Source organism: Macaca fascicularis, chromosome 10 (genome assembly GCF_037993035.2).
Source record: "Macaca fascicularis isolate 582-1 chromosome 10, T2T-MFA8v1.1".
NCBI lineage: Eukaryota > Metazoa > Chordata > Mammalia > Primates > Cercopithecidae > Macaca > Macaca fascicularis.
The window spans coordinates 55,845,658-55,917,746 of NC_088384.1; the positions used below are offsets into that span (position 1 = coordinate 55,845,658).

The following is a 72,089-nucleotide window of genomic DNA, read 5'->3' on the forward strand; positions in this document are numbered from 1 at the left end:
AATTGAAATTAGACCAGAGTTCAGTAAAAATCAGTGACAAATTATTAAAACATCAAGAATATTATTTTTAAAATTTCACTTTAAGATGAAATTAAACTACTGCCATAATTTTTAGGAATTAGTTTTTTATTTATTGTTTCTATAAGCATAGATTTGTTGGACATCAATTTGTAACATGAATACATTAAATGTTTCTTTCCACTTCTGCAAATTAAAGAGAATATAATGTAGATAAATTATGCCAATAAAGTTAAATTAATATGCTAGTTGAATTTTAAAGAATATAAGAAGGTGATTAAAATGTAAAATGAGATATATTATGTTAACATAAAAAATATAAGTGCAATGCATGAATACTATAGAATATTGATATACCAAAGTAAACACTAAGAAAGAGAGCTAAATTATTGATAACACTATAAAGTTATATTGGGCTCAAATATACAATGGAAAAATAATACTGTAATCAGTTATTGTGGAATTAAATGTCAGTGAAAACCATTAGATTGTAGCTTAATTTTTCTAGGTCATAATTCAAAACACAACCATTTTTCATATTAAGCCTACATAAATAACACTGTAGTTATTGGTCTGAAAATTATACTGTGTTACTAAATAGGTTTGATATTAAATTACCTACATAGGATGACCGCACAAAACTAATCTACCACAAAAACTCAAGTTGCTATGATTCAGAGAAACTGAAAGGAAAAAGGTACTTTTAAAGTCCTTTTTGGCTCATTTTACAAACAAAGGAATAAAAAATCCACAAAAATATTTGATTAACATATATTGTAACTTGTTTGTAAAGATAACCTGATTTCTGCTTTTGTCCCTATTCTGGAAAAAAAAAAAAAAAAAAAAAAAAAGACAAGATTTACTTATTATGCTGGTGCTCTCCACTGAGGCCTCTTTTGTAAAAGTTTTACAACTTTTGGTCCTGATTTCCTCCCCTCAAAAAAGAAAGCAATGGGGCTAAACCTCCATTGCATGGAAATCCACACAAGAATGGCTAATCTAGTGAAAGTACCAGCCTGTGGCTCAGTATCTACCCTCTAATAATATTATTTAATTATTACTCCTATGTGAACAAGGCTAGTCCTTAATTTTTCTTCCACAAGAAAGCCTCAATGGAGAACATTAGCATAGGATGCAGCCATTCAGAGAAAGCAGACCATACAGTCTCTACGGATACAGAGAGATTACAAAGGTGTCCTGTTTGTGCTGTTACAACAAAATATCTGAGACCGGATAATTTATAAAAAGCAGAAATTAGTTTTCTTACAGTTCTGGAGGCTGCAAAGATCAAAGTCAAGGCACTGGCATGTTTGGTTGTCTGGTCAGGGCTGCTGTCTGATCCCAAGATGCTTGATTGGTGCGTTCTTTGTAGAGAAAGGGTACTGTGTCCCCACAAAGCAGAGATAGAAGGACAAGAAAGCTGAGTGCAGAGTGAAGCCTCTTTCCTAAGAACCTTCCCATTCACAAGGGTGAAGTGCCCAAGACTGAATTAAAAAATAAGGAGCATATTGAAGTTCAATTTAAAAATTATTTAAAAACATAGTGTTAAGTGTGAGTAAACATGCCTATTCCTGTACAAATAATAGAAAACCTAAGGCTTCATGCTTACAGAAATTCATCAGATGAGGCCGTGATCCTAGATAAGAAAGATGAAGCTTAAAAATAAATGCCACCAAAAGGCCAAACGTATGTTTACAACTACCACAGAGAGGACAATGGGGTGTTTTTTGTTTGTTTTCTTTGTTTGTGTGTGTGTGTGTGTGTGTGTGTGTGTGTGTGTATTTTCTTACTGTCTAGTTCCTTGCTTTAAAAGTTTGGATAGGGACAAGAGGGGAAAAAAAAGAAAAAAAGAAAGAAACTCAACTAAACATTTGTGGCAAAACCCTATGTTTAAGCAAACTTAGCAATTTACACTCACATTATATCTTTGATTCAGCAGCTTCAACCTAGAATATGTGTATGAACTGATAATATCTCTGGTTCACCTAGTAGAATTGAAACAAAAATAAACGTAGAATATAGAGACAATGTCTCGTATCATTTCAAAAATTCATTTTTTTTTAGGATCCATTGCTAGAGAATTACTGTGTTTCTTTTGAAGATGTCATAACATTTTGCTTTTTCATAGTTCTAGTATTATTACACTGATTTCTTCACACCTGAAGAAGCAGTCACTTCTTATTTTTCAATTTACTTTCATTGGGGAAGGACTTTTTTTTTCAGGCTGTGATTAGGACGTATGTTGATGGAGGTCATTTGGCTTCGCCTCTGGGGTGCTTCAGTGGCGAATATTCAGTGTGGTTTTCTTGATGATAAATAGCCTTAGGGCCACGGCATTCTCAAATGCCAGTTGTAGTAGTCGTGTACTGGGCAGGTGAGTGGGCTCACAGCCTCCTGTGTAGCTGGGATGATGTGGGTGATGGTAGTAGCAGGGAGCAGAGGTAGTAAGAAGCTTGTCTTTTTCCCAGGCACTGTGCACTTCTGTCAGCAGATGTGATGGACTGTGCAGGCTCACTTCCAGGCCTGTAGGTAGCACTTGCAGGTGACAGCCAACTGCAGCAGTGACAGTGAGTTTATGCTTGACCTTTGTTAACCAGGTGGGGTACTTGGGTGTCCCAGGTGATAGGTTGACCCATGGAATACTCAGTGGTTCAGAGGTCCTGTGCTCAGTCTGTGAAGTGTAGGGCAAGGGTGGGAATCAATGAAGCTGTCAGGGCTAAGCCAGACAAGCCTGCACTTGGAACCTGCGATAACAGAAGCAAGTGCCAACCCAGAGGGGTGTGAGGCTCCACAGGCAAGTGAGCAAGAGTTGGACCCATTTGACTCTCACACTCTGGAGCAAGTGAAGCTCCCTTCCACAGCACAACCGCAAAATTCATGTCAAACCTCACTCAGTTAGCACGGATAATAGTGCTCTAAAGATAAATAAATCATCCCAAGTCAGAACACAGGAAAAGCTTATCCTCAGTAAATAAGACTGCCAACACAATCAACAGCCAAATTATTCACAGCAACACATTTCAAATTAAAGTAGTTTAGACAGGTTAAAAAATAAATATATATGCATACATAAAAAATCCATTATGGGGGCCACATTATAAACAAAAGCATTGAAACATTTAGAAATAAGAAAAATAGAACTTTAATAACATAATTTTATATCCGTATATATTTATGTTGAGTAGATTAGCCATTGAGATTAAAATGAAATGGCTATATAAAGTAGAAAGTTAGGTTAATCTATAAATAATTTGTAAAAAGAAAGATATGAAGAAGTCATTCATAATAAAGCACCAAGTGATTAAACAGCTGCAATATATAAAACAGAGGTAATTCAAAATAGAATCCAAAATGATACAGGTCAACATATTTCAGATTTCCCAGAAAATGATACTGCTTTGGGAACACAATATTCAAATGAACAACGACCATTTTCTGGAATTGCAAATGGGCAGAAATGCTCAATTCAGGGAGCATAAGAAAGATAATTCACTCAGAGATTTTACAGCACCCCAGCAAATGCAAATTAGTACATCTGTAGATAAAACATATCTAAAATGTAGATTTCTCAGCCTCTGTTTCAGTCATGGGTGTTTATGTGATTAGATTTCAGTTTAATTCGACGTAAGCATATCTGATGTGGTCACTTTTCAGAGTATCTGGAAATTAAAGAAAAGCTGCTTGCTCATGAGTTCTTCTTTGCTCCCTTTCTATGGTCTGCAGTGTGTTTGCGGTAGTGAGTACCTTTCACCTTGAATGCAGAAATTAGAGTAAAAATGAGATCAATGTCCTAGGGGATAACACAGCAACAAGAAAATAGGGACCAAGGTCCCTGCATAACCAAATAGAACAGAGCTTTCCTATTAGCCTGGGCCAGTGTGGAAACAGATTACCACACATAAGCCAAAACTGTGAGATCTTTTTGTAATAACATCTTGGTATTTACTATCATGCAGATATTTAGGTACTCATATTGTTTCATCATTTGAGGAGAAAACAATAGCGAAAGGGAGAGAAAGAGAGAGAGGATAATGAGTGGGTAAAGTCATAGGAGAGGGGAGAGATAAAAGTTTAGACTTTGTAAAATTGTCTCATGAAATTGTTTTATTTATAATAAAAAATAAAGTGAGAGAATATCAGCTTAGGGAATCCAAATACATTGCAGCTATGTGAAATTTATAAGTTACTCCCAGAAAACTTAAAGACTAAAAACATTAAAATTAAAGGTTGGAAAAATACACAACCAACAAGCAAAATTACTGCTAGCCAAAAAAAAAATTGTGAAAATGATATGAAAAAAATTGGCTGAAACAAGCAAACCTAAATGGCTAGCAAACATAAAAAGTGTCAAATTTGCTAGTAGTTATTGGGAAATAAAATTGACATATATGTATATGTGTGTGTATTATATATATGCATAAATGTATATATTCATAGATGTATATATCAACTTTTAATAATTAAACTAGTAGAAATCTTAAGAAGAGAAAGCCTTGGCAAATAAACATTTATAGTACATATTGTTACAAACATTATAGAAAGAAATCTGCCAGTGTCTATTTAAATAAAAGTCTATAAACATACTAACCCAACAACTCCACTATTAAAGCTCATCTGTGTAGAAATATCCATATAGCAAAATAATAAATGTGTCTTGTTAAAAAACAGGATTCAGGTACATAAGTTGCTAGGGCTGCCATAACAAATATCACAGACTGAGTGGCTTAAAGAATGGTCTTTTAGCCGATAGCGGTGTCTCACGCGTGTAATCCCAGCACTTTGGGAGGCCAAGGTGGGCAGATCATGAGGTCAGGAGATCAAGACCATGCTGGCCAATATGTTGAAATTCCATCTCTACTAAAAATACAGAAAAATTAGCTGGGCGTGGTGGCGTGTGCCTGTAGTCCTAGCTACTCAGGGAGGCTGAGGCAGAAGAATTTCCTGAACCTGGGAGGCAGGGCTGCAGTGAGCTGAGATCACGCCACTGCACTACAGCCGGGTGACAGAGCAAGACAACGTCTCAAAATAAAATAATAAATAATTTAAAAATGAATAAAAAATAAAAAGAATGGCCTTTTATTTTCTCACAGTTCAGGAGGCTACAAGATGAAGATGTCAGCAGAGCTGGTTTCTTTTTGAGACTTCTGTCCTTGGCTGGTAGATGGCTCTCATTTTACGTGGTCTGCCCTGTGTACACAACTGTGTCCTAATCTTTCCTTTGTATCAGGACACCAGTCATTAAATTAGAACTCACTCGAATGACTTCATTTAACTTAATTACTCTTTGAAAAGCTCTTTCTCCAACTACAGTCACATCTTGAGGTAGTGAGGGTAAGAACTCCAACACATAAACTTTGAGGGGACATAATTTAATGCATAACAATATAGCTGGCTATTCTACTGTATTTTTAGTAATAAAAATGCAGAAAAATTCTGAATTACCATTAATAGAGAAATCATTGTGTAATATTGTAAGTCATCTATAATATAATAATTATACAAATTTAAAATATGATTTTATTAATTTATATTAATGTGTATGGATATTCATAATATGGTATGCTATGGTTTGGATATTTTTGCCCTCCAAATCTTATGTTGGAATGGAATATCCAGTTTTGGAGGTGGCTTGATGGGAAGTGATTGGATCATGGGGCAGTTTCTCATGGTTTAACACCATCCCCCTTGGTGTTGTCAGGGAGAAAGTGAGTTCTTGTGAGATCTGGTGGTTTGAAATTGTGTGGCACCTCCTCCCTCTCTTCCTTGTTCCGACTCTCACTATGTGACGTGCTGGCTTTCCCATTTCCCTCTCCCATCATTAGAGGACTTTTCCAGAAGTAGATGCTGACACTGTGCTTCCTGTTTAGCCTGCAGAGCTTTGAGCCAATTAAGCCTCTTTTTCTTCTTTTTTAATAAATTGGCCAGTCTCAAGTTTTTCTTTACAGCAATTCAAAATTGGCCTAATATATCTGGTCAGGAGTAGAATGTAATGATGCTATTTTCCTAGAAGGGGACATTTTTCCATTTTGCTTGCTAGAACTTAATTTGATTCTTTCTTTCTTTTTTTTTTTTTTTTTTTTGCTATTGAGTTGAGTTCCTTTTATACTTTGGGTATTACCTCCTTCTTAGATGCATATTTTGCAAATGCTTTTCTAGAAGGGGAATCTGTGGATTGTCTATTATGTCAATTGAACTTTTTGATGTACAGAAGCTTCTCAGTTTGATGCAATCTCCTTTATCCTTTTTTTTTTAATTTGGTTACCTGTGGTTTTGGGGACATAGTGAAAGAAAAAAGTCATTACTTGGTCTAGTGTCGTAAAGCTTTTTTCCCTATGTTTTCATCCAGCAGTTTTACTGTTTCAGGTTCTACATTTAAGTTTTTATTCCTGTTTGACTTAATTTTTTTGTATAGAGTAAGATAAGCGTATACTTTTAATCCTCTGCATGTAGACATTCAGTTTTTCCAACACCATTTATTGAAGAGACTATGTTTTTCCTATTGTGTGCTCTTGCCTTTGTTTGAGGAAAATTAGTTGACCTTAAATGCATGGATTTATTTCTGGGTTGTCTACCCTGTTCTGTTGGCTGATATGTCGGTTTTTATGCCAGTATCATGCTATTTTGATTACTATAATTTTGTAACATATTTTAAAATCATTTATTGTAATGCCTCTAGCTTTGCTTTTTAAAGAGTTAAAATTATCACAGGATTTAGTTATTGAAGATCAAAGAACTGTGATGAAATTGACAATGGCATATAGTTATACTGTGGTATAAATGTATCAAACTTAAGGCATGAAGAAACAAAGCATAGTGCATGTTGCCTCGGAAATAAGGTCCTGTAGTGGGAGGAAAGAAAATGAAAACAACATCCAAGGCAAGATTGAACTACTCACGGTCAGTATCTTATTGAAAATTCACCAATTAGGTAAATGTTTATATATCAACTATTACATCATGAGTGAGGACAAAGTAGAAGCCAGGATTCTCAGGCAGTGAGATTCTGCCAAAAAGTAAGGTAACATCAGGAGTAGAAAAGAGGTAATCACTTTCATCAACATTTACTTATGAAAGATCATGAATCAAGAGTCATTTATGAGATTTATGTACATGTGAACATATCTGCATTATTGAAGAATAGCACATTTTAAAATATAGTAATATCAAATATTTGAATACTCAATTGAATGCATTCTTCTTGATTTTACATATATATTCTATATTTTGGATCAATATTTTCTGTCACTTTAGGTATAGTTATAGAAAGCTACACTCTTTGGAAATATAGAGCAATCAATATCATTCTATGCTAACAAAACAGTTATGAAAAAGCTTAAGGATGTTTTGAAATGATAATAAACTAAAAAGTAATGCTACAAGAAAATAAAAGCATCGCGTATTGGGCAAAATCATTGATTTTCACTAGTTTTTTTCAGGTTCTTTTATCTACTACAATTCAGGGTAGTATAATTTTAATACTTAATAAATCATCTATATTAATGTCAAGAAAATAAAGTTAAGCAACCATGTTAAATTTTTTCTGCATTTTTTTTTAATTTGTAAGATTTTATTTTTCAATACACCAACCACTTTCTGTTGATTCCAGTAGTGGTAACTTGAGGCAAATTATTATATTAGCAGACTAACAAAATAGTTATATTGAAGTTCCAAGACACATGCTTTTTTTTTTCTTAATGTGCTACTAGCTAAATCTATGAATTTTGAAAACGTACAGAATATCCTTGTTTAGACGATGTTTGATGAATTATTAATTTATCCTCCTTCTTCTTTTTGTATGTACATATCAATTTGAAAATGCCAATTCTCAATATCTCAGGATTCCTGTAAATTAGAACTCATCATGTGAGAAGTAAGGAAAGGTCTCTTGGAAACCTTTGAGAACATTATGTTTTCCTTGATAAAAGTGGTTGGCAAAGCTTCTTTCCTGATATTGCCTAGACTTTAAAGACTGAAGTGATGACAGACATCTTGTTACAATGAGAAAAATGCTAAGAATGTTTCAGAGAAAATGGCTTTGCTCTAGTTATTTTATTATGTGACACAAATGAATTTCCTTTAAATTTGCTTTTTGGCCATCTGTTGGGATTTTCCATTACTTATAATCAAAGCCATTTCTGATTTACATATAAAGCTTCATTTTTCATTTGAAGCACATATAGGAAGTACAATAAAAGAGAAGACAGATTTTTAAGATTTAGCGTAATATAAATTATGGTATATGGGTTTTATTGTCTCAGTTATTCATATTAAACTGATTTTCATAAATTTCTAAAAAAAGTGTTTATAACAAAACAAACCATTGCATATTTCCTACAGCTATTACTGAATAAATGCTCAAGAAAAGATAAATCCTGGAATCTAAATCTTCTAGGCATGGCAACAAAAAATTTGAAAGATACATAAAGGATACATTTTTTAGCATGTGTCTACAGTTCCTTTAATTTTCTTATTACAGAATAGCATTGTGTGTCCAAAATGTGTTCTTCATCTTGAAGGATCTTTCTTGAAACAAAAACAGAGACTGAACAATACTAAGCCAAGCAAGTTACAACTTATTGATTACTCTTCATCCTCCCTATCAATCAATTAAAAATTTATTTTTCTCTATCATTTCTTTTCTTCTATTTAAAATTTTTGCAATCTAGGAGACAGAATATAGATACATACCCTGATGATGGTTAGAAAATTAGGAATATAGCTACATAGATATTATAAAGTATCACTTAACACTACCAGTTCTTATTATAGTTCAAACAGGGTTTCACACTCATATTTTTTCTATGTTCTTTCTTAATATCAATATATTATTAATATTAAGTTGGTCATTAAAAAAATACATATTGGGTAGATACATTTTCTAGCTATTTGAATGACTTAAGATGTAAATATCATGTTAAGAAACATTTATAGGTGTTTAATGTATGTCTTGAGCTGTACAAATCATCATCTTATTTCACAAAACCTCTATGTAAGAACATTTGCTATACTAATTTTTTCAATGAGTAATTGAGGCACAAATAGCATAATAATTTATTTAAGTTCACACAATAATTGACACAGATAAGACTTGAACTCAGACGATCTCACTTCAGAAATTAACTTTATCCTATAAAGTTTTACTTTTTTTTTTTTAAATGTTAAAGTCTAAAGCAAGTACCCTTTTTAATACTGACATTCTTGCTTAGAAATAAAAAATTATTTGAAGTTTTTCTGGTCAACAAAATAAAGTATTTCTATACTTCTGCTTTTATTTTTTGGCAGGGCATTTTTAGAGTTTTCTGTCATTATAACACATGAACAATATGTTGTAAATAAGATGTCATTTTAATATAACACACATTGTTTTACATTTTAATAACAATTATGTTACATGGATCAGTAAAGGAAAACAGACTTTTTTTCCTGAGACAAAGTCTTGCTCTATTGCCTAGACTGGAGTGCAGTGATGTTATTATGGTTGACTGCAGCCTAGACCTTCTGGGCTCGAGCAATCCTCCTCCTTCAGCCTCCTGAGTAGCTGGGACTACAGGCGTGTGCCACCACATCTGGCTAATTTTTTGTTATTTTATTTTAATTTTTCTAAAAACAAAGTCTTCTTATGTTGCCCAAGCTGGTCTTCAACTACTGGGCTCAAGGGATCCTCCCAACTTTGCCGCCGTAAGTGCTGCAATTACAAGCATGAGCCACCATGCCTGGCCCTAAAAAATACTTTTAAAGTTTTTATGAAACTTAATTTCAGGCTACAACTGAAATCTCAAAATTAGTGTGTAAAGTTGATCATATTTTCTGAAAAGTATTTTAGTTTATATTGGGTTTATAAGCAAATATACTAGTTACTTAGTCTAGTATTCTTTATAAAAAATGCACTAATGTAATGAGCTTAAAATATAATAAACATTAAATAATAATAAATTAGTACATAGAAAAGAGTCAAATGACAGTGTATAAAACTTATTTATGCCAAAGAGAAGTTGGAAAAACTGAAATTAATGTCTATTTTAAATTAGAAAATTTTTAAAAAATTTGAAAGTTACCTAATTTTAAAATTACTTTTGGAATGCAAATACATATAATTCATAATCCATATAAATTAATGATTTATTTCAATATTTTAAAAATGGAGCCTTCTATACCAATGGAAAAGAAAAAAACAGGTGTTTTAAGTATATCTTTTCATAATTGTCTCCAACATGATTGATAATTGATTAGCTATAAATTTTCAATGACTAAAATTAAGATTTATCTGTCTGTATGAATGTTCCATTTCCTTTTCATAGCCTGTTGGAACATTAGTGTTCAAATGTTAACATAGTATTTTATACTTTTTATACTCTTAATCATAATGTCAACCAAAGTTTTGTAAACTGAATATCTGTGATTTGAACTGTGGGGACTTTTATATAGTAGAAGGATCTTTAGGAGTAAGTGGTTGATTGTTTTTGGCTGTCCCAGTAACCAACTAAAACCATTATACTTTTGACCACCATTCTCAGTTTTCCTAAGGTGTTCTACCAAAGCAAAAACAAAATCGGAATAAATTTACAATAGAATTACTTCTGAAATAAAATGAGTTGAAAATGTACAGAAAAACAATAGTACAGTAGCCCTCCTTATCCCAGTTTCACTTTCCACAGTTTTCAATTACCAGTCGTCAACTGCAGTTTGAAATTATTCAATGGAAAATTCCAAGAATAAACAGTTTCTAAGTTGTGAATTGCACACAGTTCTGAATAGCACGATGAGATTTTTATCCCATCCCAGGTGGAACTGAATGTGAATCATCCCTTTGTCCCACAAATGCATGCTGTCTGCGCTTCCTGTGGGTGAATCACTAAGGAGCTAGCTGGGTTATCAGATCAACTGTTGGTATCACAGTGCTTGTGTTCAAGTCACCCTTATTGTATTTCATAAGTGCAAGAGCAGTGATGTGCAGCAATTTGGATATGTCAAAGAGAAGTTGTAAAGTGCTTCCTTAAAGTGAAAAGGTCAAAATTCTCAGTAGGGAAAGAAAAAAATATATATACTCTGAGGTTGCTAAGATCTATAGTACATTAGAAAATGTTAAGAGAGGCCGGGCATGGTGGCTCACACCCACTTACTCCCAGCACTTTGGGAGGCCAAGGAGGGTGGATCATGAGGTCAGGAGATCGAGACCATCGTGGCTAACATGGTGAAACCGCATCTCTACTAAAAGTACAAAAAATTAGCCATGCGTGTTGGCACCCACCTATAGTCCCAGGTACTCAAGAGACTGAGGCAGGAGATTCACCTGAACCCAGGAAGTGAAGGTTGCAGTGAGCCAAGATCGCACCAGTGCACTCCAGCCTGGGTGACAGAGCAAGATTCCATTTCAAAAAAGAAAGAAAAAAAAAAAAAAGAAAAAGAAATGTTAAGAGAGAGGGACCATATTCACATAACTTTTATTGGAATATATTGTTATAATTGGTAAATTTTATATTAAATAATGTTGTTAATCTCTTTCTGTGGCTAATCTATAAACTTTATCATAGGTACATATAAGAAAAATCATAGTACAGGTATATATTAGCTTTCAGTACTATCCATGGTTTCAGGCATCCACAGAGGGTCTTGTAACATATTCTCCATGGATAAGTGGAGACTACTACTGTCCTGAAATCTTAGAACATATAATCTATTAATAAAACAAAAACAAAACCTGGTTACTGGTGACATAGGGTATATTTTTGGAAAGCAGATATTTACTATATGATAAAAAGTATGGAAGTTCTTCATATAAAGATACTATATTTCCCTCTTCACATATAGGAGCAGGTTTAGAAACTATAATACATCACATTATATATCATACTTTCTATGTATTTGGAGGGTAAGGAAGGAAGTATCTAAATAGTTGCATCACTTTGGATATATTTGCAATACTTGTCATTTAAAATGCTTAAATTCTTTAATGTTTATAAAACTACAATATGAAACTTTCAGCCAAATCTAATATTGTTAATATAAAGACAGAAAAAATATATACACAGACAGACTGCACAGTCCTTGTAAACTATAAATCTAAATTTGTGTCTTAATGATGGCCCTGAGTGTAACATACTTTTTATGGTTGAAAAATAATGTATTCCTAACATATCCTTGCTACATAAATGATTAATCTAGGAAGAAATAAAGGAATAGAGAGGATTTTTACTAATACAGTTTCTCTTGACCTACCTGTGACAAAGACTTTCCTTTGAGTAAACTTTTAGTCAGGTATTTGAGTCCTTCTTGACTAGTCCTGACCTCAGACTTTTCTCTGTCCTTGTAGAACCCAGTTTGAACAAGAATCTTGCTAAGTCAGTGAAGGAGTTGAAAAGATTCCACCACAAAATATGCTACTCTGGCATATTGACTATTTTCAATAAAAACAAAGCCCCCCCCCAAAAAAACAAAACCAAAAAAACCCACAAACAAACAAAAAACAAGCAAACAAAAAAACCCAAGGCAGGTTCAAGATCACTCTTATTTTAACTCTGTTTTTTTTTAAAAAACAAGAGATGAGGCCGGGCGCGGTGGCTCAAGCCTGTAATCCCAGCACTTTGGGAGGCCGAGACGGGCGGATCACGAGGTCAGGAGATCGAGACCATCCTGGCTAACACGATGAAACCCCGTCTCTACTAAAAAATACAAAAAACTAGCTGGGCGCGGTGGCGGGCGCCTGTAGTCCCAGCTACTCAGGAGGCTGAGGCAGGAGAATGGCGTAAACCCGGGAGGCGGAGCTTGTAGTGAGCTGAGATCTGGCCACTGCACTCCAGCCTGGGCGACAGAGCGAGACTCCGTCTCAAAAAAAAAAAAAAAAAAACAAGAGATGAAATTACCATGTGTAATACATATTCTCTATACCAAAAGTAGTAGCGTTCTTGCCATTAATGATTGGAAGGTAAAGCTGAGGAAAATCTGCAGAAATAAATCTTGTTAAACTAACCTTTTTCTTCCTAGTCACTTCTCTAACCAATAAATTACTGTAACCCAAGCCCCTTGGACTCACCACATTTCACAACCACTCATGTTTAATTCAATAAATAACGAGTTGGACTCTTAACCGCCTCTTTGGGTCTTCATTTCCTCATAAAGGCTTTTATGCTGAGTAAGATATATACAGTTGACCCTTGAATAATGCGGATATTAGGGGCATTGACACTCCACACAGTTCAGAATACATGCATAACTTTTGATTCCCCCAAAATTAACTACTAATAGCCTACTGCTGACTGGAAACCTTACTGATAACATAAATAGGCAATTAACACATACACACATACTTCATACATTGTATGCATTATATACTGTGTATATAATCAAGTGGCCAGTGGTAAAGAAAGTTGGTCAAACTAACGAACGACATTTTAGATTAAAAATGACTTTTATGTAACCCAATTATTCTTACCCTATGCTCACAAAGTTGAGTTTAAGGTAGTTCGATGCAGACGGTCACTCCATTCCAAAGCCTGGGTCCAAATACCCTATTTCCAGGAGGAGTCAGCTTTCTTCAGAAGGTGGCAAGAGTATTGCAAAGTACTGAGGAAAACTTTTTTTGCAGTGTCTTTTTTCATCATTCCATATTTTGCTCTTTATAATTGCAACTTCTCTCCTTATACATGTCTCTTTTGAGACTTCTCACTTCTCTAAGGTGCTATTTTCCCTCCTCATCTATTTTTTTATATGTAGCGTATCCCTCCTTATTGTGCTGAAGAGGCTTCTGACTTGCTGTTCTTGCCAGGAAACATTTCTGCAGTGCGTATGGGAGTGGAACGACTTACAGAGTGTCAGGGCAAGTCCTTACATTTGTTTCATGCTTAGGACACAATACAGAAGATAATTTTCTAAGTTAAAGATTGTATGATTTTGTCTTGACTTCAGAAACTGGTCATACTTTTTACTTTAGTTTCTAAGAACCTCAGAGCTGAGCTTGAAACAACTTGAATAATTCCAATGAGACATTTGTTATTTAACCTTTTTAAAAAATACTTCTCTAATTTAAATCATTTTATTATTGTTCTAAATTTGCCAGGTTCATTTTAGAGTTTTATAAACTGTTTTAAAACTAGTTTATGGCCAGGAGCGGTGGCTCACGCCTGTAATCCCAGCACTTTGGGAGGCCGAGGTGGGAGGATCACGAGATCAGATCAAGACCATCCTGGCTAACACGGTGAAACCCTGTCTCTACTAAAAATTACAAACAATTAGCAGGGCGTGGTGGCAGGCGCCTGTGGTCCCAGCAACTCAGGAGGCTGAGGCAGGAGAATGGTGTGAACACCAGAGGCAGAGCCTGCAGTGAGCCGAGATGCGCCACTGCACTCCAGCCTGGGCAAGATCCAGACTCCGTCTCAATAAATAAATAAATAAATAAATAAATAAATAAACAAACAAACTAGTTTACATTAAGTTGGAATAAAGTTAACCAAATTAATACAAACATGTTTTATTGCACTTCTCTTTATTCACAGATATGGCCTTTTTTTCTTTTATTTACTAATGAAATGTTTGTGACAACCCAGGTGAAACAAGTCTATTGGTACCATTTAATAAACAGCCTGTGCTCACTTTGTGTCTTGGTTTCACATTTTGGTAATCCTCACAATTTTTTAAATATTTCATTATTATTATATTTGTTATGGTGATCTTTGATCAGTGATCATTAATGTTATGGGAGGCGGAGTTTGCAGTGAGCAGAGATCACTCCATTGCACTCCAACCTGGGCAACAGAGTGAGACTCCATCTCAAAAAAAAAAAAAAAAGTTTTTATATGTAGGGTACAAAATAATATCTGACCTTAAGGTGTGTGCAAAGTTTTCTGCATTAATGAAGACTTAAATATTAACACGAGTGATTGTTTTTGTTACAATCACCAGGTTCGATACTTTCCCCAGAAGAAAGCATATACAAAATTTTCACATAATTTAAAAACATCCACAGATATGTAGCTATGGATTCAGTTTATGAATCAATAATTCAGCTCTTCAGAAGTAAAAGATGACATGAGAAAATATCTGATATTGAGGTGGCAAGGAATAATAATGTTGAATTGTACCTTGTTAAAAACTGCAGACAGTTGTGGCTGTCTAAGTAAGACATTGTGTATTACTGAGATGCATCCATGTGCCCAGTGAGAAGACTTGTAAGAATCCGTTTGGGAATAATGAGAACATGAGCATTCCCTTCCCTACATCCACTACTCCCCTCCTGCCATTTGAATGTTGTGAATTTACCAAACATGGTGATTTAGGTCACTTTTATTATTTCAGAAATTCCAGATACTTTACTACTCATATTAAATAGGCCTCGAAGGGACGTTTGCCATTAATTAATGTCTAATACAAAGAAAAGACAAATGTATGTGATCTGTAGTAAATAGTAATAATACAATCTGAATAATACATTTAAAATTTTACTCCACTTTCCAAGTAATAAAGCATTGATTCTAAATATATTATCTATTTGTCAAAACAAATAGAAATTATTTAGTGTTTCATTTAGAAAAGAAATTAATTAATGATGTCTCTAAGTTAATTTTTTACTTCTTTCCCCCATATCATTTTTGTATTATATAAGAGAGCTTATTTTTCTACTGTATCTTGGAATTAATTAGCAAAACATAAAGTATGATATTTAACCCATGGCTACCACATTTTATTCAGTGTATTTAGTAGGTTCTCATATATCTGGAAAAGAAAACTTAAGATATAAACATAACCAAACTAGAATAACATCTTTTTTTCTTCTATTTACTTTACTTCTTGAATCCAATGATATAATATGGCTTCCTCTACCTCTGAGAATACACTTAAAACTACAGAAGCAAATTAACATTCTCCCGATTCACAGGTAGTGCAATATTGAAGATTTCATCTCGTTGAACACATGTTGGATCAAATTTACAATACTAAAGCGCTCTTCTAAATACTGCAGTGTGTAGATGGAAGACAAGCTAGTCAGGTGGCAGAGTGAACATCATGCTGGTAGGCCTTTTCAAGCTGTCACTTGCAAGATGTTTGACTGCTGAGAATGTTAGCCATAATTAATCGCAGAGATAGGAGGCTGCAAATGGGCGAGGTAATATCCAACCCCTGGAATGAACACTAGTCATGGTAAAAGATAATAGATGTGGCCACATTGCTTTGAGAAAATTTAGAGAACATTTTGGGTCACACGGATACATTTCTGCCTTATTTGTGAAATGTATTCAATGAAGTTACATCACACATATAGACTTCCAGATCCTGTGTCTAACGTACTTTCCTTGGCTTTCTGGGAGAACACATATTCTAATGAAGCTCATTTTAAGGCAAATACTTTTTGAAAATCTGAAACTGATAGATATATGTATGCAGGATTCCTTCTTATATGTTTTTTATAAACAGTGAGGTTGTATTTCTCCTTCAGTGTTTAATGTGTTTCATCACATAATGTCCTAGAAGTTTTATCAAATTTTTCTGTCCACTTTTTGAAGGTGTGTGAGAGCAAAAAAAATGCAGTCTGCTGCTTCACTAATAAAACTAGGACAAAGGCCATTCCGACTGAAATATGTGAAACACTCACTTTTATTCATTTCAAGCATTTAAAACTCTAAATTTGGACTTGAATAAAGACATTTCATAGAAAAACAATTATTTTTTATTTATTTTTTAATCTTTATAACTTTTAATAGTTTACAGCCACAGTGGCAGCTTTTATATGTGTACATGCATTTAAATACAGTTTCATACCATAAATAGCCATGTGGAAAAATATCTGCCTCTAGGCAAAAAAAAAAAAAAAAATCATTGCCACTACATAAATACCTTTAAGTAATACTGAAAATAGACGTGAGGTAATTTTTTTATCTAAAGTGACCGTAGCCTATATTAAGACATATTCACTGTAACAATTCAAGTTTTAAAATCCTTGTTTTATAACTCGAAAATGTGTCTTTTTTGAAAAACATCTTTACATTTATCACTATTGTACATTTATTTGGTAGGAAACAGGGGTGTTTAATGTCTTGCAACAGGGATGTTTGATGTCTTGCAATGATAAAATGATCATATTCAATAGAAAATTATCTCACATTCTGCATAACTTCTGAACATTCTATAAGACAATTACAGAAGTGAAAAACCAATTTGTAGATAACTGAATGAGTACGACCATTTAATATATGTGAATAAAGGCATTTCAGAACATTTTAATGTACACTACACTTTCCGATAGTAAGATTTTAGGTTGAAATAAGATTATACTTTAAAAAGTTGACCATTTTGAAAAAATCATATCACTGTTGGCAATGCCATTTTCATACTTGAGATGCTAGTCCAACATATTGCTTATCCATTTGCTTCTGTTTGATTTTATTGTTATTACATTCATGATAATGCTAAAATACACACACACACAATTACTTGGGGGTTTTTTGTTTTGTTTTGTTTTTAATAAAAAGCCCAAAGAAAAATGCTGACAATGTTCAGTTGAAATTTTGAAACTGGGTTTTATAATTCTGCCCACACAGCAAAAGCTGAAATGATCTATGAAGATGTAGTTTTTGAACTAATGAAGCAAGTAGTAAAACTGACAAAACCAAGTGAAAATTATACAAGGAAACACAATAATAAGTTAACAAATGAATTATATATAATACAGTTTTTCTTCATGTTGACAAGACATCATTTAATCCTTTTTAATATTTTCCCTTCTCTTATAAATAAATAAGCTTATTTGTTAATACTTTGTCTAACTCTAACTTTTATTCTGTTACCAATGTCAATAATACTTTATTTTTCATTATTTCTCTTATAAAGTGACTTCTGAACTTGCTAGTTTGTTTAAACTATCACAAGGTCAGAAAACCAAACACTGCATGTTCTCACTCACAGGTGGGAATTAAACAATGAGAACACTTGGACACAGGGCGGGGAACATCACACACAGGGGCCTGTCATGGGGTGGGGGGCGTGAGGAGGGATAGCATTAGGAGAAATACCTAATGTAAATGAGGAGTTAATGGGTGCAGCAAACTAACAGGGCACATGTATACATATGTAACAAACCTGCACGTTGTGCACATGTAGCCTAGAACTTAAAGTATACTAAAAATAAATATGTAAATAAAATAAAAAAATAAATACAAACATATTAATCATAAGTAAATGAAATATCTGATGATCTTATGATGTCTGGTAGTAATGTCATCTAAATATTTAAATATTCATCGATATATTCCTTTGCTAAATTTTCTTTTATTTCTCTTTTATATTAAACTTTTTTTAGAGAGCACAACTCCAAATCATCTTTTATTAATGTAGAAAGGTCATATTTAGCAAAAGACACAAGGCAGGGAAGTGTCAGGCCTGAGGCCTGAGCCCGTGCTGAGGGAGAAGGAGGCTGGGGACACGTGGGAGAAGTGCTGGGAAGGGCTGAGTGGTGGGGCCCACAGAAAGTTCCAGTGGGCAACACTGTGGGCAGGTCATGGGTGGGACTCACGGGGACCTCGCTGCTAACTCTTGTTGCTTTGGCGGAGTGGGATGGGGGGAAGGGAGGATCGTTAGTGCTGCCACCTGGAGTGAGAGCCACCCCTTGGTTCCTGAGGGCACCATCAAGGGACACAGGACCCAGGAAGCCCAGGATGGTTAGTGCAACTAGGGATGAGGGCCAGGGAGAAGCAGGTGCTCTGGAGTGGCCGGGAAAAGTCCAGACACAGAGGCTTAGGAGCTTCCTGTTAAGTGTGTGGGTTCCTCTGTGTCTCCGCCAGGCACTCTGACTAGGGATGGATGATCCCTCTCTTCAGGCGCTCCGTGGTGCTCTTGCTGCCAGCGAAGGTGGTCCGGATCCCTTTGCCCATCTCCCCTGTGACCGACAGCAGTTCCGTGTGGGTGCTCTGGCAGCCCTGGGTGCCAGGTGGTTTCATGGCCTGCACGCAGCCCATGGAAGGCGGTCCAAAGTCGTTAAACAGCGGTCTGAAAGGGACAGCGGCTCCTGGCACTGAACCCGACGGCGACAGGACGCTTCCTGTAGGGACCGGGGTGCCCGGCCCAGGGGTGCTGGAGCCGGGGGTGCTGCTGGGGGCAGGCATGATGGATCTGTAGAACATCCTCAACTTCTGGGCACTGCAGAGCCAGCAGGCCGCTACTCGGGGGTTGGCTGCCTGGCCGCTCAGCCGAGATCTGATTTGCAAGCTGGCTGCACACCCCGTACTAAATCTATGTTAAATTTTTTAACTGCCGTTTTTATTAATCTAAATACAGTTCAGATATTCTCGATGAAAATTTCACATTTGAGTTGAGACGTACTAAAATGTAAAATACACAATGGATTTCAAAGATTTCATAAGAAAAAAGAATGCAAACTATCTCTAGTAATTTTTACATTGATTACATGTTGCCACAGTATTTTGGATTTATTGAGTTAAAATATGCATTATTTTTTTAAAAAATCTATGCTACATTTTTGTTAAAAAAATTTAAATAAACTATGAAATTACTTCTTGGGATAGAAAAGGGGACATTATTAAATATTTACCTAAATTTTTTTCAAAAATGTATCTTTAACAAAAACATTATCAAACAAAACAAAAGTATTTTAATTTTGAATAGGTAAAATAAACTTATTCCTGCTGAAATTCAATCCTGGTATGATTTCTTTTTTACGCATTTGAGGACTCTGTTTATAACCCAGATAAAACATAAAGCTTATGAAACTCCTCTGAGAATGTCGAACACAAATTACCTGTATAGATATCAGGGTGCAGATGATGCTGAGGCCGGGCTGGCTGAAGAAGAGCAGGATGAAGATGCTGTACTGGCACAGGGGCTGGCCCCAGGTCACCAGCCCTTCATGTACATGGCGATGGTCACCTGGCTCACCAGCAAAGTGAACAACAGGTCGTTGGTGGCCAGCCGCATACCAGTGTGTAGAAGGCGGTCTCCTTCTGCTCCTCGCGCGACTTGCACAGCAGCACGATGGCCACCAGGTTGCCCACCACCCCGAAAATGGACGGTCCCAGGCTGTCCAGCAGATTGGGCTCCAGGTGAGGGACACATTGACCTGGGAAGGGGTTAACATGACGGTGGCTGGTGGTGTGCAGCCCTGGAGTGTGAAGCTGAGTCTGGGGTGATGGAAGAGAGACAGAGCCTCCATGAGTGAAATGACCACCTGCAGGATGTCAGAGCCGCGCCCAGGAAACGGGATGCTAACATGACAAGAGAGGATCTCAGTCCCACTCTCTGGATTGCAACCACTTACCAACTGCAGCCACCCAAATCTCCAGGCTCGCTCTGCTCCTGCCAGCGGCACACCATTGCTGATCTTAATATGTGTAAACTGAGCCTCACATTCCTCTTCGTCACCCCCACCCCCCCACACACCTATCTCACTACTCTGACAAGAGCCATCGTCAGGGAAAGGTAACTCCCTAGTATTATTCCTGACAGATTCTGAGTTAATAAAATGCTCATGGAAACCCTGGAAGACAATTTGGAGAGTGTTCTCTTTCCTCCCTGGCTCCGCTGGCAGTGCCCCATCTCCACGCCTTCTACCCAATGGCCCAAATCCCATGTCACGTGTAGCGGCCCCAGTGGTGGCCTCTGCACGACCCCCTATGGTCAGCCCTCAGCTGTCTTGGACCAGCCTCCAGTCTGCCTTCACCTCCTCCTGCTCAGCCTGGAAAGTGCCAGGGCTTTGGCTTCTGAGAGCCAGGTCTCAGTGGCTGCGATTTAGGGATCTGAGGTCAGAGTAGCCAGTTTTCAAAAACGTGGGAAACAAGAGGGCCAGCGGGATGGATCTGGAAAGAACAGTGCTGGGTTACTCGTTCGATTTTTTTCCTTCCTTCAAACATGAGTCCCAGCTTTGCTGTGCCCCCCGGTGTAGGCTGTGGGAGGACAGCTTCCAGGTGTGCGCCGCACGCACAGGTGGCAGGAAGCCTGGGTTCCGGCTCTGGCCGCTGTCCGCCCCAGTCGCTAGCAGTGTCAGCAGCTGCTGATGTTGGCGGCTGCCGCACACTGGCACTTATAAAGTACTCCACCCTTGGCTGGGTGCGGAGGCTCACGCCTGTAATCCCACCACTTTGGGAGGCCAAGGCGGGTGCATCACCTGAGGTCAGGAGTTGGAGACCAGCCTGGCCAATACGGCAAAACCCTGCCTCTACTAAAAATACTAGAATTAGCCGGGTGTGGTGGCGGGTGCTTGTAATCCCAGCTACTGGGGAGGTTTAGGCAGGAAAATCGCTTGAACCCGGGAGGCGAAGGTTACAGTGAGCCGAGATCAGGCCATTGCATTCCACCCTGGGCAAAATGAGCGACACTCTGCCTCAAAAAAACAAAACTAAACGAAACAACAAAACCCCCTGCTCCTCCACCCCCTAGCATCAGAATACAGCAGAACATTTAGGTACCCACAGAACATAAACCAAGATGGTCTGTGTCCTGCATTTTAACAAACATTAGAGTTTTAAAAGAACTGAAATCATGTAGAATGTATCCTCCAGCCAAAATGGCATCCAATTCAAAATAAAAAAGTAAGATAACAGCAAAATCTTAAATACTTGAAAGATAAACAGCACACATTTTAGTTTTGTTGGTTTTTTTCTTTTTTACATTTTTATTTATTTTATTTTAAGTTCTGGGGTACATGTGCAGGATGTGCAGGTTTGTTACACAGGTAAATTTGTGCCATGGTGGTTTGCTATACATATCAACCCATTGCCTTGGCATTAAACCCAGCATGCATTAACTATTTTTCCTGATGCTCTCCCTCTCCCGCCCCCATCCAGGGGCCCCATTGTGTGTTGTTTCCTTCCCTGTGTCCATGTGTTCTCATTGTTCAGGTCCTACTTATAAGTGAGAACGTTAGGTGTTTCGCTTTCTGTTTCTGCATTAGTTTCCTGAGGATAATGGCTTCCTGTTCCATCCATGTCCCTGCAAAGGACATGATCTCATTCTTTTTTTATGGCTGCATAGTATTTCATGTTGTATGTGTACCACATTTTCTTCATCCAGTCTATCATTGATGGACATTTGGATTGATTCCATGTCTTTGCTATTGTGAATAGCACTAAACAGCAAGCACACTCCTAAGGGAAACGTCTCAAGGGAAACTATTAAATATATTAAACTGAATAAAAATACGACATATCACGCTTGATTCAACACAGGTAAAGCCAGTGCTGGCAGGAAAATGTGTTTCACTAAATGTGTATGACGGAAAAGTAGAAATTTCTCAAATAAAATTTCAGCTATCACATCAAGAAAGTAGAAAATAGTAGCAAAATAAAACCAAAACAAATATAAGAAAGAAGCCCGAGCTCTGAGCAGCAGCCGTGGCCACCGGCAACAGCACGCCACGAGTCTCTTGCGGGCTTTCCTCAGAGGAGCCTGTCAGCATCCTCCAGTTCCAGGCGCTCTAGCCCCTGTCCTGCCTCAAGAGGCTTTTTCCAACCAGAGGCCTCTCCTCCATAGCCTGAAGGCTCGGCCAATTCCCACGAAGTTTGCCGGGAACGCAAGGCTGTCACTGATATTCGTGGCACCAAGACTTGTGCGCAGGTTGCACACATTGGCCACTGTCTGTGCCACGTGCAATGACGCCGCCTGAGGCGCGCACACCGCACGCGCACCCCCGTAACGGCTTGGCTTGCCTGTAACGGCTAGGCCTGGCTCTGCGTTCCTGGCTTGGCTTGGCGTTCCTCGCTTGGCTCGGCGTTAATCGCTTTGCCCAGTGTTTCTCGCTTGGATTGACGTTTCCTCCATCGCGTTCCTTTGCTGGGCTTGACCTTTTCGCTGCTGGGCTTGGCATTCCCTTGGCTGGGTTGGGTGTTTCCTTTGGGCGGGGCGGGCCGGGGGTTGGCCCTTCCTGGGGGGGGGGGGGGGCGTGGGATCACCCCGGCTGGGCGTGGGCTTTCCCCGGCTGGGTGTGGGTTTTCCCGGGTGGGGTGGGCTGGGCTACCCTGCTGGGGTTGGCAGGTTTTGGCTGGGATTGACCTTTCTCTTCAAACAGATCGGAAACCCAGAATTTCCTGCTAGTTGGTGAAACTGGTTGGTAGACGCGATGTGCTCGCGACTACCGGCCTCCCCTGGCTGTTCAAAACAGATGGTGGCTGAGGTTTCTTCAATACCCGCTGCCTCCCCTGTGAAGAAGCCATTTGGTCTCAGGAGCAAGATGGGCAAGTGGTGCCACCACTGCTTCCCCTGCTGCAGGGCGAGCGGCAAGAGCAACGTGGGTGCTTCTGGAGACCAGGACGACTCCGCTATGAAGACACTTAGAAGCAAGATGGCCAAGTGGTGCTGTCACTGCTTCCCCTGCTGCAGGAGGAGCGGCAAGAGCAACGTGGGCACTTCTGGGGACCACCATGCCTCTGCTATGAAGACACTTAGGAGCAAGATGGCCAAGTGGTGCTGCCACTGCTTCCCCCGCTGCAAGGGGCGCGGGGAGAGCAACGTGGAAGCTTGGGAAGACTACGACGACAGCGCCTTCATGGAGCCCAGGTACCACGTCCCCAGCTGCAAGGGGCGCGGGGAGAGCAACGTGGAAGCTTGGGAAGACTATGATGACAGCGCCTTCATGGAGCCCAGGTACCACGTCCCCAGCTACAAGGGGCGCGGGGAGAGCAACGTGGAAGCTTGGGAAGACTACGATGACAGCGCCTTCATGGAGCCCAGGTACCACGTCCGTGGAGAAGATCTGGACAAGCTCCACAGAGCTGCCTGGTGGGGTAAAGTCCCCAGAAAGGATCTCATCGTCATGCTCAGGGACACTGACGTGAACAAGACGGACAAACAAAAGAGGTAACCGGGCCTGGGCTGGGAGGAGGCGGGACGTGGGGGGATGATGGGGGCATACCCTCCTGGAGGGATCCGGGTCCTGGCTTTCTGTTCCTCCGCAGGCCCCACACCACCCTGGGTGTGGAAACCTCAGAGAGGTCAGGGCACAGGCCCTTTATGAACAACAACACAGAAACAAAACTTTAGCTGATTTCCTATCCGATTATAATTTCCCTTATAGAACACTAATAGACTGTATGAAAGTAACTTAACTCGCAAAATCAAGTCGATGCAGCAGATTATTTTTAATGTACACATTTTAAAACAATGTTCTATACATTATAGAAAGGTGTATATTGAGAACTAAGTCCCATAATATATCAATTTCTGGGCTAAATATTTTTCAAATAAAATCCAATATGGATTTGATATCAATGTACCCTATGTAAATATGTCCTTTACTGAGGAACCTTACAAGGAAACTGAAATGGGAAGATGGTTTGTGTCCTTGAATAGGAAGATTCGTTTTTCTTAAGATGTGAGCTTTTTCTCTGTTTATCACTTTTACGTAAGCCAAATAAAAATAGCAAAGTTTTAGCATTTTTACACTGCACATCCTGTATTTTATTGCTGTAATAAGTTAATTTTTTGTAACAGAACGGAAAAAGACTTGCTTTTCCAGATATCAAAATGTGAATGTGCTATTTCCACAAATTGTTTACTAACAACTGAAAAAATATCAATGAATAGAACAGAATAGGAAATCCAGAAATACCCAAATATATGTAAGAATTTAGCACTTGAAAATGGCGATGTTTCATATTGATAAAGCAAGATTAATCATTAATAAATGAAATGCATGCTGTTTGGAGAAAACTAGCTAGATTTTTATGTCACAAAAGTAAGTTCCTGGAGTATAGATTAAAATTTTTAAATATACAAAAGGAGAAAAGTACCAGAAGAAAACACAAAAGCCTATTTATATATGCAACTATTTATTTATTTATTTATTTATTTTTCTGGGACAGAATCTCACTCTGTTGCCCAGGCTGGAGTTCAGTGGCGCAGTATCAGCTCACTACAACCTCCGCCTCCCGGGTTCGAGCAATTCTCTGCCTCAGCCTATTGAGTAGCTAGGATTACAGGTGCCCGCCACCACACCCGGCTAATTTTTTGTATTTTCAATAGAGGCAGAATTTCACCATCTTGGCCAGGTTGGTCTTGAACTCCTATCCTTGTGATCTACCCGCCTCAGCCTCCCAAAGTGCTGAGATTACAAGCCTGAGCCACTGAACCAAGCATATATATGCAGATATAATAAAATAAGCTCAATTTAAGATTGGGCAAGGTACTTTTTTGCATATCTACCAGTGACCTGTGCACATAGGAAAACGTAGTGTTCCTGGTAAGAGAAGGAATTTAAGTTAGAAGAGGAAGGAAATACTGTTTTCTATTGAAGTTAGAAGAGGAATGAAAGGCCGGCCGCGGTGGCTGACGCCTGTAATCCCAGCACTTTGGGAGGCCAAGGCAGGTGGATAACGAGGTCAAGAATTTGAGACTAGCCTGGCCAGCATGGTGAAACCCCGTCTCTACTAAAAAATACAAAAAATTAGCCAGGCATGGTGGCATGCACCTGTAATCCCAGCTACTCAGGAGGCTGAGGCAGGAGAATTGCTTGAACCAGGGAGGTGGAGGTTGCAGTGAGCTGAGATTGCACCACTACACTCCAGCCTGGATGATGGAATGAGACTTCATCTCAAAAGTAAATAAACTAATTAATAATAAAAATAAATAAATAAAGGAATGAAATACTGTCTTCTATCCACAAAGTTTGTGAGGGTGAAGAACAGTGGTACTTATGTAGTTGCTGAAAGTTTAAGCTGCTGCAACTTTTCTAACACACTTTGATGATAAGAACCACATGTTAAAAATGTGTATGCCTTTTACCTATCAACTCTATTATACTGAAATATCTATATGAAATAGAGACATATGTTTTTCTTAGTATTGCTTAAAATAGCAGTGTATTAAGAAGAGCTCACATAAAGATTTTATGAAAAAATTTCAGTGCATCCATAGGATGGAATAACATGTAACCATTGAAGGTATCAGTAGATACAGAGATATGTTGTCGTGCAAAGATGTGCTTTGCTATATCAAGTGAGGAAAAAATCAGTTTGTTATACACCTACACAAACAGAATCTGCTCTTGTGTTACTTGAAAACATGTAGAAAACATAATCAAACTTATTTCTGGGGATTTGTAAGTGAAGTTCTTCCCTTTCTCTTATCTGTGATTTCTGCAATGAATATCTGAAAAGTTTTAGTTAAATTTCACTAGTAATGAAATAATCCTTGGGAAGAGAAGGAATGTGCTACTTGCATAGATACAAATAATTTCTCACATTTTATTATTTATTTTTATTCCTGTGGATAGCTATCTTCTGTGAACTTTTACCCTGTTGAGAAGTAGAGGGTTTCTGTTTACCTGTTCCTGTAGATTTTATTGTATATACATTTTATTATAAAATTATCTTTTCATTATATATATAAACATGTGTAAAAAGGTATGAATTAATTATTTTATTTTAGTTATATATTTATGAAAACTAAAATAGCAAATATAAATGACCATTACTATTGTAAATGTATTGCTCTACTCAACAGGAGCATTCTTTAAAAATATTGAACTCCCAAGCTGTGTTTATGCATGCTTTCAATCCGTTTAGTCATCAAACATAAGCCAGACACCTATTATGTGGAAGGCATATTCTACCATCTCTCAGGATCCTTCCATCTTTGAAAACTTCATATTTACCTGCTGGGCCTGAGCAAGTTGAGAGATTTAAAATTGGGGCATTAGGAGGTAATCTCAATTGAAACTTTTCTTCCCTCCTTTCTAACAAAAGCATTTCTGAAGGTAGACAACAGTAAAAGATAACCCTCAACTACCCTTCTGAAAATGTATAAGTCTTGGGTAAAGACTGTTTTAGTACTTTTAAGAACTAAAATGTGGTACACAAACAGCATGGAATACTATGCAGTCATAAAAGAAAGAACGAGAGCATGTCCTTTGCAGGGACATGGATAGTGTTGAAGGCCATTACCCTTAGCAAACTAATACGGGAACAGAAAACCAAATACCGCACGGTCTCACTTATAGGTGGGAGCTAAATGATGAGAACACACAGACACCTAGAGGGAAGCGACACACACTGGGGCCTATCAGAGGGTGGAGGGTGGGAGGAGGGAAAGAAGCAGCAAATAGAACTAATGGGTACTGGGCTTAACACCTAGGTAATGAAATAATTTGTACAACCAAGCCCCTTGACACGTTTTTACCTATGTAACAAACCTGCACATCCTGCACCTGTACCCCTGAAAGTAAACGTTGAAAAAAAGCTCCACAAATAGTTTCATAAATTCATTTTAAAAGGAGAAGAATTATAATAGTCTTAAATCCTAATATGAATGATTGGAAATATCTAATGTACATACATTGTATAAATCTAAGTATTGATAAAAATGAGCCCATGCCATTCATTTGAATTTCAAGCTTTCTTTGGCTTAAAGTTTTTGAAAACCAAAGTAAGAAATAGATTATTTTAGAAATTTGTTTGTGTTTTCACCTCAGCCCTCTTATTCCATACTTCTTTTAAGAACTAAAATTTATCTAAATGCTAGTCATCTGACTGGAACCGCCCCAGACGTGTTATATTGTAACATATTCTACTTAATGTAAGGCACCAGGGATTGTATGATGCCCCATTATTGTATGTCTCAATAAGAGAATTATTTAAATGCTGCCAATTACAGTTATAGTAAATCATGAATTATAAGTGGTATTTCAGTGTGAGAAATGGTGAAACATAGAGACAATGATCATCTTAGAATCAATAAAATACATCGTTACCTGTAATCTTTAAAACATACCTGAAAGTGTAGGTATAATTGTATCATCTTACTGAATTCAAATGTTGTCTTTAGTGGTATTAGTAAAAATTAAAATATCTTACAATTACTGAGCTGTTATTTGTGTTAGGAACTATTCTATATCTTTCGTGTAGAGTCTTATTTAAGCAATACTGTGGTTTCCTCTGAGAAATCGACTCTTTTCATTCCCATTTTATTGATGAGGAAATTGAGAGCCAAAAAAGGTAAGCAACAGCTGGGAAGCATCAGAGCTTCAAGTAGGATTCCAGCCCACGTTGAATGCCATTCAAGGGCTCTGCTCTTCCTATTCAAATAGGCTGCTCTTTCATTCATACAGTGAGTCATGAGGTAATAATAGTGTGCTTTCTTCAAAGGGAAATTAAGTTTGTTTTGAAGGCAGAGTAATAGCAGGCTATTCTGTGTTTGCTATTGCATGAATCATTGATGTAGCTGTAGATCGTGCACTACAATTTCCTAAAACTTCTCACTCTCATAGGACTGCTCTACATCTGGCCTCTGCCAATGGGAATTCAGAAATAGTAAAACTCCTGCTGGACAGACGATGTCAACTTGATATCCTTGACAACAAAAAGAGGACAGCTCTGATCAAGGTATGCAGTAGTCAACTATATCAGTATGAGATGGCTTTGATTTCAATACACAGCATAAAAATGAGTTTTCTCATTTAAATGGAACTAGTTGGTGAAAGCAGTGGAATGTTAGTTTTAATTCTCAGGACTTATAATTTATTTTTGGTCTAATACTGACAGGCTGTACAATGCCAAGAAGATGAATGTGCATTAATGTTGCTGGAACATGGCACTGATCCAAATATTCCAGATGAGTATGGAAATACTGCTCTACACTATGCTATCTACAATGAAGATAAATTAATGGCAAAAGCACTGCTCTTATACGGTGCTGATATTGAATCAAAAAACAAGGTATAGGTCTACCAATTTCATCTTCAAAATACTGAAATGCATTCATTTTAACATTGACCTGGGTAGGAGCCAGTTTTCCATATTTGGAAGCTCAAGCATAACCTGAATGAAAATATTTTGAAATGAGTTTATTATCTAAGACTTTATTTTAAATATTGTTACTTTTAAAGAAGCATTCGAGGGTACAGTTTTTTTTTTTTTTAATGCTCTTGTGGTTTATGTTTTTTTAAAAAACACTGTATTTGTAAAAGGTAATACTTTGTTTTTTTTCATGCCAGGTTTTTTTTTTCCCCTAATAAATGTAAAATGACAAAATTTGCCCTGGAAATAGGTTTTACATTAAAACTCCAAGAAAACTCAAACACAGTTCAGTGAATAGTAATCCTGCCCCTTTGGCAAGTTCCCCCCCCCCAAAAAAAAAAAAACAAAAAACAGTAATAGATATGAGGTGATGGATTTCTCAGTGACAAGTCTTTTTCTCAGTGACAAGTCTTAAGATATTTCTGATTGCACATGAGGCAGAAGCGGAAAGGGAAAAAGACAGCAATCAGAAATATCAAGACCAATTTAGAAATTAGGTAATGGAGGGAAAGACCATGAAGAGGTTTTCTGTGTGTGTGTGTGTTGCTGTTGATCATTCATTTGTTTCCTTTGTATGGTGAGACAAGGTTATTTTCAATTTTAGAGAATGACAGTTTTCAGTTTGGGAGAGGGAGTTAGTGGGTTGTAAACTGCTTAGAGATCAATTTCAGGAAGCCTCTGAGGATCCAGATAGGCAGTGAATAGGTGGTAATGTAGTGGGAAACACTTGAGCAGAGGGAACAACAAGTAATTAACTGACTTAGTGTCCTATTCTGGTAAAAATGGCCAATTGGAGTCTCAACTCTGCTTTCAACTCTAGAATATCTTGATGGGAAGGTGGGTGATAAGGGGCTTATAAGGAGCAAGATCAGGTTGGATTTTGAGTTTACTAGACCTTGTTCTACTCTTACCGGGGAAAATTATGTGATGTTTTCAGCAAATGAGTCTCTCTCCTACTCTTTCCTCTTTTTGGCCAAATCCTCAAATGATAAAGGGAATTGGTTATGTGGATGAGCGCTGAGACTGAAGTAATCATCTATTGCACTAGCTTCCAGCTAGAGTTGTGCATTCCAGTTACCTCAGGAAAATTTTTAAATAATCCACAAGTCTAGGCTTTCCCCCTGAAGATTTTAATAGAGTAAATCTAATATGTACATTTAAAAATGTTTCCTTGAAGCCAGGCATGGTGTTGCATGGCTGTAGTCCCAGCTGCTGGGGAGTCTGAGGTGGGAGGATTGCTTGAGCTCAGGAGTTCGAGTCTAGCCTGGTCAACATAATGAGACCCTGTCTCTAACAACAACAACAACAACAACAACAACAACAAATTTCCCAAAATCTGGATACACTTCTGCTCAAGAACCATGAATACATAAGTGTAATATGTAAATTCTTATGTCTCAGAATCTTAAGATATTTCTAGAAGAGTTGGAGTTGGATATGTGCTAATTCCTTTAAATTTTTCCTTTCCAATAACATTAATCTAACTTTTTTTTGGTTGGTTTTTGAGATGGGGTCTCAATCTGTTCCCCAGGCTGTAGTGCAGTGGTGTGATCACAGCTTACCACAGCCTTGACCTCCCCAAGCTCAGGTGGTTCTCCAATCTCAGTTTTTTGTTTTAGTTTTTGTTTTGTTTTGTTTTGTTTTTAGTAGAGATGAGGTTAATGCCATGTTTTTCAGGCTGACCTTGAACTCCTGGACTCAAGTGAATCACCCACCTCAGCCTCCCAAAATGCTAGGATTACAGGTGTGAGCCACCATTCCTGGCCAAGTCTGACTTTTATATGTGGATGAGACATTAAAATGAATATTATTGGCACTATCAGCTTACGGAATAATACCTTTTCCTTTATACCTTCAGTTATTCCCTGCCATTCAGAAGGTCTTTAGAAATTTGCAGTGAGTAGTCTTTCATTAAGTAGAAAATGACCCTCTCAGGATTTTGTGTCTCTTTGTTCACTTATTCAAGTGCTTAGGTCAGTAAGTCATTGTTAAGAGCAGAGTTTTCTCAATTAGAATTGTAGCAAATTCTAAACCTTTTTTTTAATCAATTGAAGCTGTATTGTGGACTATCCATTATGTCTCTTATGTTTGCAGAGCTTTGACATAATCAAGATGGCAGGTTTAAACACTAAAAACCATGGAGTTATTAAGAATACAGACGGGAATTCTGTTAGTTTCAGTAATCCTACGAACTGATGATTTAGTTAACAATCTGGAAAAAGTAAATACAAATAGATTTTAAATGAATGAATGGAAAAATTCTTCAAATGGGCAGTAGGAGTATTAATAGCAATTTTTATTGCACATTGGAGCTTGAACTTTTGGTAAAACATGTGAAACTAAAGAAATATTTTACATTCAAATTCTTGCTTTATACACAAGAATTTTGTCTTAGGGTTGGATAATATAGAGATAAAAGATACATCCCCTGCCCTCAAGAAGCTCTTTGTTTAAATGGAAAAAAAAATCATCATCCAAAAGTGCCATGCCAAATGCTGGGTTAGAAGCAAAGAGTCTTAGAAGCAGTAAACGTTGAAAGTGAGTTTTTGAGATGATCAGAGTTGATGTGGTCAGGCAGCGAAGGGGTGTTTCCAAGGGAAGCAGCAGCATGTGGGAAAGCACAGAAGAGTGAGATGGAAGCAGCTACATTTGATTTACTTTCTATGAGTGTAAGTCCATGGGATCTTATATAAAGTTTCCAGTTCAGCTGAGAAATAGGTAATTTTTTGAATTACATATTGTTTTTGTTTTATATTGTTTTACAGCATGGCCTCACACCACTTTTGCTTGGTGTACATGGACAAAAACAGCAAGTGGTGAAATTTTTAATCAAGAAAAAAGCTAATTTAAGTGCACGTGACAGATGTGGAAGGTATAGTTATTTCTTTTAATCTGTGTGTTGTTCGAGATTGATAGCAGTCACTCAAGTCATAAATAATAAATTAGTAAGATTAAATTATACTTATTGGGACATAGTGATGAGTATCAACACAAATCAGTTAAGTAGAAAAACAATTATTTGGACTGGGCAACATGAAGAACAGTTTTAGTAGGATTCATCTTCTCTTATTGTATTGACTGATGTTATTTGTTGTATGGTGTTTTTGGTTAGATGATATTATGTTAGCTAAAGGGATTTCATGTTAATTTTATGAAATGTGAACTTTAGGTTTAGTTTACTTTATGACCCAGTATTGAACTTCTTAACCTTTTCTAGTAGTTTTTAACCTCTGTGTCTTATATGCTTTTCTGCTAAATATGCTGCATGAAACCTAAATAGGAGTTGAAAATCCTTTTTTCTATTCAATGACTCTGCTTTAAGTTGCCTTGTTTGAAGAATATTAATGTTAGCTTATCCCTACTTGACAATTAATTGCTATTCCCACATACTGTGGGTCCAACAGCTTTTCCTTTTCTATTTCCAGTGTATTTTGATGGTTTTATTTTTAATTGGTATGGAGAGAGGGAGTGAAGATAGTTTTAAGTGGATACACTTTTCCTTTAATGAAGGCAAGCCGTAGGTGGGTGATAAAGAGAAAAGAGCTAGGCTTTGGATTCACACAAGACTGGGTTTAATCCCTAGCTTTCTTACTTGGTAAGTGTGTGACCTTGGGAATCTTATTTACCACCAAATGTGTTGTCATATATGAAAAGTAGGAGAATATATCCTTCAAATTGATCGTGCATAAGTAAGGAAGATATATATGGCATTTAATTCAGTGCCTAGCACATGCTTATTGGCATCATTAACTGAAACTGTTATGACTATTCTTACCATTATTATTAATATTACTGCTTTCAGCAAGCAGAGAGCTCTTACTTATCTTACCCTCTAGCTGATTTTCTATTACAGCATATCAGTCTAGGGAAGCTGTAAGGAAATCTTCACTTATAACTTTGTCCACTTCAGATAAGTGGCCCTAGCATTGTTTCTTGCCCATTGAAAGACTTTAAATTAATGTCTTCTACTTTCCAATACCTCACCGAGATAAGAGGTTTCCTTGTTGTCCCTTCCTTTAAACCTTGTTGGTATTTTACAAAGATGAACACTTAAGCACCCAAGTGCTTGTGTGTTTTAGTGCATGTAAATCTTTAATTCTGCATGGACAGGCAAGATGTTAAGTTGATAAAGTATATCAAATTAGCTTTTAAAATAAGTTTATTACAGTTCCTAAGGGAGAAATTATCTCTGTCATTTTAGAAATGCTCTGATACTTGCTGTACGTTGTGGATCAGCAAGTATAGTCAGCCTTCTACTCGAGCAAAATATTGATGTCTCTTCTAAAGATCTATCTGAACAGACGGCCAGAGACTATGCTGTTTCTAGTCATCATAATGTGTAAGTGTTTACATTAAAAGGCGAGTTAATGCTAAATTGAGGTTTAAAATAATTATAACAATAACATCTTACATATCAGGTGAGATGTCATAGTGCCGTTCAGCTAGTTTTAGACTGGCAGTCAGTTAGTCCCCTGCATCAGCCATAAATCAGAAAAAAAGCAAGACAATTTAGAAGTACCAATGGATACAGGATTCTTTATCTCAGGACTTTTAAGACCTTGATACTTAGAGATCCCAACATTGTTCATTTCATCCAAGTATAACACCTATGGATGGGATTAAAAAACAGTGTCATATCTTTCATTTTTCTGATTAGTTATTTGGGTCTTGAAATGTCCAGCTTAACAAAAAACCTTGTACTGTCTTCTGGAGACTATTTCCTACATACTCCTTGAATTTTTCAATAACTGAAGGGATTCACTAAATCCAAGGAAGACAGTCCCTTTTTTCAAGTCAAAAGGAGCAGAATAAAAAGGACATTCCAGTCATTTTGATGTTTCCCTTGTTTCTGTTGCTGCGTTGTTGCCACTCAAACTGGTCCTGTTGCCTGGTAATGGTTGACCTTTGACACCAAGATGCCCTTACTGATTCAGATCCCTCAAGTCTTTAAGTTCCCATATCTATGCTTCTATGCTCAGCCATTGTTCCCAAAGCACCAGCACCCTGCTCTGGCAGCTGGGTATCCTGACTTGATCTGCAGACAAAGTGAGCAAATTGACACTTGCCCCCATATTCAGAACCTAATGTAGAAACCACATCTTAGCCAAGAATTAGCTGAGACCTTCATGGTACAAAATCCTTTGAGGCCGTTGTTGGTCTTTTCTCTGGCAGATATTAATTAGGCTTGTTCTAAAGGGTCAGAGGGGTTCAAATAATGTGACAGAAAGAGATCAGTGTTTGTTTCTTCTTCTTTGCTATCAGATCTGTACTGTGAGGCACCTTTATATTCTCTATAGAACCTTAGGCAGTAGAAAGTCCCATATGAACCTTCTCCGAGCAGTGACTCCCAGTTGTGGTCGGCCCTTGAGTGATCTGTTTTACATGATAATGAAAATCGTCCAAGCTACTTTCATCTGTAACTCAAGATTTTAAAATATTTTCAAATTCTACCTCACAGGGAGCCATTGAAGAGAATTCTCAGAATCTCAAGTAGGTTATTTGGACTTAACAGAACCAAGCCCTGTGCATGACTCATCACTAATCATGTGTAAAAGTAGGGCTTTGTGCTTGCTTCCGCAGCACATATCCTAAAATGGGAACAATACAGAGAAAATTAGCATGGCTTCTGCATAAGGAAGCAGCACAAATTTTTGAAGCATTCCATAGTTTGGTCAGTCACTGGGAGGTCATTTGACTATTTGCTGACTAGCTCTAAGGAAACAGTGTGAATCAAAGCAAAAAATGGGTGCCACCAAAATATTGAAATTGTGATTTGCTCTAAAAAAATAGTCATGTAAGATGGTCTATGAGGTGATTCAGAGCTGAATAATGTGTTTGGTGCAAAATATGTTGTTAGTGTGTATGTCAAAAATTAGAGAATGTCAACTTACAACTTCTTCATGGAAACTAAAAAACACATAGGTAGAGTTTTGGTCTCCATGTCAGCTGGAATTGAACATCAATATCAACTATTATCCTAAGAAACATCTGCTGGCTCAGAGTTGGAGTCGGTAGAGAAGGATCACTGGTCCAAGCCAGGTCTTAACATCCATTGGTTTTTCTGCCCTTGGTGTGATTGGTCAACTCCGTAATAGTGGACACTCACATTATCTACTTTAATGAGATATTTATGAGTAAATTTAGTTACAAACTAAGACGTAGTTGAGATGCCCAGAATTATAAGCCCTAAGGAGCAGGAAAACTAAGAAGCAAAATTAAGACTTAATAACATTTGCTGAAAACCATAACATTTGCATATTAGAACCTATGAACAAAATATGCATTGGGTTTTATTTGGGATTCCAAGATAATTCTAGTTATAATGTTTAGGAACAGATTATTCCTTTGCTTTACTATTTCTCCGAGCATTTAAAAAATGTTATCTTGTTAAATCTTTGTAACAACCTAGTGAAAGAAGGCAGCAAAGTCCTCACTTTGTTGAAGAAGATAAGCAAGTCATCCAAGAACAAATAGCAGCTGTTCATTATGGAGCTAGGACTTAAGCAGAGTTGGAACACTTTCTATTATGTCATGCTAATGCAAGCTAATTTACTGGGTCACACTGCTCTCAATTTATGAGCATTTCACCCTACATTTTTGTCTTCTTAGAAGCTTCAAGAGAAGTTTGTAGAATGTACTCATAAGTGGATGGGATAATACTGTTAAGTTCTGATATTATGATATTGTTTGAAATACTCTAAGAATTTTATATTTGGTAAGTGTTTTACATCAGTATTAAAATAGTAATTTGGTTTATTACATTTTTATACATAGAATTTGCCAATTACTTTCTGACTACAAAGAAAAACGGATGCCAAAAATCTCTTCTGAAAACAGCAATCCAGGTAACACTTGTGATAGTGAATTACTTTAGGTCAGTTGTCCCCGATCTTTTTGGTACCAGGGACCGGTTTTGTGGAAGACAGTCTTTCTATGGGCTGGGGGAAGGTGGGGATAGTTTCAGGATTATTCAGTCATGTTACATTTATTGTGCTACTTTATTTATATTATTATTACATTGTAATATATAATGAAATAATTATACAACTTACCATCATGTAGAATCTGTGGAAGCTCTGAGCTTGTTTTTCTGCAACTAGATGGTCTCATCTGGGGGCAACATGAGACAGTGACAGATCATCAGGCATTAGATTCTCATAGGAAGCACACAACCTAGATCCCTTGGGTGGGCAGTTCACAACAGGGTTCATGCTCCAATGAGTACCTAGTGCTATCACTGATCTAGGAAGGGGCAGAGTTCAGGCAATAATATGAGCCATTATTATTGGTTGGCTGTAAGTACAGGTGAAGCTTCCCTGGTTTGCTTACTGCTCACCTCTTCCTGTGTAGTGTGGTTCATAATAATCCATGGACTGCTACCGGTCTGTAGCATGGGAGTTGAGGACCCCTGCTCTGGGTGGTCCTACCATAGATAAAAAAGTAAAAGTAAGGAACTTTTGATCTCAAAAGAATGCTGAAGCAAAGTTATGTTACATATGCTTGTCCCAGAAAGGTCTCACTATTACTGACTTCATTCCTCCTCATTTGAAGTTGGAAAGAGACACATTTACTTTGTTGGAGGAAGATGTGCTCTTCTACCTGCTGGTTAGTTGTCATGATAACAGCAATTTTGTTAGAACAAATGCTCTGCTACCATTTGCCAAAAGATTGTCATAATAAATATACAAATTTCTCAACTCTAGGCTCAGGAGATTATAATAAAATTAGAAAAATGTTTCACAATAACAAAAATGCTAGTATGCTACCTGGTTGTGGACACCTAATACATTGTATAACCCAAACGGTATGAGGACACCTTTAATTTAGCCATCAATTTATCAAAGAACTTTTATAAGTTTGGTTTTATAAGTTGCAGGAGATAAAGACGGAGCAGATGTAGTTTTGATCCTTAAGGTTCTCATAATAGAGCTGTCTCTATTTCATTTCTGTGCTTTTTCAATAGAATTTACAAAGAAAATATTTCCATTTATGTTTTCACTTCACTTAACAAATAACTATCAAATGTCTTTTAGATACTAACCATTTTTCTAATGCAACAGAACACAATTAAAAGTACAGACAGGAGTTTGTTATTATCATTGTCATTATTTTTTTATTTCACTACTTTATTCAGTTCTTACTGTGTGCTAGATGCCCACTGGAAGCTTTTAATTTATTATATATTGATTATGTGCCAGACATATGTGATGAGGAATGAAAGTTTTGGTTAAAAAAAAAAAAGTAGGTATGATTCAAGGGAAGCATGCAGAGTGAGAAGAATTTTTCTAGGTAAAAAAGCAGAAGAATAATGTTTGACAGAAGGAACATGCAACAAGATTGTGTGTTGGCCAGAAGGAACATCTAAGGAGATTGCCTGTTTGGCAGGAAGGGCAGCAAGTGCAAAAGACAAGATGCTTGAGTGAACTTTGCAGGGTTTCTGAGCAGTTCACTTTTGCTAGCACCAAAAGTGTGAGATACCAGAGGTTGGGAATGAGGTGAATACTTGGGTAAGGCAAGTTTATGACAGACTTTTTAATACTACAGAAATGAGTAGGTTTCGTCCTGTGGGCCATGGGAAGTTTACCAGGTAGAATGCTTTGGACTGCAAATACTGATGAACAGTGGTGAAAACAGTAGGAACCAGAGTTGTTTTGTTTGTTCAGTGATATCCTAGGGATCCCTCTTGTCCCTCTTTCTGTGCTGTCGACAGTGTTTTATTCATGTCTCCTTTCATGGTCGGGTAATCTGCAACAGCTCCAAACATCTTGTTCTCACAACACAACATCTCAAGGGCTTCTTTTCTTCACCTGTGTTTTCTAAACAGGGAGAAAACTTTGAAGCACACAAGGGGCTTCCTGTAACATTTAATTGGCTGTGTTACACTACCTGCTCATTCCCAAACCAGGCACTGGGAATGCAAATACGTGATTAGCTTAGAATTAAGTTTCTCTTTCTGAGGCTCAGGAGGGAGATTGGGATAATAAACATCCCAATAGACTTGTGTTTCTTCTGCAAGAAAGAATAAGGAATGGCTATTGGTAGGGAGTCGACAATGTTTGCTGCAGGGGCTCATTGGAGACATGGGAGCAGGGGAGTCACAAGATTAAATTTGAGTATTAAGGCATTCTGGTTGTGGTGTAAAATGGGTTAGCAAGCTTTTCCTGTAAAGGACCAGGCGGGAAATATTTTAGACTATGTGGTCTCTGTCATAACTACTTACCCCTGCTGTTGTCTGCTGTTGTAGAGTGAAAGCCACCATGATTCTATGTAAGCAAACAGGCATGACTGAGCTCCTTTAAAACTTTATTTACAAACCATAAGGCAGATTTAATTTGGACTGTGGCCTATAGTTTCCTGGGATTGGTGGAAGGTTACCATGGAAAGAAACCAGGAGACAAAGGAAGCTTTTGCAATAGTCAGCTATAGTTTCCGTCACACATCCTTGGACTAGTATCAATGTATTATAAGGTTTTCACCCATCCATGGTGGAAGAAAATTAGGAATCTCAGTTACTCATTTTAATATGTTGGTCTTTGTTTTTATGGTGTTATGCCTTTTTATTTGTTTTGCTTAATTTTTTCATGTAAGAACTAACATTAGTAGTTGACGGTTTTCTTTTAAATAGAAGCCATTTTGTAAAGTTTATGTTCCCAGTGGCAGTGGAAATATAAAGCAGAGGCAGAAGAGAGGTATAGTCCATATGATTTAGTGATAATTGAATGAGAAAGGCTTGGGGGACCGAGAGAAATGTCAGATGATTTACAGGTTTCCAGGTCGTACACTAGTATTTAACCTGGACATGAGGAAGGAGTAGGAAATTTTCTGGTGAATACAGAAGAGCAAAGAGCTGCAGGTCAGCAGAAATGACCATTTTTTTCCTATGCATGTTTAATGGAATATTCATGTAGTATATTTTGAGTAGGTAATTGGATAACCAGCATTTATAACTCACGTCTTACTACTTTGACTCTCAGTAACAAGACTTATCAAAGATCAAAGAATCTGAAAGTTGATGAAAATGTCATCATTTTCATCATCCATGTGTATCACCATCAGTGACCGAAAGTCGGCATCCACAGAACACAGAATTGGGATAGGTGAACTTAATAAATAAAGATGAATATCAGAATTGTGTTCCTCTTAGGGAATGATAGTCTCCATGACCTGTGTGAGTCACGGCTGCCAGAAAAGAAAGAGAACAAGGAGTGTATTAAAGAAGCACAGCAAATTCAGTCCTAGAGTTCCCTGCTTGACTTCATGTCATAGTTCTGATTTCTAAAATACTATTTTCTGCAAAATATGCTTTCTGTTTTTCCCTTCTTGTAGCCTGCAACCAAACAGAATCCCTTCAGTGGGGCATTTTTGTGTTCTTCCTTTAATAACAGCAACATATAAATAACAAAAAGAAGTAAGAGAAAGAGTGTTTTTTTATAGGCTAGTATTTAACATAAACTTGAGAGTGAGTACCAAGATTATACTTAGAATTTACAGACCGGGTAGGAAGACGAGATAGAAATCTGAAGATTACTGACTCAAACACAGTGTAGTTTCATTGCTTTATTGTCACATCTCTGAATTCGCAACTAGGAATTATATTCGTATGCACTATAACTTTAGAAAGCACCTTCCCAAACCAAATATTAAGTGATTTATTGTAATTTCTTTGACTTATTATAGAATTGACTTTCCAAGTGCTCATGAGAATTATTGAGAATTTGCTACATAGTAACATCTCAGCTGTGTCCACAAGAGCTATCTGTCACCTTGTCTTAATGACTATTGGCTCACTAGGAATATTGGTTTTGGCATTAAAATGATATTTTTCTAAATGCAGATAGGACCAGGGATCACTCTTGAACATTAATGTCCAAGCATCTTAAAATTACACATCAGGTTTCATAATCTGACTTCTGCCCCACTCTCCATCTTTAGCCCTTTTCCCTGTGTGCCCTTTCTCTGGCATTACTGAGCTGCTGGTAATGTCCTCCTCACTCGTTCACTCTTTCAGGCCACACTCCTGCTCTTGCTGCTGTGTGGAATGCTGTTACCCTTTCCTTCCCTCTACCGCTTTTAATCTGGCTAGCCTCAATATTTCAGTCTGTGCTTGGGCATGTGTTCTAGAAAAGCCATCCCTGATATGCTTTATTTTCATTGTTTTTAAACCCTAATGCCTAGCATGTATGTAGCAGGACTCAATAAGAAATTTCTGAGTAAAATAAAGACTGTTTTTACAAAGATGATGTGCAAGACTGTTCTCTGCAGTCTTGGAGCAGAGGGGACAGACATGTGGGGGAATAATGTACAGTTCAGGTGGTAAAGATGAGGTAGAAAAATCAGTGAAGTCACAAGGCTGCCTCAAGAAGGAGGTACCTTTTTATCTGGGGAAAGACATGCAGAATCAAGGAAGACTTCACATATCATTGTTTTAAAAGATGAAAATAAGGCCAGTTGTTGTGTCTCACAACTGTAATCCGAGCATTTTGGGGGGCTGGAGGAGGTGGATCACAAGGTCAAAAGATCAAGAACATCCTGGCCAATCATGAAACATCATCTCTACTACAAATATGAAAATTAGCTGGGCATGATGGTGCATGCCTGTAATCCCAGCTTCTTGGGAGACTGAGACAGGAGAATCGCTTGAACCAGGGAGTCAGAGGTTGCAGTGAGCTGAGATTGTGCCACTGCACTCCAGCCTGGTGACAGAGAAAGACCCTGGCTCAAAAAAAAAAAAAAAAAAAAAAAGAAGAAAAAAAAAAGAAAAAAAAATAAATTTGTCAGAATAGTAGAGGGAAACATTTTAGATATTAGGAAGACATTGTGCACTAATAAAGGTGTCAGTAGTATTTTTGGAAATCATTTATAAGGTACTATAGTTGCAGAAAACAGGAGGCAGGAGAGACCCAGTGGGTGAAACAGGAGGATTTTATTTAGGTGCACACCAGTTCAGTGGATTTGCATCCAAATGCTGAGTCCTGAACAAAGACAGAGCCTGGCTTATAAAGGCAAGCTTACAGAAGCAGAACAAAGGCAGTTAATCATATAGTGACAGTTTTGCAACCTCAGCATAGCTTGTGACTTTGCAACTACATTGAAGGAAAAGAGGAACTTGCAAAATATAAACATTTGTACAAAGAGCTATGAGTAAATGCTGAGGGGAAGGGGAGACGGTAAAGGAATTTGTTTTCTTAACCTTGCTCTGGGATGTCTGGACCCATACCTGTGGGCTCTGGCTTCTTGGACAGGGTCAACATGACCTTACCTGGGCCCTGCCTGTTACTATCCTTAGAGTCAGAGTAGCTAAGTGCAGGAAAACTTGTTTCTCTTTAAAACTAAATTTCCTTTTCATTACGTTTACTGCTTCATGATTAGGAAGTGGAGAACAACATACTGTGTTACCTTATATGTTTCTACTGTATTTTAAAGTTGTGTTTCTGGTGGTTTTGTTCATTTATGTTGGGTGGATGAATTTGTGAGTGAATCTCATCAGGCGTCTCCCCAAGTGGTTTGTTGAAGTCTTAGAGAATGATTTCCTAAGTAACTATTTCATGAAACACTAAACATTCAATTTATGAGATAAAAAAAATGTTGTCTTAAATCTATTTTTATAAAGGCAATAGTTTTTAACTGTTCTAAGTGGTTCATTTTAACTGAATATATGGATTTCTCAACAGAACAAGACTTAAAGCTGACATCAGAGGAAGAATCACAAAGGCTTAAAGGCAGTGAAAATAGCCAGCCAGAGGCATGGAAAATTTTACATTTAAATGTTTGATTTAATGTTGTTTTCTTTGCTTTAATAATATTAGGCAGTCCAAATGAAATTATCTTTCAGACTAGGTTTTGAGAATCAATAGATTCTTTTTTCTAAGAACTTTTTAATAGATTCATAAAATTTAATAAATTCAGCAATCTCATTAACAGAAGAATCAATAGATTCTAAGTTAGCATTTGAAACTTAACTTAAAAAACATAACCACTATAAACTTTAAAATACTCTTACTTTACAATATTCTTATTTAAAATATTCTTATCTGCCTTTTTGATTAGCTTATAGGTAATCTTTCCTTTTGGAATAGAGGCAAAAGAAATTCCAGAACTTTGTTCTTTTATTCTTACAACACCCTGACATGATAAAGAAAGTAACATCAATTATTGGATTATGTTATTAAGCAATAGAATTATGAGCAATGTAACACTGATGGTCCTGAGCTGGATTCGTGGTTGAAGAGTAATCATGGCCAGTGATTGAAAATCTGCAGTTTTATATTGCAGTCACTGATAGCAAGGTGAAAGATATATTCTGCCTTGTGATCTCTCATTGACCTCAGCGTTTCTCTTCAGGGAGGGAACCAGGTCATAAAAGCAACCCAAATGCCTATTACAAGAATCGTATCTTGCAGAATGGGACCTTTGGTGTTAGTGCAGAAACACAATAACATTTGAACTTACTGCAGTTGCAGAAAATCAGTACAGATTATTAAAATTTTTATCCACTGTCGTTAGTACACATTAGAATATATTAGAACTGGACTTAAGCAGATAAACTAGATACATAACACTATCATATTACAACATATAATCTCAATTAAAATTTAAGAATTTGCATTTCTTTCTGTTTGGTGTTGATTTCAGCTCCTAATAATTGAAAGCATGCCTACAATCCAGTTAGTAATCTGTAGAGGCTCACTGGTTAGGGTTTGGTGAGGTAAACTCTTTTAAAGTGAGGAAGACTTTGCAACACTACAAATCATCCGCTGATGCATTTTTGGCAGATTTAACACGTAACAAATTAAGTGGAGTCCAAACAAATGGTGACAAAGTTAAGTTTGCTGGTTCATGTTGATCTTCTCCCGTTGACTAAGGTGAATTATTTTTCCCATGTTAGTCAGAAGCCAGTGATGTGGCAGTAGCTGAACGTAGATTAAAAAGTTAATTTTTAATTTTAATTAATTATTTATTTTAACAGTTAAATTTTAATTTTAATTATTTTCTAATTTTTCATTGTCTATACTTGATTACTTAAAATAAACTTATTTTTAAAACATGCATTCCAAAAGAGGAAACATCACAGAAATACAACAAATTAACCTTCTATTTTTGCATTTGCAGGAAATGTCTCAAGAACCAGAAATAAACAAGGATTGTGATAGAGAGGTATACCTTTATATTCAAACGTTTCTGTTGAATTAGATGTTTACATTATGTTGTTTCATAAAGTGTTGTAAGTATAGGCATACATGATCCTATCATGTAAGTAGCATAAATCATCAGTGAAAAATTTAATATTTAACTCAGAAAGAATTCTGTAGATTGAGTTTTAAAGAGATACAAACCCCAGAAATATTCTTTCATTATTATGGAATAATCCTGAATGGTGCCGTAAAGTGCTAGGTCATGCGACTTTAGGAGCTTTGGATCAACCATTTTATCTTTCTTGGTTTTAGTCTGATTATCAATAGTTAATGTGGCTAAAGAAGATAATTTCTTATTCTGTGTATCTTCCAGCTAGAAAATCGTATGGCTATGGAATGTGAAATTTGGGGAGCATCTTATTTTCTGGGCATCCACGCTTGTACCTCAGCAGTTTCACTCTGCTCCTTGTGTTGTGGCGAACTTTGGTTCCCATGTTTCAGTGAGAACCATCATGTTTTTGATATCCCAGGGACCAAATAAAAAAAATGATCAAAGGCAGTGGGGGAGAACAATATCTCAGTGCAGAAAAGGGCAATCTTCCTTTCTATTCCTGAAGCCTCACAGTGTCTCATCCTCTAAATCTGACTGCTTAATGTGAGATCTAGGTGGTAAAGACAGAAGAAGACACATTTTGCATCTTTGTCTTTTTATTTGTGTGTTCCCACGAGTCAAATGGGATAAATATATATATAAGATTCTGAAGAGTCGTTGGGAATAAAAGCACAAAATGAAGGAGGGCCCTTTTTGAATTTTGAAAAATTCTATTTTATTCAGTCAAACAGAAATGAAGCAAACTTTACAATGACATGATAATTACATCTTAAAATTAGAGGGTAATTGTTCTGTATATATGATCAAACTTAAGTGTGAAATATTTTTAATGACTACAATAATGACAAACTGAGTCAATTGATAAAATCAATTAAAAAGGTTCTTTTTATTCAATAAAGTGAATATCCTTAATATCCTTAATATCAAACTTCCACTCAAGGCTGAAGAAGACATGAAGAAGCATGGAAGTAATAATATGGGATTACCAGAAAACCTGACTAATGATGCCGCTGCTGGCAATGGTGATGATGGATTAATTCCACAAAGCAAGAGCAGAACACCTGAAAGTCAGCAATTTCCTGACACTGAGAATGAAGAGTATCACAGGTAAGCCTATGGCAACATTTAATAGGAGACAGCCATATGCTGTCAAACTGATCCTAATTTGGGCTAATATTCATGATTAAAAATTTTATATTTTTCCTAGGATATTCAGCCTTGCCTGGTAATCAGAAAAATGAAAATCAGCAAAAACTGAGTTACCATTTTTTCCAGTCAGTAATTTATTTGAAAAACAACGAGTATTGGCAAATGTGAGGGGAAAGGAATTTCTTTACGTTTTAGTGAACTTTTATTTTAGCTTCAGAGGTACATGTGCAGTTTGTTATATAGGTAAACTGTATCATGGAAGTTTGGGCTACAGATTATTTCATCAGCCACATAATAAGCAAAATACCCAAAAGGTAGTTTTTTGGTCATCTCTCTCCAGCCATGCTCCACCCTCAAGTAGACCCTTTTGCCTGTTATTCTCCTCTTTGTGTCCATGAGTTCTCATTGTTTAGTTTCCACTAAATGATTAAGAATATGTGGCATTTGATTTTCTGTTTCTGCATTAGTTTGCTTAGAATAGTGGCCGCCAGCTCCATCTGTGTTGCTGCAAAGGAAATGGTCTCATTGAAAAAGACATGTCGTACACTGTTGGTAAATGCATTTCGAACATTAATTGAGTAGCATATTCACACACACATAACATAGTAAGGATATATATGTATATTAAGGATACTTGTATAGATTTGTTACGTATATACTTACACATAAGAACATTTATTACAGCATCATTATATCAAAAGATGGATCCTTATCAGTAGGAATTTATCATATTAAAAGTAAATCCTTACCAATAGGAAATAGCTCAATTTTCATTCCCAGAAAATAATGTAGTATGGAACCATTTTTTACAAATGAGGTTAGATCTAGAGTATACGGATTATTTCACAATTAAAATGTATTTAAAACCTTTACTTTGATAACACATCTTAAGATAATTTTGTTAGAATTCTTGTAATATCTGCTGTGTTGCAAATGGAAGCTGCATGCTCCATTGACACTGTACCTTGATTGCTAGTTATTAAATTTTTGTTGTCAGTGCCTGAGTGCTGAAATATTGGATCTTCAATCTGAATATTGCCAAGGGATTGTATGGAGATCTATATTTAATATAAACATTTCAGTATATTGGGTAAAACTTTTATTAAAATGTATCAAAGGATCTTTCATCTACTAAACCAGGATTTGGTCAGATTTTTCTGCAAAGAGTCAGTTAGTAAATATTTTAGGCTTTGCAGACTGTATATATAATTTTGAGACAGGGTCTCTGTTGCCCAGGCTGGAGTGCGGTTTTGTGATCATGGCTCACTGCAGCCTCAACTTTCTGGGCTCTAGTGATCCTCCGACCTCAGCCTCTCTGCTAGCTGGGACCACAGGTGTGCAACATCACACCCAGCTAATTGACTCTGTGAACTGTAGAGTGAATAAGCGTGGCTGGGTTCCAAGATACTTGACTTACAAAAACAGGCAGTGGGATTTGGCCCACAGGTGCTAATGTGCTGGCCTTGTGCTAAAAGGAAGGTGCTGCTAATGCAGTAACTCTTATTCATAAAAGTGTCCTGCATGTGTGACATTATCCTTCCTTTTAGAAAAGGATATATTTCAGTATTCACCACACCACATTTTTCCACAGTGACTTCATATAATTTTTAAAATTTCATTTATAACATAAGACTATTTTCTGCATTTCTGCCACTTTATTCCTGTTAATAGAACTCAGTAGTTGACTGTGATCAATTACTTTGTATATTTGATGAGTATCAACTGTTCTAGAATTGGCTGATTTTTATCAAGCCAGAAATACTCTCCTTGAAACGTTTAGTGTTTCTTGGTCTTTATGTATAAGCATGAACAAAGTGATATTCAGCTTATGGAATCTAGAATTGTTTAAGGTGACTTTTAGTTCTATAGTTTTAAGAATTTAACACCTCAGTCTGGCATTTTTAATGCCACATGTGTATAATTTTATAACTTTTAAAATATATAATTGTTATGTAAAATTTGAAGACTACACCTGTTATATAAAATTAGAAATTAATTGTCTATTATTTTCCATGACTGTGGAAGAAAATTACAACATTCTCAGCCATGACTTCTAAGTATGATGTCCTTAAGAGAACTGTCTAAGTATGATGTCCTTAAAAGAACTCATGAACTCAATTATCTTTTCATTCACTCTTGATCTCACACCAGTAAGTCTTCAGTTTCAGTACTCCTCCAACGTTGTTTTTCCTCAAGATTATCACTAATTTTTTTCTGTAATAAATCTAGGCATTTTTCGTACATTTCATTTTATTTAATCTGTTAGCAGAATTTGAGCCAATGGAGGACATCTCCTCTCTAACAGCATCTTCAACTTGGCTTCCAGGACCTCAGTCCCTCAGGCTTTTCCTCCTGCCTTTCTAATCCATTCATCATGGCCTCTTTTGCTTGCTCCTCCTCATCTTTCTCCATTTGGACATTGTTTTTTCCGAGGGCTCAGTCCTCAATCTTCTCTCTCGTGACTTTTTCTTTTTTTGAGACAGAGTTTCACTCTGTCACCCAGGCTGGAGTTCAGTGGTGTGATCTCGGCTCACTGCAACCTCCACCTCCTGGGTTCAAGTGATTCTCCTGCCTCAGTCCCCTGAGTAGCTGGCATTACAGGTTGGTGCCACCATGCTCGGCTAATTTTTGTATTTTTAGTAGACACAGCATTTCCCTATGTTGGCCAGCCTGGTCTCAAACTCCTGACCTCAGGTGATCTCTCTGCCTTGGCCTCACAAAGTGTTGGGGTTGCAGGCATGAGCCACTGCACCCAGCCCCTCGTGACTTTTTCTACCGTGTATATGCTAGTGATTTCCAAATGTATGTCTCTGGCTCAGATCTCTCTCCCTAATTCCAGATTTCCATATGAGCCTGCCTACTTGATATCTCTATTTGGTTAGCTATTGGGTATCACACACTTGTCAGACCCAAAATTGGGCTACTGATGGCCTTCCTGAAATTTACCCCTCATGTAGTCTTTCCTACTTTGGTTAAGGGCAACTCTTCCAGTTGCTCTGCCAAAAATCTCATTGTCATTCTTGACTCATCTCTCTCTCCATCTCTGACACCTTACATCTATTCTCTCAGTAAATCTTGTCAGGTCTATCTGAAGAATATGTCCAGAAGCCAGTCATATCTTCTACATCTGAGCCACCCTCATCTGCAGTCTACATGAGTGTCATAGACTGGTAATTGATAGTCCTGGCTTTTAAAAACTTCCCTTTTCATCAATTCTTAACTCAGTGGATGTACTTAAAATATAAGTCAAATTGTGTCAGTCCTGTGCCCCAGCCCTTCTGATTGCCTCCCATTTCACTCTGAGTATGTGTCAAATTTCCTCCTAATTATCTCCCTTGCTCTGCTTTAGCCACACTGAACTTCTTGCCATCCCTTATCTACCCCTAGTGCTTAAAGACTCCAAGCACACCTCTGTACTTGGCAGTTCCCTGTGTCTGGAATGCTTTTTCCCCAGATATCCTCCTAGCTTACTCTTTCCATTCCTTCAGTTCTTTATTTAAAACCTCCTTTCTGCTAAGAAGTAGAAAAAGGGTAAAAAGAAACACATTATGGAACAACCACTTTCTGAGGAAGAACCATGTACTACCCAGATGCATCATGCTTAAGATTCAACTGGGAGTGTACCAGGGAGGCTCTCTAATGTAACCAAGGGAAGGTTCAATGAAACAAAGTGATTTATCATCTCTAACTTCAAATCCATTTGTATCTTGACATCAACACTCTTAACCTTATATCATCATTTCTTAGAGTCTTTGATATACAAATAAAAGGTTTTTTGTATTAGAAAGAAAGAAATCCCCTTTCTCAGCAGAGACTTTTCTGACCATCCCAACTTTCCTACCACCCTCCCCATCAAACACATAAACGTTTCATTTTCCTGCTTTAGTTTGTCTCCTCTAACGTACTGTATATTTTGTCTTCTCTGTCTGTTGTTATTGTGTGTTTATCTCACTCTCATAAATAAGGATTTTATTTTTCACTACTATATCCTCACTGCCTAGAAAAAGGCCTAGCGTATTGGATGTAGCTACCTAATAAATCCTTATTAAATGAGTGAATGGAGTTTATCCTGGGTATGTTGTTTGATTGATTCTCACTGTAAAATTTTGACATGGGTCATTCTATTAGTTTTGTCTGGTAATTATATGCATTTTAATAATTGTTTTGGCTTTTTATAATAAGCTACATTCTTTATATTAATTTTTTTATTTAGGGAGAAAAGCCCAATATTGTGGTAATTCATTATTTATTCTTTTATTTGTAATCATAATTGTAATTATGGTAAACTGAGTCAGAGGAATTGCAAACTTTACTAGTATTTTATTTGATTTGATTTTTGAGATAGAGTCTCACTCTATCACCCAGGCTGGAGTGCAGTGGTGGGGTCTCAGTTCACTGCACCCTCCGCCTCCTGGGTTCATGTATTTCTCCTGCCTTAGTCTCCTGAGGAGCTGGGATTACAGCGCCATGCCACCACACCTGGCTAATTTGTGTATTTTTAGTAGAGACTACTAATTTCACCTTGTTGGGCAGGCTGGTCTCGAACTCTTTACCTCAGGTGATCCACCCACTTTGGCCCTTCAAAGTGCTAGGATTACAGGCATGAGCCACTGCACCTGGCCACCTGCTTTAAAAAAAAAAATTGGGGTGGCACATTTAATGAACTTACAAATTCTTTTCAAGGGATTATGAACCTTTGGTATTTGAAATAAAATGAGAGAGTTGGAAATTTTTTGCTTTCTATAGTAAGAGGAATACTGCTCCGGCACTGGCTATTCTGATGGAGCAGGTGCTGCTGCTTGGCCGTATTTCAGAAGCAAGCTGCTCACATCTGTATTGGTTGGTGAGCAAGACCAGTGGTCATTGATTGGTTGATTAGATTTCAAACTGGCTCTGGGTGGCTTCTTGTTACCATTGGTACAGGTCATTTCTTTCCTAAGTTACACTCAACTTTAACTGAACATTTTCTGTTTAAAAGTTGCCTTCAATTAACTATGTTCAAAATGAAACTATTTTATATTCCAGAATTTTAGACCTCATTTTAAAATTGTGGTCACGATGAATTGGTTAATAATAGCTCTCAGGAAGATCTATTTACATTTTTTAAAGTACATATTTCTTTGCATAATTTATTCCTTAAAATTAATTGCCTTGTTTCTGTTATTGGTATTTCTAGAAGCTTTTGTTCAAGTCCTAACATAAACTCCAGTAGCAGATTTTAGTCTCTTTGTCAGTTAATATATGTATATGGTAGTGATATTCTCTTTTTAAATTCCTTTTCTTGTTCACTGTCTTCTCTGTACAATAACAGTAATATTCTTATGCATTTTTACCTCATTAAAAATAATTACAGTTTTCAGGTCATGTGATGCCAACATGTTTGTTCCTTTTGCTTGGTGTGTGTGCTGCTATTCAGGCTCTGTTGTGGTTCTACATGAATGGCAGCTTTTTAAAATAACTCTGTGAAGAATGACATTGGTACTTGGATAGAAATTGTATTGGATCTGTAGACTTCTTTGGGCACTATGATCATTTTCACAATATCAATGCTTTCAGTCCAGGAACATAGGATGTATGTTCATTTATTTGTGTCATCTCTGATTTTCTTCATTGGTGTTTTCCAGTTATCCTTTTATAGTTGACTCACCTCCTTCGTTACGTATTTTCCTAGGTATTTTACTCTTTTGCAGCCACTGTCAAAGGGACTGGGTTCTTGACGTGACTTGCAACTTGGTTGTAGGTAGTGTATAGTGGTACTACTCATTGGTATTTGTACATTTTGTAGCCTCTGAGACTTTACTGAATTCATTTATCAAGTCTAGGAGTGTTTTGTAGGAGTCTTTAGGGTTTTCTAGGGATAAGATCATATCATTGGTGAAGAGATAATTTGACTTTCTTTTTTCCAATTTGGATGTCCTTTATTTCTCTTGCCCAATTGCTCTGCCTAGGACTTCCCAGTTTTATTCTTAACATGCATGAAATAAAAGTAAAATCAAAAGTGATTAATGATTACTTTATTTCACATTTCTGTCACATACACAGATAAAATTAATTCAAAGTTGTATGTTAAAAACACAATATTAGACCCTGTCTTGTTCCAAAAGGAATTTCTGAGTTGTCTATAAAATACAGAGGAATCAAGAATATAAGTGGAAAGTGTTTCCCAAAAATAAATATAAAAAGTATGGGTTAGCACAGGGCTTCCCAATCCCCAGGCCATGGACCAGTACCAGTCCCTGGACTGTTAGGACCTGGACCACAGAGCAGGAGGCTAGTGGCAGGTGAGCAAGCAAAGTTACATCTGTTTAAAGCCACTCTCTGTCACTCACATTACTGCCTGAGCTCCTTTTCCTGTCAGATCAGTGGTGGCACTGGATTGTCATAGTAGTGTGACTCAAACCCTGTTGTAGGCTGCTTACACAGGGTATCTAGGTTGTTCACTCCTTATGAGAATCTAATGCTTTATGATCTGTCACCATCTACTGTCACCCCCAGATGGGACCATCTAGTTGCAGGAAAACAAGCTGAGGCTCCCACTGATTCTACATTATGGTGAGCTATGTAATTATTTCATTATATATAAGTAATAATAGAAATAATATGCACAATGAATGTTATGTGCTTGAATCATCCCGCAACCATCCCCCAACTCAGGTCTACAGAAAAATTACCTTCCACAAAACCAGTCCCTGGTGCCAACATGGTTGGGGAGAGCTGGGTTAAGAGATGTGAGACCCCTTTGCCTTGTCTTGGATTAATGTGCAGATATGCATTGTGTGAATGACATCTGATGGCACCATGTTGCCCTGTAGATCATTTTAGGGACACCTCCAGTATTTCATGAAAATCAAAATTTCTTCTAGTGATGAACAAAATGATACCCAGAAGCAAGTTTCGGAAGAACAGAATGCTGGAATATCACAAGAGATTCTGACTGGTAAACAAGAGCAGATGGAAGTGGCTGAAAAGAAAATGAATTCTGAGGTATTTTCTTTAGTCATTTTCAAATGTTTTAATATGTGTATTTATTTAAAAGACAACTTTATGTATTTTGGAAAGCACACAGGATTTTTAAAACAGAAGTGCAATGTTTAGATGACTACGTGTACATTGTGGAAGGGTACAATGCTTAAACAGTTATGAATAAATGCAATTCTTATAACTGACTGTAAAAATATTAGAAAAGTAGTATATTGATAAAACTTTCTTCAGAAAAAGGAACTTAAAGAACGTTAAGAAATTGCTTCTGTCCAAATATATGCATAGCTAAGGTTCTTACAATGTTGTGGTTGATAGATTAGATATCAGAGAATAAACCCAATTTAAAAAATATACTCAAGGTTATTAATCTTATATTTTATGCATTTGGGTTTTTTATAATTCAGAGAAAGGCTTTTCCAATTCTGAAATTCTAAAAATCCTCTAGTGACTTACTTTTCATGGTCTTTAAATAAGTATTTCAACTTCTTGGAATTTACACATTTTTAGATTTGAAGTTTTGTCCAACTTTTTTCCAGTTAAATATCCACTATGGGAATTTTTTCCTTATACAAATATAAATGTCATACTTTAATTTCAGAAGAAATCATGATATGTCATTCTCTTGAGTGCTAATTAAAAGTTCCCTTTGTTTACTTAGGTTTCTCTTACCAATAAGAAAGAAAAAGATCTCTTGCATGAAAATCGCATGTTGCAGGAAGAAATTGCCATGCTGAGACTGAAAGTAGACAAAATAAAAGAGCAGAGCCAGCTAAGGGAAAAGAAACTTTTGGAGGAAATTGAAAGTGTGAAAGCAAAGAATGATAAACTTCTAAAGGCTGTAAAATTAAGGGAGGATCATTAACAAAAGTCAGCATTTAAGTACAGTGGACAGCTTAGCATTTTGACAACTGAGAATAATGATAAACTTCTTAAGGCTGTAAAATTGAATGAGGAAGCATGAGTAAAAATCAGTATTTCAGTAGAGTGGACAGCTTAGCATTTTGACCACTGAGAATGCTCAGTTCTGAACTGCAGAATGTAAGACACAGCTAGGAAACACTGGAAATGGAAATCCTATCATGTCGTTTTAGACTGACTACTGCTCTACATGACTGTGATCAATGTCAAATAGATGAAAGAGACTTCTTTACAGAGAACAACATGAACAGGTTTATTTACAGGAAAAAATGAATTCTCATATATCTAACCTAAAAGATAACAGTGAGATTCTTTCTGAACAACTCTAATGTTGACAGCAAAATTAACAGCCTAAACATTAAGCTGCATCACACAGGATAAATTCTGAGAGACAAGATGGGGCAGGCCCCCATCTTTCCTGTTCAGACAACTTAGTCATTCTAGTGTGTGGGCTTTGGAGACTACAAACCCATCAAGGGCAGAAGAGATCCTGTGGCACGGCACAGCTTTACCAAATCATGGCCAGACTGCTTCTGTAAGCAGGCCCTGATCCTGTTCCTCATCACTGGACAGGACCTCCCACCTGAGGCCTCTAGCTACCCCCACTAGTGTTCCCTGGCCAACGGAGATTTGAAACCTTCCTGGGACAGAGTTCCCAGAGAGAGGGGAGGGCCACCACCTTTGCTGTTTGGGCACCTAGCCATTCTGGCCCATGGGCTTTGGAGAGCCCAAGCTGACCAGGGGTGGAAGTGGTGTCTCAGTGCAGCACAGCCACACTCCAAAAATGTGGCCAGACTCGTGTTTAAGTCAGTCTCCGACCACATTTGTAAACACTGGGTGCAGGCTTTCAACCAGGGTCTCCAGCCACCTTCACTGCTGTTCTCTGGCTGACAGAGGTTTCAGACCTCCCTGAGTCAGAGCTCCAGGGGAAGGACCAGACTGTCATCTTTGCCGTTTGGACAACTTAGCCATTTCAGTCTTCAAGTTTCAGAGTGTCTGAGGCAACCAGGGGCTGAAGTGAACCCCCAGCACAGCATAGCCACTCTACAAAAATGTGACCAGACTTCTTTTTTAAGCAAGTCCCTGTTCCTGTTCCTCCTGACTGTTCAGGACTTCTCAACTTGCCTCCAGCCACATCCTACAGGTGTGTACAGATTGGCAACTGGTTCATACCTCCAAGGTGCAGAGCTCCCAGAGGAAGGGGCAGGCTATCATCTTTGCCTTTTTGCAGACTTCACTGCTGATACCTTCAGGCACTGGAAAATAGGAGGCCATTGGGGACTGGAGTGGACCCCCAGCATACCACAGCAGCCCCACAGAAAAGTGGCCAGACTGTTATGTGGGTGCCCATTTCCATATCTCCTCAATGGGTAGGCCCTCCTGGCAGGGTCTCCAGCCAGCCCCCCACTGGAACTATCAAGCCTGTAGCAACTTGGCAATTCCCTGGACTGAGCTTCCAGGAGCAACTGAAATCCTCTCTGCCGCTGCCTCTGCAGTGGAACTGCCCTTGCTTCCCTCAGAATATCAAGGGAGCAAAGACCCTAAGTGCCATATCGACACCTCCAACAAGCTGCAGTTGACCCAAGGAACACACCAGTCCATTTCCCACAGGTACAACACACCCTGCACTGTTCATCACCAGACAGGGAACCCTGACTTGGGCTCACAGCACAGACCCTCCATCCTGGGGTGATTACATTAAGTAACTGCTAACTTACATCTCTCTCGGGTGGAGCCTCCAGGAGACAAAGTTGTAGAGCAACAAGTCAGATGATATGCAGCCCAGAGGGCAGGGACAGCTATCTCTCTAGCTCTGCTTGCTCTTATGAGACACTTTATCCCAGCACTTAAGGAGTGCTGCGGTCAGACCAGCCCTGTCTCATGTGCAAGATTGCCCAGCACAGATCAGGTCTAAGAGTTACCTTCTTTAAAAAGGGGAGTTGCTTAAAAAAGAAGTCTGGCCATGTTTGTGTAGAGCAGTTGTGCTGTGCTAGGGTTCACTTTTGAGAGAGTTCTCTGAGACCTGATCTCTGCTAGGCAGTTTTGCACATCAGGTGAGGCTGCTCTGACCTCAGCACCCCTTAGTCAGCTTGCCTCTCCCAGGACCCCAGCCAGGCCACACCTGCTTACAGGACACTCTCAGATGCACACACCATAGCTTCTGTACCAGTGGACCGTGCCTGATTAGTGGAGAGCTGCAGCAAGGTGGCCCCTACAGCCATGAACCAGCCTGCACATCACCTCTCCATACTGCAGCCCTTTATATGGAAACTTCTCACATCCCTTTGCTGTGTGTGTTTACACAGGTGGGTTTTTCTGTACTTGCCCTGATAGCACTAGCACATGGGAGTGCAGCACACACCCCAACCCACACCAACTGCCACTGAAGACGAAGCCGTGGTTGGAACAGAGCCAAAAACCCCACCGTTGTCAACATCTCACCATTGAGGTAATGCTGTGCAGAGAAAAAGGGACCTTCTTATATCCTGAGTGACCACTGCTGCTTTGGGGAAGGGGGGGCTCAGAGAAGGCACCCAGACGTGCACTGACCAGCAGTCCACCCCAAACCAGCACTGCCTCCAGTGTAACAGCACACAGAGTCAGCAGGGGCTACCTGGCCCACACCCCTGCAGTCTTGCCTCCACCCCCGGTCAACGCTCGCAGGGAGGCAGGGACTCCTGCATCCACTAGCATTCCGCCGCAGCTGCCACACTTGGATCCCCTCAGTGCAATGGACTCCAAACCTCAAGGAGCCAGAGAACAAAGATGGGGCCCAATACACGTTCCCCAGAGTTAAAGCACACAGTTCAGGAATTGGGAGCTGCGTGTTGGCCCCCTAAAATCCTCCAAAAACAAAACCAGTTGGCTGAGTCTGTCTTACACCACAATCAAATCCTCACGGTCATCAGATATAATAAAAGAAAAATACCCTGTCCAAAGGTCAGCAACCTCAACGACTGAAGGAGGATAAGCCCATAAAGATGAGAAAGGATCTGTGCAAGAACACTGAGAACTCAGAAAGTCAGCATGCCTCCTTTCCTCCAAATGACTGCATCAGCTCTCCAGCAAGTGTTCAGAACTGGGTTGAGGCTGAGATGTCTGAAATGACACAAGCAGAGTTCAGGGTACGGGTAGGAATAAAGTTCACTGAGTGAAAGAAGTACGTTGTCATCCAATACAAGGAAGCTAAAAATCGTTGTACAACACTACAGGAGATGACAGACAAAATAGGCAGTACAGAGAAAAACATAACTGACCTGATAGAGCTGTAAACCACACTACAAGAATTTTCATAATGCAGTCACATGGTGATTGTGTGTGATGGCATTATGAAAATTATTGTAGTGTGTGTGGGCACCCGAGAGTGCCCCGTAAGCAGGTGTGCCCAAGCTGGAGTCCTGGGAGAGGCAAACAGACTAAGGACGGCAGAGGTCTGACCAGCTCCATCTCATGTGTATGACCACCCAGCAGAACAGACGAAGCAGAGGAAAGAATCCCAGATCTTGAAAACTGGCTTTCTGAAATAAAACAGGCAGACAAGAATGGGAAAAAAAAGAATGAAAAGCAATGAACAAAACATCCGAGAAATATGGGATGATATAAATGACCAAATCTGTGACGAATTAATGTACCTGAAAGGGATGAGGAAAATGGAACCAACTTGGAAAACGTACTTCAGAGTATCATTCATGAGAATATCCCCAACCTAACCAGATGACCAACAATCAAATTCAGGAAATCCAGAGAACCTCAGTAAGATATGCCATGAGAAGATCATCTCCAAGACACACAGTCATCAGATTTTCCAAGGTCAAAATGAAAAAAAATATGTTAAAGGCAGCTGGGGAGAAAGGCAAGGTCACCTACAAAGGGAATTCCATCAGACTTAGCAGAACTCGCAGCTGAAACCCGACAAACCAGAAAAGATATTCAACTTCTTAAAAAGAAATTTCAACCCAGAATTTCATGTCCAGCAAAATGAAGCATCATAAGTGAAGGAGAAATAAGATCCTTTTCAGACAAACAAATGCTGATGGAATTCATTATCACGGGATCTATCTTACAAGAGCTCCTGAAGGAAGAACTAAATATGGAAAGAAAAGACCATCACCATCCAGTACAAAAACGCAATGAAATACACAGTCCACTGATGCCAAAAACCAACCACATACACAAGTCTGCAAAATAACCAGCTGACAGCATGACGACAGGATCAAATCCACACATACCATGACTAACCTTAAATGGAAATGGGCTAAACGCTCCAATTGAAAGACACGGGGGCAAGCTGGATAAAGAACCAAGACCCATTTGAGTATGCTGTCTTCAAGAAACCCATCTTGCATGCAGTGCCATACATAAGCTCAAAATAAAAGAATGGAGAAAAATATTTCAAGCAAATGGAAAACAGAAAAAAGCAAGTGTTGCACTCCTAGTTCCTGACCAAACGGACTATAGCAATAAAGATAAAAAAAGACAGAGGGCCGGGCGTGGTGTCTCACGCCTGCAATTCCAGCACTTTGGGAGGCCGAGGTGGGCAGATCTCGAGGTCAGGAGATCGAGACCATCCTGGCTAAGACGGTGAAACCCCGTCTCTACTAAAAATACAAAAATTAGCCGGGCACGGTGGTGGGTGCCTGTAGTCCCAGCTACTCGGGAGGCTGAGGCAGGAGAATGGCATGAACCTGGGAGTCGGAGCTTACAGTGAGCTGGGATCGCGCCACTGCACTCCAGCCTGGGTGACTGAGCGAGACTCCGTCTCAAAGAAAAGAAAAAAAAGAAGGAGATTACAAAGGTGGTCCTGACCTTTGATAAATCTCATTATTGATTGATACCAACCTGGGCTATCTTTATTGCCCAAACCAATAGGATAATTTGCTGAGGTTGGGGAGCTTCTCCCCTGCAGAGAGTTCCTGATCTCCCAAAATTTGGTTGAGATCTAAAGTTGATTTTGCTGTACAAGTCCTTTCCTGAAGTTTTACTCATTTCCAACAACAAAGGCAAGTTTTCCTGCTTCCATGGCGATGGAGAGCAGGCACCTCCTTTCCTGAGTTTCGGCTTGCTTCTGACAGGAAAGGTGAGTGTCAGTTTTTTCCAGCATCTAAGATGGCAGAGAACGATCACCAGCCTGAGCCTTATTTCCAGGTAAGTAGCTGAATTAGAATTTTGTCTTAAAAATTTTTCTAATGACTAAAATTTAAGATTATCCACCAGCTGCTTTTAATTTCTCCTTACCATGAGAACACTCAGTAATCATATAAATGGTGCATTTGTTTGTTTTGCTCAATTCTTTGTGTGTGTTTGTGTTTGGGGTTTTATTGTTGTTGTTTCACTTTTCTCCCATCTCTTCCTGACTTGGTCAAATCCAAGGGAATGTTCCAAATTGTGGGGAGCAAGGCATCTGAATTGGCTAAAAGCCCTGTGGCTGCAAAAATGAAAGAAAAAATTCCAGTTATCAGAAAATATTTTTTATTTTTATTTTTTTTTGTTTGTACATAAGTGGGCTCACCTACATAACAAGGCCATCTTTTGCTAGCCAAGGCCAGGCTGAAGGAGTAGTCTTGGTGACCCAGTGTTAAGATTCTCCTGTTAACTACAGAAACCTGAGTTTGGTTCCTAAGTCTAGTTCTTTCTGTTTGATGTTTGTGTTACTTTTAAAATATCAGCAGTTTGTCCAAGCTATGATGTGGTAGTAAAAGATTCAAAAGGATTTTTTTTTAAAGTTCTATGATTATAAGTTTACTTAAAAGCAAATTTCCTTTTTTTAAAATTATACTTTAAGTTCTGTGATGTATGTGCAGAACATGCAGGATTGTTTTATGGGTATACACATGCCATGCTGGCTTGCTGCATCCATCAGTCCGTGATCTACATTATGAATTTCTGGTAATGCTATCCCTCTCCTAGCTCCCCACCCTGACAGGCCCTGGTGTGTGGTGTTCCCCTTCCTGTGTCCATGTGTTCCCATTGTTCAACTCCCACTTATGAGTGAGAAGGCGTGATGTTTGGTTTTCTGTTTTTGTGTTAGTTTGCTGAGAATGAAGGTTTCCAGCTTCATCCATGTCCCTGCAAAGGATATGAACTCATCCATTATTGTGGCTGCATAGTACACCATGGTGCATATATGCCACATTTTCTTTATCAAGTCTATCCTTGATGGGCATTTGGGTTGGTTCCAGTCTGTGCTGTTGTCAACAGTGCCTCAATAAACATATGTGTGCATGTGTCTTTATATTAGAATGATTTATATTTTGGGGGGTATATACCCAGTAATGGGATTGCTGGGTCAAATGCTATTTCTAGTTATAGATCCTTGAGGAATCATCACACTGTCTTCCACAATTGTTGAACTAATTTATACTCCCAGCAACAGTGTAAAAGTGTTCCTCTTTCTCCACATCCTCTCCAACATCTATTGTTTCCCGATTTTTTAATGATGGCCATTCCAACTGGCATGAGATTGTATCTCATTGTGATTTTGCTTTCCATTTCTCTAACGACCAGTGGTGATGTGCTTTGCTTCACATGTTTGTTGGTTGCATAAATGTCTTCTTTGGGAAGTGTCTGTTGATATCTTTGCCCACTTTTTGATGGGGTACTTTGTTTTTCTCTTGTAAATTTGTTTAAGTTCTTTGTAGATTATGTATATTAGCCCTTGGTCAGATGAAGAGATTGCAATAAATTTCTCTCATCCTGTGGGTTGCCTGTTCACTCTGATGATTGTTTCTTTTGCTCTGCAGACACAGTAGTTTAATTAGATCCCATTTGTCAATTTTGGCTTTGGTTGCCATTGCTTTTGGTGTTCTAGTGATGAAGACTTTGTCCATGCCTATGTCCTGAATGGTATTGCCCTACTCAAGGACATTTCTGTGCCTGAGTGCCATACCACCTAAAGTAATTTATAGATTCAGTGCTATTCCCATCACGCTACCACTGACTTTCTTCAAAGAATTAGAAAAACTGCTTTAAATTTCATATGGAACCAGAAAAGAGCCCACACAGCCAAGAGAATCCTAAGCAAAAAGCACAAAGTTGGAGGCATCACAGTACCTGACTTCAAACTATTCTACAAGGCTGCAGTAACCAAAAGAGCGTAGTACTCATATCAATCCAGATATATGGACCAATGGAACAGAACAGAGACCGCAGAAATGACACCATGCAACTAAAACTGTCTGATCTTTAACAAACCTGACAAAAACAAGCAATGGGGAAAGGATTCCCTATCAATAAATGGTGTTGGGAAAACTGGCTAGCCGTATGCAGAAAACTGAAACTGGGCCATTCCCTTACACTTAATACAAAAATTATATTAAGATGGATTAAAGAGTTAAATGCAAAACCTAAAACCATAAAAAACCTATAGAAGAAAACCTAGGTCACCAACTGCAGAGAAAGGTACTTGCAGTGAAATGCATGGTACAAACACGCATTCCCGGCTTCCCTGAGTGGGTCAGGTTGACGAGTGGTCCACCTGCTCCTGGCAGATCCCTGCAGACATGGCTGGTTGCTCTTTGAGCCAGGTTGGCCTTGCCTGGCATGCACAAGCTGCAGTGCAACAACTGTGCTTCATATGGAGCCACACAGAGAAAAGTAGCAGCAGGATCAGGTGCAGGGTGTGCGCTGCCTTCAGAGTTCCAGTCCATTCCTCAGGGCTCAGATGGCACTGTGGGCTTCTTCGTTGCAAAGAGGGAGACCACAGGCCATCTTGAGGAGGACTTTATGTTCAAGTGCAGAAAGCAGCCAGGAGTTCCACCGAGTGGACTCGGCCTTCTGTGCCCCTGGCCAGATTTAGAATTTGACCCGAGGCAGGACAAGCTCACTCAGAGTAACATGGTGGTAGCTGGGGTCTATGCATGCCTGGAAAGGACAAGCTAGCTCCAGGAGCAAGCAGCCACGTCTGCAAAGGTGTGGCTGGAACAGGTGGAACAGCCACTGACCTCACCCACTCAAGGAAGCAGAGATGGTTTCAACAGCCAGACTGGCTGCCACCTGATGGCTGATGGAGCTGAGGCCTGAGGATAAGCAGATGGCACTGGGGCCCTACCTCTAGGGTAGAACTGATGTACCACGAGCGGCAGAGAGTGAGGTTGGTGGCTGGTCCACCAGCTCCTGGCACACCCTTGCAGAGGTGGTTGGTTGCTTTTTGAGCCAGCTTGGCCTTGCCTGGCATGCACAAGCCTCAGTGCAACAACTGTCTTACACATGGAGCCACATAGAGGAAAGGAGCAGCAGGCTCAGGAGCAGGGTGTGCGCTGCCTTTAGGGATCCAGTCAATTCCTCAGGGCTAATATGGCACTGTGGGCTTCTTTGTTGCCAAGAGAGAGACACAGGCTGTCTTGAGGAGGACTTTCTTCTCAAGTTCAGAAAGCAGCCAGGATTTCCACCCAGGGGCCTAGGCCTTCTGTTACCCTGGCCAGACGTAGAATTTGGCCCTAAGCAGGACAAGCTCACTCGGAGCAGTACTTTGGTACCTGTGGTCTGTGCATGCAAGACAAGGCCAAGCTGGCTCAAAGAGCAACCAGCCACCTCTGCAAGGGTGCCCCTGGAGCAGGTGTAGCAGCCACCAACCTCACCCACTCAAGGAAGCAGGGATGGCCAGTTTCCAACAGACTGAGTGACTGCCACCTGATGTCTGGTGGAACAGAGGCATGAGGAAAAGCAGATGGCACTGGGGCCCTACCTCTAGGGTAGAACTGATGTACCATGAGCGGCATCGAGTAAGGTTGGTGGCTGGTCCACCGGCTCCTGGCACACCCTTGCAGTGGTGGCTGGTTGCTCTTTCAGCAAGTTTGGCCTTGCCTGGCATGCACAAGCCTCAGTGCAACAATTGTCTTACACATGGAGCCATATAGAGGAAATGAGCAGCAGGCTCAGGAACAGGGTGTGCACTGCCTTTAGGGTTCCAGTCAATTCCTCATGGCACAGATGTCACTGCGGGCTTCTTGTTTGCAAATAGGGAGACCACAGGCCATCCTGAGGAGGACTTTATGTTCAAGTGCAGAAAGCAGCCAGGATTTGAACCCAAGGGACTCGGTCTTCTGTGGCCCTAGCCAGACTTAGAATTTGGCCCAAGGCAGGACAAGCTCACTTGGAACAGAATGTCCGTAGCTGGGGTCTGTGCATTGCCAAGCGAGGCCAAGCTGACTCAAAGAGCAACCAGCCACCTCTGCAAGGGTGCGCCTGTAGCAGTTGGACCAGCCTTCAACGTCACCCATTTAAGGAAGGAGGGATGGCCAGACTTAGAAATTGGCCCCACGCAGGACAAGCTCACATGCAGCAGTGTCTGTTTCTGGGGCTTGTGCATACCAGGCAAGGCCAAGCTGGCTCAAAGAGCAGCCAACCACCTCTGCAAGGGTGCGCTCAGAGCAGGTGGAGCAGCCACCAATCTCACCCACTCAAGGAAGCACGGATGGCCAGATTCCAACATACTGAGTGGCTGCCACCTGATGGCTGATGGAGCAGAGGCCTGAGCAAACGTAGATGGCACTGGGGCCCTACCTCTAGGGTAGAACTGATGTACCATGAGCGATAGCGAGTGAAGTTGGTGGCTGCTCCAACTGCTCCAGAGGCACTCTTGCAGAGGTGGCTGGTTGCTCTTTGAGCCAGCTTGGCCTTGCCTGGCATGCACAAGCCTCAGTGCTACAATTGTCTTACAAATGGCGTCATAATGAGGAAAAGAGCAGCAGGCTCAGGAGCCACGTGTAGGCTGCCTTTAGGCTCCAGTCAATTCCTCAGGGCTCAGATGGCACTGCGGGTTTCTTCATTGCCAAGAGGCAGACCAGAGGCCATCTTGAGGAGGACTTTATGTTCAAGTACAGAAAGCAGCCAGGATTTGCGCCCAGGGGCCTAGGCCTTCTGTGTCCCTGGCCAGGCTCAGAATTTGGCCTCAGGCAGGACAAACTCACTCAGAGCAGCACTTTGGTACCTGAGGTCTGTGCATGCCAGGCAAGGCCAAGTTGGCTCAAAGAGTAACAAGCCACCTCTGCAAGGGTGCCTCTGGAGCAGATGGAGCAGCCACCAACCTCACTCACTCAAGGAAGCAGGGATGGCCAGATTCCAACAGACTGTGTGGCTGCCACCTGATGGCTGATGGAGCAGAGGCCTGAGGAAAAGCAGATGGCACTGGGGCCCTACATCTAGGGTAGAACTGATCTATCATGAGCAGCAGTGAATGAGGTTGGTTGCTCATCCACTGTCTCCTGGCACAGCCTTGCAGAGGTGGCTGGTTACTCTTTGACCCAGCTTGGCCTTGCCTGGTATGCACAAACCTCAGTGCAACAATTGGCTTACAAATGGAGCCATATAGAGCAAACGAGTAGCAAGCTCAGGAGCAGGATGTGGGCTGCCTTTAGGGCTCCAGTCAATTCCTCAGGGCTCAGATGGCACTGCAGGCTTCTTGATTGCAAATAGGGAGACCGCAGGCCCTCTTGAGGAGGACTTTATGTTGAAGTGAAGAAAGCTGCCAGGATTTCCCCCCAGGGGACTCGGCTTTCTGTGGCCCTGGCCAGACTTACAATTTGGCCCCATGCAGGACTAGCTCACTCAGAGCAGAATGTCAGTAGCTGGGGTCTGTGCATGCCAGGCAAGGCCAAGCTGGCTCAAAGGGCAACCAACCACCTCTGCAAGGGTGCACCTGGAACCAGTGGACCAGCCACCAACCTCACCTACTGAAGGAAGCAGGGATGGCCAGATTCCAACAGCCTGAGTGGCTGCCGCCTGATGGCTGATGGAGCAGAGGCCCGAGGAAAAGCAGATGGCACAGAGGCCTTACTTCTCAGGTAGAAGAAGTTATGTACCCTGACCGGCAGCGAGTGAGATTGGTGCCTGGTCCACCGGCTCCTGGCGCACCCTTGCAGAGGTGGCTGGTTGCCCTTTGAGCCAGCTTGGCCTTGCCTGGCATGCACAAGCCTCATTGCAACAATTGTCTTACAAATGGAGCCTTATAGAGGAAATGAGCAGCAGGCTCAGGAGCAGGGTGTGCGCTGCCTTTAGGGTTCCAGTCAATTCCTCATGGCACAGATGTCACTGCGGGCTTCTTGATTGTGAAGAGGTAGACCACAGGCCGTCTTGAGGAGGACTTTATATTCAAGTGCAGAAAGCAGCCAGGATTTCCACCCAGGGGCCTAGGCCTTCTGTGTCCCTGGCCAGACTTAGAATTTGGCCTCAGGAAGGACAAGCTCACTCAGAGCAGCACTTTGGTACCTACATTCTATGCATGCCAGGCAAGGCCAAGCTGTCTCAAAGAGCAACTAGCCACCTCTGCAAGGGTGCCCCTGGAGCAGGTGGAGCAGCCACCAACCTCACCCACTCAAGGAAGCAGGGATGGCCAGATTCCAACAGCCTGAGTGGCTGCCACCTGATGTCAGATGGAACAGAGGCCCGAGGAAAAGCAGATGACACTGAGGCCTTGCCACAAGGGTAGAAGAAATTAAGTACCTTGATCGGCAGCAAGTGAGGTTGGTGGCTGATCCACCGGCTCCTGGCACACCCTTGCAGAGTTGGCTGGTTGCTCTTTGAGCCAGCTTGTCCTTGCCTGGCATGCACAAGCCTCAGTGAAACAATTGTCTTACAAATGGAGCCACACAGAGAAAAGGAGCAGGAGGCTCAGGAGTAGGGTGTGGGCTGCCTTTAGGGCTCCAGTCAGTTCCTCAGGGCTCAGATGGCACTGTGGGCTTCTTCATTGTGAAGAGGTAGACCACAGGCCGTCTTGAGGAGGACTTTATATTCAAGTGCAGAAAGCAGCCAGGATTTCCACCCAGGGGCCTAGGCCTTCTGTGGCCCTGGCCAGACTTAGAATTTAGCCCCAGGCAGGACAAGCTTACACAGAGCAGTGTCAGTTTCTGGGGCCTGTGCATGCCAGGCAAGTCCAGGCTGGCGCAAAGAGCAACCAGTCACTTCTGCAAGGGTGCGCCGGGAGCAGGTGTTCAGCCACCAACTTCACCCTCTCAAGAAAGCAGGGATGGCCAGGTTCCGACAGCCTGAGTGACTGCCGCCTGATGGCTGATGGAGCAGAGTGCTCAGGAAAAGCAATTGGCACTGTTGCCCTACGTTTAGGATAGAAGAAAGGATTTACCATGTCTGGCAGCGAGTGAGGATGGTGGCTGGTCCACCTTCTCCTGGCACACTCTTGCAGAGGTGGTTGGTTGCTCTTTGAGTCAGCTTGGCCTTGCCTGGCATGCACAAGCCTCAGTGCAACAATTGTCTTACAAAGGGAGCCATATAGAGGAAAGGAGCAGCAAGCTCTGGAGCAGGGTGTGCGCTGCATTTAAGACTCCAGTCAATTCCTCAGGGCTCAGACGGCACTGCGGGCTTCTTTGTTGCCAAGAGTCAGACCACAGGGCATCTTCAGGAGGACTTTATGTTCAAGTGCAGAAAGCAGCCAGGATTGCAATCCAGGGGACTAGGCATTCCGTGGCCCTGGCCAGACTTAGAATTTGACCCCAGGCAAGACAAGCTGACTCAGAGCAGCACATCGGTGTCTGTGGTCTGTGCATGCCAGGCAAGGCCAAGCTGGCTCAAAAAGCAACCAGCCAACTCTGCAAGGGTGCACCTGGAGCAGGTGCTGATGGAGTAGAGGCCTGAGGTCTCTGCCTTCTGTGGCCCTGGGCAGATTTAAAAGTTGGCCCCAGGCAGCACAAGATCACTCGGAGCAGCTGGGGCATGTGCATGAAAGGCAAGGCCATCCTGGCTGAAAGAGCAACCAGCCACCTCTGCAAGGGTGTGCCAGGAGCAGTTGCACCAGCCGCCAACCCCACCCACTCAAGGAAGTAGGGATGGCCAGGTCCCAAAAGCCAGACTGGCTGCCACTTGATGGCTGTCGGAGTAAAGGCCTGAGGAAAAGCAGATGGCAGTGAGGCCTTACCTCTAGGGTAGAAGAAATGAGGTACACGAGCAGCAGTGGGTGAGGTTGGTGGCTGGTCCACCTGCTCCTGGCACACCCTTGCAGAGGTGGCTGGTTGCTCTTTGAGCCAGCTTGGCCTTGCCTGGCATGCACAAGCCTCAGTGCAACAATTGTCTTACAAATGGAGCCATATTGAGGAAAAGAGCAGCAGGCTCAGGAGCAGGGTATGAGCTGCCTTTAGGGCTCCAGTCAATGCCTCAGTGCTCAGATGGCACTGCGGGCTTCTTCTTTGCCAAGAGGCAGACCACAGGCCATCTTGAGGAGGACTTTATTATATTCAAGTGCAGAAAGCAGAAAGAATTTCCACCCAGGGGCCTAGGTCTTCTGTGGCCCTGACCAGACTTAGAGTTTGGCCTCAGGCAGGACAAGCTCACCTGGAGCAGGTGGAGCAGCTGCCAACCTCACCCACTCAAGGAAGCAGGGATGGCCAGTTTCCAACAGCCTGAGTGGCTGCCACCTGATGGCTGATGGAGCAGAAGCCTGAGGAAAAGCAGATGGCACTGGGGCCCTACCTCTATGGTAGAACTGATGTACCATGAGCGGCAGTGAGTGAGGTTTGTGGCTGGTCCACTGGCTCCTGGCACACCCTTGCAGAGGTGGCTGGTTGCTCTTTGAGCCAGCTTGGCCTTGTGTGGCATGCACAAGCCTCAGTGCAACAATTGTCTTACAAATGGAGCCGTATAGTGTAGAGGAGTAGCAGGCTCAGGAGCAGGGTGTGCACTGCTTTTAGGGCTCCAGTCAATTCCTCAGGGCTCAGATGGCACTGCGGGCTTCTTGGTTGCAAATAGGGAGACCACATGACGTCTTGAGGAGGACTTTATGTTCAAGTGCAGAAAGCAGCCAGGATTTCCACCCAAGGGACTCGGCCTTCTGTGGCCCTGCCAGACTTAGAATTTGGCCCCAGGCAGGACAAGCTCTCTCAGAGCAGCACTTTGGTACCTGCAGTCTGTGCATGCCAGGCAAGGCCAAGCTGGCTCAAAGGGCCACCAGCCATCTCTGCAAGGGTGCACCCGGAACAGGTGGAGCAGCCATCAACCTCACCCACTCAAGGAAGCAGGGATGGCCGGATTCCAACAGCCTGAGTGACTGCCACCTGACGGCTGATGGAGCAGAGACCTGAGGAAAAGCAGATGGCACTGAGGCCTTACCCCTGGGGTAGAAGAAATGATGTACCCTGACTGGCAGTGAGATTGGTGGCTGGTCCATGGGCTCCTGGCACACCCTTGCAGAGGTGGTTGGTTGCTCCGTGAGCCAGCTTGGCCTTGTCCTGCATGCACAAGCCTCATTGTGACAATTGTCTTATAAATGGAGCCATATAGAGGAAATGAGCAGCAGGCTCAGGAGCACGGTGTGCCCTGCCTTTAGGGCTCCACTCAATTCCTCAGGGCTCAGATGGCATTCTGGGCTTCTTTCCTGCCAAGGGTCAGACGACAGGCCATCTTGAGGAAGACTTTATGTTCAAGTGCAGAAAGCAGCCAGGATTTCCACCCAGGGGCCTAGGTCTTCTGTGGCCCTGGCAAGACTTAGAATTTGGCCCCAGGCAGGACCAGCTCACTCAGAGCAGCATGTTGGTGCCTGGGGTCTGTGCATTCCAGGGAAAACCAAGCTGGCTCAAAGAGCAACCAGTCACTTCTGCAAGGGTGCACCTGGATCAGTTGCAGTAGCCACCTACCTCACCCACTCAAGGAAGTAAGGATGGCCAGGTTCCAACAGCCGGACTGTCTGCCACCTGATGGCTGATGGAGCTGAGGCCTGAGGAAAATCGGAAGACACTGGGGCCCTACCTCTAGGGTAGAGGAACTGATGTACCCGACCGGCCGTCAGTGGGGTTGGTGGCTGGTTCAGCAGCTCCTGGCACACCCTTGGAGAAGTGGCTGGTTGCTCTTAGAGTCAGCTTGGCCTTGCCCCGCATGCACAAGCCTCAGTGCAATAACTGTGCTACAAATGGAGCCATATAGAGGAAATGAGCAGCAGGCTTAAGAGCAGGGTGTGCAGTGCCTTTGGGGCTCCAGTCCATGCCTCAGGGCTCGTATGGCACTGCGGGCTTCTGGTTTTAAAGAGGCAGACCACAGGCCTTCTTGAGGACTTCATGTTCCAAAACAGAAAGCAGCCAGGATTACCACCCAGGGGACTCGGCCTTCAGTGGCCTTGACCAGACTTAGAATTTGGCCCAAGGCAGGACAAGCTCACTCAGAGGAGCATTTCAGTAGCTGGGGCCTCTGCATGCCAGGTGAGGCCAAGCTGGCTCAAAGAACAACCAGCCACCACTGCAATGGTGCACCTGGAACCGGTGGACCAGCCAGCAACCTCACCTACTGAAGGAAGCAGGGATGGCCAGATTCCAACAGACTGAGTGGCTGCCACCCGATGGCTGATGGAGCAGAGGCCCGAGGAAAAGCAGATGACACTGAGGCCTTTCCACTAGGGTAGAAGAAATTATGTACCTTGACCGGCAGCGAGTGAGGTTGGTGGCTGGTCCACGGGCTCCTGGCACACCCTTGCAGAGTTGGCTGGTTGCTCTTTGAGCCAGCTCGGTCTTGCCTGGCATGCACATACCTCAGTGCAACAATTGTGTTACAAATGGGGCCATATACAGGAAAGGAGCAGCAGGCTCAGGAGCAGGGTGTGCGCTGCCTTTAGGGTTCCAGTCAATTCCCCAGGGCTCAGATGGCACTGCGGGCTTCTTTGTTGTCAAGAAGCAGACCACAGGCCGTCTGAAGGAGAACTTTATATTCAAGTGAAGAAAGCAGCCAGGATTGCAATCCAGGGGTCTAGGCTTTCTGTGGCCCTTTCCAGACTTAGAATTTGGCCTCAGGCAGGACAACTCACTCAGAGCGGTACGTGGGTAGCTGGGGCCTGTGTATGACAGGCAAGGCCAAGCTGGTTCAAAGAACAGCCTGCCACCTTGGCAAGGGTGTGCGTGTAGCAGTTGGACCAGTCACCAACTTCACACACTGAAGGAAGCAGGGATGGTCAGGTTCCCAAAGCCTGAGTGCCTGCCACCTGATGGCTGCTGGAGCAGAGGCCTGAGGAAAGCAGATGGCACTGAAGCCCTACCTCTAGGATAGAAGAAATGATGTATCCTGAACGGCAGTGAGTGAGGTTGGTGTGCTGGTCCACCGGCTCCTGGCACACCCTTGCAGATTTGGCTCATTGCTCTTTGATCCAGCTTGGCCTTGCCAGGTATGCACAAGCCTCAGTGCAACAATTGTGCTGCAAATGGAGCCAGACAGAGGAAATGAGCAGCAGGCTCAGTGGCAGGGTGTGTACTTGCTTTAGGGCTCCAGTCCATGCCTCAGGGCTTGTATGGCACTGCGGGCTTCTTGGTTACCTCCACAAGCCATCTTGAGGAGGACTTTATGCTTTAAAATGCAATTCAAATGAGCATAAAACTTTTACAGCCTAGGAAAAGGCTTATGGCATTAGAATCCTTATTTATATGATTATTTTGTGTTTTTTTGAGATATGGTCTTTGTCTCTCATCCAGGCAGAAGTGAAGTAATTTTGTCATAATTCACCACCGCCATGAACTCTGAGTCCAATCCATCCTTTTGCCTTGGTCTCCCAATTAGTTGGAGCTGCAAGCATAAGGCACCATGCCTGGCTAGTTTTATAAATGTGGTTTTGTTGTTGTTGAGAGTATAGTATCATTATGTTCCTCTGGCTGGTCTCAAATTCCCAGCCTAATGTGATCTTTCTGCCACAGCCTCCTAAAGTGCTGGAATTACAGGCATGAGCCACCATGCCTAGCATAGAGTAGTACATTATTTTCAAAGTCTTATTCTAAGATCCATTTATTGACTTTGGCCTAAATAACTCAATATAATATCTCAGAAACTTTTTTTTGACAAATTTTGGGGCATGATGATGAGAGAAGGGGGTTCAACACTTTCTAATAAGAGTTAACTTGGAGCCATTTAAGGAGGAACAAACACAAATTATCAGAAAAATAAAAGAAAGATCAAGTGGAGAAGTTCTGTGGCAAAGATGATAGTAAAGAATATATGATTGTGACTCATGGTGGCTTTTACTTTGTTCTTGAATTTCTGAGTAATTTAAGGGTTAACATTTAAAGAATGTATGTTATAGATAACATTTTATTGCAAGTAAATATATTTCAAATTTTGTTACTGGTTTTGTATGAGATTATTCTCAGCCTCCTTCATTATCAAGCTGTATTATTTTATTAATGTAGTTTGATGATCTTACAACACAGCTGGGAGCTGTATCTTCAAAATATGTCTATTTGACTAAATAAAATCAAGTTATTCAATGGGAGTTACTATCTATGAAAAAAGTACAACAGGAATGTAAAAAATTTGAGGAGGATAAAAATATGTTGGAAGAAGAAATATTAAATCTTAAGATGCTTATGGAAAGAACACACTGGTGAAGACAAATTGGTGACGTACAAAATTATAAATTGGATCTAGAAGAAAGCGCATTGCAGGCAATAGAAAAATGAGTAGAAATCCCTTTACAGGTTAGTTTGTAAAATCAGGTAAGTTTATTTATAATGTGCTTCTATTTATTTCACTGCAAATTATATTTTGGAGATATATATATATTTCCTCTGCCTCTCTAATAGCAATTTGCCTTGTAGAATTCTAGCAATAAGGTGGCATCTGTTTTTACTTTCAAGTATTTAAATTTCCATCATTATAACAAAATTGATTTTTCAGAGTAATGATTCTCACTGTGGAGTCATTTGATTAATAAGACCCATTGGCATAAGATTACATCCTCTGACTACAAAAATCCTGGAAGAAAAACTAGGAAATATTCTTCTGGACATTGCACTTCGCAATGAATTTGTGGGTAAGTACTCAAAAGCAATTGCCAGAAAAATGAAAACTGACAAGTGGGATTTATTTAAACTAAATAGCTTCTTCTGCACAGCATGAGAAACTATCATGGGATTGAACAGACAGCCTACAGAATGGAAGAAAATATCCACACACTATGCACCTGTAATCCCAGCTACTCGGGGGGCTGAGGCAGGAGAATCATTGGAATCCGGGAGGCGGAGGTTGTAGTGAGCTGAGATCACGCCATTGCACTCCAGGTCGAGACTGCGTCTCAAAAATAAATAAATAAATAAATAAATAAAATAAAAACAAATAAATAAAAGCTAGAAGTTCTATGAAAACATTAATGCACATATAATCTTTTAAAAATGTTCATTGTTTCTCTAGAGAGTTCAATACCTATTCTAGCTTATTACAGTAACCTACAGTTTATATTATATCAACTATGGCATAAAAACCTTAAATTGTATATTTCTGTTTCCTCCCTCCTTTACACTATTTATGTCATGCACTATAGTCTCAAATATTATGAATTCCATGATGTGAAGTTACTCTTTTAAAAAAAAAATTTAGACAATCCATGATCTTTAGAGCAATGTAAAATAATTGGGCTACATATCTTTATATCTTCCCTGGCACTCTTTATTTCTTTGAGTAGTTTCAACATTCATCTGCTTCCATATTCCTTTTGCCTCAAGAAATCGTTTTGACGTTTATTTTAGTGCAGACCTGTTAGCAAAGGACTCTTCCAGTGTTAATCTGAAAATGTCTTCATTTCATTGTTATTTTAGTTATATAGTTAATGGATATAAGATTGGGGACTGATTTTTTTTTAGTTATTTAAAAATTTTGTATCATTGGTTTGTGACTTGTAGAGTTGCTGACAAGCAGTTCACTGTAATGTTTGTTTTTGTTTATCTCTGTACACAATGTTCCTATTTTTCTGTAACTGAATTCAAGATTTATGCTAATCGTTGGTTTTCATCAGTTAGACTAGTGTGATTATTCTAGCATTCTTTAAATTTTTTATTAATCTTTCTTGGAGCTTTTTGAGGTTGCTTGGGGTCCTCAGTCATCTTTTTCCAATTTTTCTTCTCTCACACTCTGTTTTTAATCTCCTTCTGGAATTCCAATTAATTGTATTTTAGTTAATTTCATATTGGCAGAGAATTCTTGGACTCACCGGAGTATTTTATTTGCTTGGTTCATTGGTTTATTTTGTTTTCCTCTTTCTTCCCTTTGTGCTGCCATTCAAATAATTTGTGTTGGCCTAGTATAAAATTAGCTGCTTCTTTCTTAACTCTGATGACCAGTCTGCTAATCAGCTTGCTGATGTAATTCTTCATCTCTGTTCTCAAGCTTTCACTTATTTCTAGCTTTTGCCTTTTACTGTTCCCATCTCTGCTGAAATTCCTCATTTTTCCATGCATGTCTTTTTTTTTAACTAGATCCTTTAACATTTTGATCATTATTATTTTAAATTACTTGCATTTAGTTCCAACATCTGAATTATCTCTGAATTTGATTCTGTCGACTTTTTATCTTTTGAAAATATTATAACTCATAACTCAAATTTCTAACTTGCTTTTATGTGTCTCCCAATTCCTAAAAAATGCAAATCATCAGATGTACAAAAACAGTAGCTCATGAGATAATTACTTATGTCAAGATTGTTTTATGTTTCTGTTTCATTTTGGTTTGTGTCATGCTATTAGTGTGGGCAGGAACAAAGGCTGGTTTTTGCTGTGGTGTCTGAAACATTCAGTGAACCATGTAACTTCAATTTCTCCAGCAGTAGGCTGCAATACCATGTGCCTTGTGTGGGGCCTTAGGCTCTGCAGGGCATATGCCAATGCTCCTGTTCCACAGTTACCTTCCGGTAGTCCTTACCACCTATGTCACAGAGAGGGTCTCTCTCCACTTTCTTGTTCCTCTCTAACTGTAGAACATCATTTCTTGTGTGTGTGTGACTATGCAGAAAATTGAGGTTGGGAGCAGAGGGATGATTCATGTTATTTTGGAGCCAGTTTCATCATCGGAGTCTCAGAGAAGGGATATTTTTAGCACTTCACGACTCTTATTCCAGTGGGAGTCAAACTGTCCCTTATCTGTGTTGGTTTTTGAGGAAGAAATAATATCTTGCCTCCTCCCTCCTCAGTGGTAGAAAACCTTTGATTTATATCATTGAAAGTTTTCAAACCCACCATAAGGGCTAACTCTTTTCTTTCTCCTTCCATAGGAACAATGTACCTTTGTCTGTGGTCACTGGATGGAGATTTTCCAACCCTTTACCACAGTAGCACGACTCTGCATTAGTGCAAAATCCTGGGACCCAAAACAATC

General features: G+C 39.9%; 1 protein-coding gene, 1 non-coding gene and 1 pseudogene across 4 annotated transcripts; 2 read left to right on the plus strand and 1 right to left on the minus strand.

Annotated features, from left to right (window-relative positions):
• Positions 1-18,794: 18,794 nt before the first annotated feature.
• Positions 18,795-19,124, minus strand: LOC135965341 (cyclin-dependent kinase 2-associated protein 2 pseudogene; annotated as a pseudogene).
• Positions 19,125-23,113: 3,989 nt separating this feature from the next.
• Positions 23,114-52,077, plus strand: LOC135965574 (POTE ankyrin domain family member B-like). 3 transcript variants are annotated; one of them, XM_065522638.1, is made up of 13 exons: positions 23,114-23,508; positions 23,683-23,808; positions 28,214-28,328; positions 28,488-28,661; positions 31,508-31,614; positions 32,944-33,081; positions 35,517-35,587; positions 41,414-41,484; positions 42,852-42,896; positions 43,927-44,093; positions 50,999-51,119; positions 51,775-51,951; positions 52,051-52,077. In XM_065522638.1, exons 1-13 carry the CDS (start codon positions 23,114-23,116, stop codon positions 52,075-52,077), a joined length of 1,734 nt encoding a protein of 577 aa, XP_065378710.1. The 3 variants fall into 3 exon arrangements, with proteins under 3 accessions (XP_065378710.1, XP_065378711.1, XP_065378712.1); XM_065522639.1 differs by having other exon boundaries at positions 51,775-51,921; positions 52,030-52,077; XM_065522640.1 differs by having other exon boundaries at positions 23,114-23,357; positions 23,643-23,808; positions 51,775-51,921; positions 52,030-52,077.
• LOC135965784 (U6 spliceosomal RNA) lies at positions 34,307-34,413 on the plus strand. Its single transcript, XR_010578897.1, has one exon. It is a non-coding gene; the product is annotated as a U6 spliceosomal RNA (small nuclear RNA).
• Positions 52,078-72,089: the final 20,012 nt, after the last annotated feature.

Excerpts from the sequence above, each read along its gene's own strand:
- LOC135965574 (XM_065522638.1), top strand. The coding sequence starts at position 23,114 with ATGGTGGCTGAGGTTTCTTCAATACCCGCTGCCTCCCCTGTGAAGAAG. Across the intron at positions 31,615-32,943 it reads GCACGTGACAGATGTGGAAG|AAATGCTCTGATACTTGCTG; the intron begins GTATAGTTATTT and ends CTGTCATTTTAG. Across the intron at positions 42,897-43,926 it reads ACAAGGATTGTGATAGAGAG|GCTGAAGAAGACATGAAGAA; the intron begins GTATACCTTTAT and ends CTTCCACTCAAG.